This window comes from Dendrobates tinctorius, unplaced genomic scaffold (genome assembly GCF_039654945.1).
Source record: "Dendrobates tinctorius isolate UK_male_01 unplaced genomic scaffold, ASM3965494v1 ptg000132l, whole genome shotgun sequence".
NCBI classification, from domain to species: Eukaryota; Metazoa; Chordata; class Amphibia; order Anura; family Dendrobatidae; genus Dendrobates; species Dendrobates tinctorius.
The window spans coordinates 9886821-9958909 of NW_027361800.1; positions in this window are offsets into that span (position 1 = coordinate 9886821).

Genomic DNA, 72089 nt, shown 5'->3' on the forward strand with positions numbered 1-72089 from the left:
CCTGCATGATTCTACCAAGAAATGTGATTCTTCATTCAAAACGCTGGTTTTTGCTATTGGGCTCTATTGAATAATGAATGTTTTGAATTTTCTCCAAAAGTAAAGTAGTTGCAAACTCATGCTTTTAGATACTTGTTTGGGCTCATGAGAGGAGTAGAAAAACATCAAAATTTCAGTCCTGCATGATTCTACCAAGAAATGTGTGTTCATTGAAACCGCTCGTTTTTGATAGTTTGGGCCCTATTGAATAATGAATGTTTTGAATTTTCTCCAAAAGTAAAGTAGTTGCAAACTCATCCTTTTAGAAACTTGTTTGGGCTGTTGAGAGGAGTAAAAAACCATCAAAAATTTCAATCCTGCATGATTCTACCAAGAAATGTGATTCTTCATTCAAAACGCTGGTTTTTGCTATTGGGCTCTATTGAATAATGAATGTTTTGAATTTTCTCCAAAAGTAAAGTAGTTGCAAACTCATGCTTTTAGAGACTTGTTTGGGCTCATGAGAGGAGTAGAAAAACATCAAAAATTTCAGTCCTGCATGATTCTACCAAGAAATGTGTGTTCATTGAAACCGCTGGTTTTTGTTAGTTTGGGCCCTATTGAATAATGAATGTTTTGAATTTTCTCCAAAAGTAAAGTAGTTGCAAACTCATCCTTTTAGAAACTTGTTTGGGCTGTTGAGAGGAGTAAAAAACCATCAAAAATTTCAATCCTGCATGATTCTACCAAGAAATGTGATTCTTCATTCAAAAGGCTGGTTTTTGCTATTGGGCTCTATTGAATAATGAATGTTTTGAATTTTCTCCAAAAGTAAAGTAGTTGCAAACTCATGCTTTTAGAGACTTGTTTGGGCTCATGAGAGGAGTAGAAAAACATCAAAAATTTCAGTCCTGCATGATTCTACCAAGAAATGTGTGTTCATTGAAACGGCTGGTTTTTGATAGTTTGGGCCCTATTGAATAATGAATGTTTTGAATTTTCTCCAAAAGTAAAGTAGTTGCAAACTCATCCTTTTAGAAACTTGTTTGGGCTGTTGAGAGGAGTAAAAAACCATCAAAAATTTCAATCCTGCATGATTCTACCAAGAAATGTGATTCTTCATTCAAAACGCTGGTTTTTGATATTGGGCTCTATTGAATAATGAATGTTTTGTTTTTTCTCCAAAAGTAAAGTAGTTGCAAACTCATGCTTTTAGAGACTTGTTTGGGCTCATGAGATGAGTAGAAAAACATCAAAAATTTCAGTCCTGCATGATTCTACCAAGACATGTGTGTTCATTGAAACGGCTGGTTTTTGATAGTTTGGGCCCTATTGAATAATGAATGTTTTGAATTTTCTCCAAAAGTAAAGTAGGTGCAAACTCATCCTTTTAGAAACTTGTTTGGGCTGTTGAGAGGAGTAAAAAACCATCAAAAATTTCAATCCTGCATGATTCTACCAAGAAATGTGATTCTTCATTCAAAACGCTGGTTTTTGCTATTGGGCTCTATTGAATAATGAATGTTTTGAATTTTCTCCAAAAGTAAAGTAGTTGCAAACTCATGCTTTTAGAGACTTGTTTGGGCTCATGAGAGGAGTAGAAAAACATCAAAAATTTCAGTCCTGCATGATTCTACCAAGAAATGTGTGTTCATTCAAACCGCTGGTTTTTGATAGTTTGGGCCCTATTGAATAATGAATGTTTTGAATTTTCTCCAAAAGTAAAGTAGTTGCAAACTCATGCTTTTAGAGACTTGTTTGGGCTCATGAGAGGAGTAGAAAAACATCAAAAATTTCAGTCCTGCATGATTCTACCAAGAAATGTGTGTTCATTGAAACCGCTGGTTTTTGATAGTTTGGGCCCTATTGAATAATGAATGTTTTGAATTTTCTCCAAAAGTAAAGTAGTTGCAAACTCATCCTTTTAGAAACTTGTTTGGGCTGTTGAGAGGAGTAAAAAACCATCAAAAATTTCAATCCTGCATGATTCTACCAAGAAATGTGATTCTTCATTCAAAACGCTGGTTTTTGCTATTGGGCTCTATTGAATAATGAATGTTTTGAATTTTCTCCAAAAGTAAAGTAGTTGCAAACTCATGCTTTTAGAGACTTGTTTGGGCTCATGAGAGGAGTAGAAAAACATCAAAATTTCAGTCCTGCATGATTCTACCAAGAAATGTGTGTTCATTGAAACCGCTCGTTTTTGATAGTTTGGGCCCTATTGAATAATGAATGTTTTGAATTTTCTCCAAAAGTAAAGTAGTTGCAAACTCATCCTTTTAGAAACTTGTTTGGGCTGTTGAGAGGAGTAAAAAACCATCAAAAATTTCAATCCTGCATGATTCTACCAAGAAATGTGATTCTTCATTCAAAACGCTGGTGTTTGCTATTGGGCTCTATTGAATAATGAATGTTTTGAATTTTCTCCAAAAGTAAAGTAGTTGCAAACTCATGCTTTTAGAGACTTGTTTGAGCTCATGAGAGGAGTAGAAAAACATCAAAAATTTCAGTCCTGCATGATTCTACCAAGAAATGTGTGTTCATTGAAACCGCTGGTTTTTGATAGTTTGGGCCCTATTGAATAATGAATGTTTTGAATTTTCTCCAAAAGTAAAGTAGTTGCAAACTCATCCTTTTAGAAACTTGTTTGGGCTGTTGAGAGGAGTAAAAAACCATCAAAAATTTCAAACCTGCATGATTCTACCAAGAAATGTGATTCTTCATTCAAAACGCTGGTTTTTGCTATTGGGCTCTATTGAATAATGAATGTTTTGAATTTTCTCCAAAAGTAAAGTAGTTGCAAACTCATGCTTTTAGAGACTTGTTTGGGCTCATGAGAGGAGTAGAAAAACATCAAAAATTTCAGTCCTGCATGATTCTACCAAGAAATGTGTGTTCATTGAAGCCGCTGGTTTTTGATAGTTTGGGCCCTATTGAATAATGAATGTTTTGAATTTTCTCCAAAAGTAAAGTAGTTGCAAACTCATCCTTTTAGAAACTTGTTTGGGCTGTTGAGAGGAGTAAAAAACCATCAAAAATTTCAATCCTGCATGATTCTACCAAGAAATGTGATTCTTCATTCAAAACGCTGGTTTTTGCTATTGGGCTCTATTGAATAATGAATGTTTTGAATTTTCTACAAAAGTAAAGTAGTTGCAAACTCATGCTTTTAGAGACTTGTTTGGGCTCATGAGATGAGTAGAAAAACATCAAAAATTTCAGTCCTGCATGATTCTACCAAGACATGTGTGTTCATTGAAACGGCTGGTTTTTGATAGTTTGGGCCCTATTGAATAATAAATGTTTTGAATTTTCTCCAAAAGTAAAGTAGTTGCAAACTCATCCTTTTAGAAACTTGTTTGGGCTGTTGAGAGGAGTAAAAAACCATCAAAAATTTCAATCCTGCATGATTCTACCAAGAAATGTGATTCTTCATTCAAAACGCTGGTTTTTGCTATTGGGCTCTATTGAATAATGAATGTTTTGAATTTTCTCCAAAAGTAAAGTAGTTGCAAACTCATGCTTTTAGAGACTTGTTTGGGCTCATGAGATGAGTAGAAAAACATCAAAAATTTCAGTCCTGCATGATTCTACCAAAACATGTGTGTTCATTGAAACGGCTGGTTTTTGATAGTTTGGGCCCTATTGAATAATGAATGTTTTGAATTTTCTCCAAAAGTAAAGTAGTTGCAAACTCATCCTTTTAGAAACTTGTTTGGGCTGTTGAGAGGAGTAAAAAACCATCAAAAATTTCAATCCTGCATGATTCTACCAAGAAATGTGATTCTTCTTTCAAAACGCTGGTTTTTGCTATTGGGCTCTATTGAATAATGAATGTTTTGAATTTTCTCCAAAAGTAAAGTAGTTGCAAACTCATGCTTTTAGAGACTTGTTTGGGCTCATGAGAGGAGTAGAAAAACATCAAAAATTTCAGTCCTGCATGATTCTACCAAGAAATGTGTGTTCATTGAAACCGCTGGTTTTTGATAGTTTGGGCCCTATTGAATAATGAATGTTTTGAATTTTCTCCAAAAGTAAAGTAGTTGCAAACATCCTTTTAGAAACTTGTTTGGGCTGTTGAGAGGAGTAAAAAACCATCAAAAATTTCAATCCTGCATGATTCTACCAAGAAATGTGATTCTTCATTCAAAACGCTGGTTTTTGCTATTGGGCTCTATTGAATAATGAATGTTTTGAATTTTCTCCAAAAGTAAAGTAGTTGCAAACTCATGCTTTTAGAGACTTGTTTGGGCTCATGAGAGGAGTAGAAAAACATCAAAAATTTCAGTCCTGCATGATTCTACCAAGAAATGTGTGTTCATTGAAACCGCTGGTTTTTGATAGTTTGGGCCCTATTGAATAATGAATGTTTTGAATTTTCTCCAAAAGTAAAGTAGTTGCAAACTCATCCTTTTAGAAACTTGTTTGGGCTGTTGAGAGGAGTAAAAAACCATCAAAAATTTCAATCCTGCATGATTCTACCAAGAAATGTGATTCTTCATTCAAAACGCTGGTTTTTGCTATTGTTCTCTATTGAATAATGAATGTTTTGAATTTTCTCCAAAAGTAAAGTAGTTGCAAACTCATGCTTTTAGAGACTTGTTTGGGCTCATGAGAGGAGTAGAAAAACATCAAAAATTTCAGTCCTGCATGATTCTACCAAGAAATGTGTGTTCATTGAATCCGCTGGTTTTTGATAGTTTGGGCCCTATTGAATAATGAATGTTTTGAATTTTCTCCAAAAGTAAAGTAGTTGCAAACTCATCCTTTTAGAAACTTGTTTGGGCTGTTGAGAGGAGTAAAAAACCATCAAAAATTTCAATCCTGCATGATTCTACCAAGAAATGTGATTCTTCATTCAAAACGCTGGTTTTTGCTATTGGGCTCTATTGAATAATGAATGTTTTGAATTTTCTACAAAAGTAAAGTAGTTGCAAACTCATGCTTTTAGAGACTTGTTTGGGCTCATGAGATGAGTAGAAAAACATCAAAAATTTCAGTCCTGCATGATTCTACCAAGACATGTGTGTTCATTGAAACGGCTGGTTTTTGATAGATTGGGCCCTATTGAATAATAAATGTTTTGAATTTTCTCCAAAAGTAAAGTAGTTGCAAACTCATCCTTTTAGAAACTTGTTTGGGCTGTTGAGAGGAGTAAAAAACCATCAAAAATTTCAATCCTGCATGATTCTACCAAGAAATGTGATTCTTCATTCAAAACGCTGGTTTTTGCTATTGGGCTCTATTGAATAATGAATGTTTTGAATTTTCTCCAAATGTAAAGTAGTTGCAAACTCATGCTTTTAGAGACTTGTTTGGGCTCATGAGAGGAGTAGAAAAACATCAAAAATTTCAGTCCTGCAAGATTCTACCAAGAAATGTGTGTTCATTCAAACCGCTGGTTTTTGATAGTTTGGGCCCTATTGAATAATGAATGTTTTGAATTTTCTCCAAAAGTAAAGTAGTTGCAAACTCATGCTTTTAGAGACTTGTTTGGGCTCATGAGAGGAGTAGAAAAACATCAAAAATTTCAGTCCTGCATGATTCTACCAAGAAATGTGTGTTCATTGAAACCGCTGGTTTTTGATAGTTTGGGCCCTATTGAATAATGAATGTTTTGAATTTTCTCCAAAAGTAAAGTAGTTGCAAACTCATCCTTTTAGAAACTTGTTTGGGCTGTTGAGAGGAGTAAAAAACCATTAAAAATTTCAATCCTGCATGATTCTACCAAGAAATGTGATTCTTCATTCAAAACGCTGGTTTTTGCTATTGGGCTCTATTGAATAATGAATGTTTTGAATTTTCTCCAAAAGTAAAGTAGTTGCAAACTCATGCTTTTAGAGACTTGTTTGGGCTCATGAGAGGAGTAGAAAAACATCAAAAATTTCAGTCCTGCATGATTCTACCAAGAAATGTGTGTTCATTGAAACCGCTGTTTTTTGATAGTTTGGGCCCTATTGAATAATGAATGTTTTGAATTTTCTCCAAAAGTAAAGTAGTTGCAAACTCATCCTTTTAGAAACTTGTTTGGGCTGTTGAGAGGAGTAAAAAACCATCAAAAATTTCAATCCTGCATGATTTTACCAAGAAATGTGATTCTTCATTCAAAACCTGATTTTTGCTATTGGGCTCTATTGAATAGTGAATGTTTTGAATTTTCTCCAAAAGTAAAGTAGTTGCAAACTCATGCTTTTAGAGACTTGTTTGGGCTCATGAGAGGAGTAGAAAAACATCAAAAATTTCAGTCCTGCATGATTTTACCAAGAAATGTGTTCATTCAAACCGCTGGTTTTTGATAGTTTGGGCCCTATTGAATAATGAATGTTTTGAATTTTCTCCAAAAGTAAAGTAGTTGCAAACTCATCCTTTTAGAGACTTGTTTGGGCTGTTGAAAGGAGTAAAAAACCATCAAAAATTTCAATCCTGCATGATTCTACCAAGAAATGTGATTCTTCATTCAAAACGCTGGTTTTTGCTATTGGGCTCTATTGAATAATGAATGTTTTGAATTTTCTCCAAAAGTAAAGTAGTTGCAAACTCATGCTTTTAGAGACTTGTTTGGGCTCATGAGAGGAGTAGAAAAACATCAAAAATTTCAGTCCTGCATGATTCTACCAAGAAATGTGTGTTCATTGAAACCGCTGGTTTTTGATAGTTTGGGCCCTATTGAATAATGAATGTTTTGAATTTTCTCCAAAAGTAAAGTAGTTGCAAACTCATCCTTTTAGAAACTTGTTTGGGCTGTTGAGAGGAGTAAAAAAACCATCAAAAATTTCAATCCTGCATGATTCTACCAAGAAATGTGATTCTTCATTCAAAACGCTGGTTTTTGCTATTGGGCTCTATTGAATAATGAATGTTTTGAATTTTCTCCAAAAGTAAAGTAGTTGCAAACTCATGCTTTTAGAGACTTGTTTGGGCTCATGAGAGGAGTAGAAAAACATCAAAAATTTCAGTCCTGCATGATTCTACCAAGAAATGTGTGTTCATTGAAACCACTCGTTTTTGATAGTTTGGGCCCTATTGAATAATGAATGTTTTGAATTTTCTCCAAAAGTAAAGTAGTTGCAAACATCCTTTTAGAAACTTGTTTGGGCTGTTGAGAGGAGTAAAAAACCATCAAAAATTTCAAACCTGCATGATTCTACCAAGAAATGTGATTCTTCATTCAAAACGCTGGTTTTTGTTATTGGGCTCTATTGAATAATGAATGTTTTGAATTTTCTCCAAAAGTAAAGTAGTTGCAAACTCATGCTTTTAGAGACTTGTTTGGGCTCATGAGAGGAGTAGAAAAACATCAAAAATTTCAGTCCTGCATGATTCTACCAAGAAATGTGTGTTCATTGAAACCGCTGGTTTTTGATAGTTTGGGCCCTATTGAATAATGAATGTTTTGAATTTTCTCCAAAAGTAAAGTAGTTGCAAACTCATCCTTTTAGAAACTTGTTTGGGCTGTTGAGAGGAGTAAAAAACCATCAAAAATTTCAATCCTGCATGATTCTACCAAGAAATGTGATTCTTCATTCAAAACGCTGGTTTTTGCTATTGGGCTCTATTGAATAATGAATGTTTTGAATTTTCTCCAAAAGTAAAGTAGTTGCAAACTCATGCTTTTAGAGACTTGTTTGGGCTCATGAGAGGAGTAGAAAAACATCAAAAATTTCAGTCCTGCATGATTCTACCAAGAAATGTGTGTTCATTGAAACCGCTGGTTTTTGATCGTTTGGGCCCTATTGAATAATGAATGTTTTGAATTTTCTCCAAAAGTAAAGTAGTTGCAAACTCATCCTTTTAGAAACTTGTTTGGGCTGTTGAGAGGAGTAAAAAACCATCAAAAATTTCAATCCTGCATGATTCTACCAAGAAATGTGATTCTTCATTCAAAACGCTGGTTTTTGCTATTGGGCTCTATTGAATAATGAATGTTTTGAATTTTCTGCAAATGTAAAGTAGTTGCAAACTCATGCTTTTAGAGACTTGTTTGGGCTCATGAGAGGAGTAGAAAAACATCAAAAATTTCAGTCCTGCAAGATTCTACCAAGAAATGTGTGTTCATTCAAACCGCTGGTTTTTGATAGTTTGGGCCCTATTGAATAATGAATGTTTTGAATTTTCTCCAAAAGTAAAGTAGTTGCAAACTCATGCTTTTAGAGACTTGTTTGGGCTCATGAGAGGAGTAGAAAAACATCAAAAATTTCAGTCCTGCATGATTCTACCAAGAAATGTGTGTTCATTGAAACCGCTGGTTTTTGATAGTTTGGGCCCTATTGAATAATGAATGTTTTGAATTTTCTCCAAAAGTAAAGTAGTTGCAAACTCATCCTTTTAGAAACTTGTTTGGGCTGTTGAGAGGAGTAAAAAAAACATCAAAAATTTCAATCCTGCATGATTCTACCAAGAAATGTGATTCTTCATTCAAAACGCTGGTTTTTGCTATTGGGCTCTATTGAATAATGAATGTTTTGTTTTTTCTCCAAAAGTAAAGTAGTTGCAAACTCATGCTTTTAGAGACTTGTTTGGGCTCATGAGAGGAGTAGAAAAACATCAAAATTTCAGTCCTGCATGATTCTACCAAGAAATGTGTGTTCATTGAAACCGCTCGTTTTTGATAGTTTGGGCCCTATTGAATAATGAATGTTTTGAATTTTCTCCAAAAGTAAAGTAGTTGCAAACTCATCCTTTTAGAAACTTGTTTGGGCTGTTGAGAGGAGTAAAAAACCATCAAAAATTTCAATCCTGCATGATTCTACCAAGAAATGTGATTCTTCATTCAAAACGCTGGTTTTTGCTATTGGGCTCTATTGAATAATGAATGTTTTGAATTTTCTCCAAAAGTAAAGTAGTTGCAAACTCATGCTTTTAGAGACTTGTTTGAGCTCATGAGAGGAGTAGAAAAACATCAAAAATTTCAGTCCTGCATGATTCTACCAAGAAATGTGTGTTCATTGAAACGGCTGGTTTTTGATAGTTTGGGCCCTATTGAATAATGAATGTTTTGAATTTTCTCCAAAAGTAAAGTAGTTGCAAACTCATCCTTTTAGAAACTTGTTTGGGCTGTTGAGAGGAGTAAAAAACCATCAAAAATTTCAATCCTGCATGATTCTACCAAGAAATGTGATTCTTCATTCAAAACGCTGGTTTTTGCTATTGGGCTCTATTGAATAATGAATGTTTTGAATTTTCTCCAAAAGTAAAGTAGTTGCAAACTCATGCTTTTAGAGACTTGTTTGGGCTCATGAGAGGAGTAGAAAAACATCAAAAATTTCAGTCCTGCATGATTCTACCAAGAAATGTGTGTTCATTGAAACCGCTGGTTTTTGTTAGTTTGGGCCCTATTGAATAATGAATGTTTTGAATTTTCTCCAAAAGTAAAGTAGTTGCAAACTCATCCTTTTAGAAACTTGTTTGGGCTGTTGAGAGGAGTAAAAAACCATCAAAAATTTCAATCCTGCATGATTCTACCAAGAAATGTGATTCTTCATTCAAAACGCTGGTTTTTGCTATTGGGCTCTATTGAATAATGAATGTTTTGAATTTTCTCCAAAAGTAAAGTAGTTGCAAACTCATGCTTTTAGAGACTTGTTTGGGCTCATGAGAGTAGAAAAACATCAAAAATTTCAGTACTGCATGATTCTACCAAGAAATGTGTGTTCATTGAAACCGCTGGTTTTTCATAGTTTGGGCCCTATTGAATAATGAATGTTTTGAATTTTCTCCAAAAGTAAAGTAGTTGCAAACTCATCCTTTTAGAAACTTGTTTGGGCTGTTGAGAGGAGTAAAAAACCATCAAAAAATTCAATCCTGCATGATTTTACCAAGAAATGTGATTCTTCATTCAAAACCTGATTTTTGCTATTGGGCTCTATTGAATAGTGAATGTTTTGAATTTTCTCCAAAAGTAAAGTAGTTGCAAACTCATGCTTTTAGAGACTTGTTTGGGCTCATGAGAGGAGTAGAAAAACATCAAAAATTTCAGTCCTGCATGATTCTACCAAGAAATGTGTTCATTCAAACTGCTGGTTTTTGATAGTTTGGGCCCTATTGAATAATGAATGTTTTGAATTTTCTCCAAAAGTAAAGTAGTTGCAAACTCATCCTTTTAGAAACTTGTTTGGGCTGTTGAGAGGAGTAAAAAACCATCAAAAATTTCAATCCTGCATGATTCTACCAAGAAATGTGATTCTTCATTCAAAACGCTGGTTTTTGCTATTGGGCTCTATTGAATAATGAATGTTTTGAATTTTCTCCAAAAGTAAAGTAGTTGCAAACTCATGCTTTTAGAGACCTGTTTGGGATCATGAGAGGAGTAGAAAAACATCAAAAATTTCAGTCCTGCATGATTCTACCAAGAAATGTGTGTTCATTGAAACCGCTGGTTTTTGATAGTTTGGGTCCTATTGAATAATGAATGTTTTGAATTTTCTCCAAAAGTAAAGTAGTTGCAAACTCATCCTTTTAGAAACTTGTTTGGGCTGTTGAGAGGAGTAAAAAACCATCAAAAATTTCAATCCTGCATGATTCTACCAAGAAATGTGATTCTTCATTCAAAACGCTGGTTTTTGCTATTGGGCTCTATTGAATAATGAATGTTTTGAATTTTCTCCAAAAGTAAAGTAGTTGCAAACTCATGCTTTTAGAGACTTGTTAGGGCTCATAAGATGAGTAGAAAAACATCAAAAATTTCAGTCCTGCATGATTCTACCAAGACATGTGTGTTCATTGAAACGGCTGGTTTTTGATAGTTTGGGCCCTATTGAATAATGAATGTTTTGAATTTTCTCCAAAAGTAAAGTAGTTGCAAACTCATCCTTTTAGAAACTTGTTTGGGCTGTTGAGAGGAGTAAAAAACCATCAAAAATTTCAATCCTGCATGATTCTACCAAGAAATGTGATTCTTCATTCAAAACGCTGGTTTTTGCTATTGGGCTCTATTGAATAATGAATGTTTTGAATTTTCTCCAAAAGTAAAGTAGTTGCAAACTCATGCTTTTAGAGACTTGTTTGGGCTCATGAGAGGAGTAGAAAAACATCAAAAATTTCAGTCCTGCATGATTCTACCAAGAAATGTGTGTTCATTCAAACCGCTGGTTTTTGATAGTTTGGGCCCTATTGAATAATGAATGTTTTGAATTTTCTCCAAAAGTAAAGTAGTTGCAAACTCATCCTTTTAGAAACTTGTTTGAGCTGTTGAGAGGAGTAAAAAACCATCAAAAATTTCAATCCTGCATGATTTTACCAAGAAATGTGATTCTTCATTCAAAACCTGAGTTTTGCTATTGGGCTCTATTGAATAGTGAATGTTTTGAATTTTCTCCAAAAGTAAAGTAGTTGCAAACTCATGCTTTTAGAGACTTGTATGGGCTCATGAGAGGAGTAGAAAAACATCAAAAATTTCAGTCCTGCATGATTCTACCAAGAAATGTGTTCATTCAAACCGCTGGTTTTTTATAGTTTGGGCCCTATTGAATAATGAATGTTTTGAATTTTCTTCAAAAGTAAAGTAGTTGCAAACTCATCCTTTTAGAAACTTGTTTGGGCTGTTGAGAGGAGTAAAAAACCATCAAAAATTTCAATCCTGCATGATTCTACCAAGAAATGTGATTCTTCATTCAAAACGCTGGTTTTTGCTATTGGGCTCTATTGAATAATGAATGTTTTGAATTTTCTCCAAAAGTAAAGTAGTTGCAAACTCATGCTTTTAGAGACTTGTTTGGGCTCATGAGAGGAGTAGAAAAACATCAAAAATTTCAGTCCTGCATGATTCTACCAAGAAATGTGTGTTCATTGAAACCGCTGGTTTTTGATAGTTTGGGCCCTATTGAATAATGAATGTTTTGAATTTTCTCCAAAAGTAAAGTAGTTGCAAACTCATGCTTTTAGAGACTTGTTTGGGCTCATGAGAGGAGTAGAAAAACATCAAAAATTTCAGTCCTGCATGATTCTACCAAGAAATGTGTGTTCATTGAAACCGCTGGTTTTTGATAGTTTGGGCCCTATTGAATAATGAATGTTTTGAATTTTCTCCAAAAGTAAAGTAGTTGCAAACTCATCCTTTTAGAAACTTGTTTGGGCTGTTGAGAGGAGTAAAAAACCATCAAAAGTTTCAATCCTGCATGATTTTACCAAGAAATGTGATTCTTCATTCAAAACCTGATTTTTGCTATTGGGCTCTATTGAATAGTGAATGTTTTGAATTTTCTCCAAAAGTAAAGTAGTTGCAAACTCATGCTTTTAGAGACTTGTTTGGGCTCATGAGAGGAGTAGAAAAACATCAAAAATTTCAGTCCTGCATGATTCTACCAAGAAATGTGTTCAATCAAACCGCTGGTTTTTGATAGTTTGGGCCCTATTGAATAATGAATGTTTTGAATTTTCTCCAAAAGTAAAGTATTTGCAAACTCATCCTTTTAGAAACTTGTTTGGGCTGTTGAGAGGAGGAAAAAACCATCAAAAATTTCAATCCTTCATGATTCTACCAAGAAATGTGATTCTTCATTCAAAACGCTGGTTTTTGCTATTGGGCTCTATTGAATAGTGAATGTTTTGAATTTTCTCCAAAAGTAAAGTAGTTGCAAACTCATGCTTTTAGAGACTTGTTTGGGCTCATGAGAGGAGTAGAAAAACATCAAAAATTTCAGTCCTGCATGATTTTACCAAGAAATGTGTTCATTCAAACCGCTGGTTTTTGATAGTTTGGGCCCTATTGAATAATGAATGTTTTGAATTTTCTCCAAAAGTAAAGTAGTTGCAAACTCATCCTTTTAGAGACTTGTTTGGGCTGTTGAGAGGAGTAAAAAACCATCAAAAATTTCAATCCTGCATGATTCTACCAAGAAATGTGATTCTTCATTCAAAACGCTGGTTTTTGCTATTGGGCTCTATTGAATAATGAATGTTTTGAATTTTCTCCAAAAGTAAAGTAGTTGCAAACTCATGCTTTTAGAGACTTGTTTGGGCTCATGAGAGGAGTAGAAAAACATCAAAAATTTCAGTCCTGCATGATTCTACCAAGAAATGTGTGTTCATTGAAACCGCTGGTTTTTGATAGTTTGGGCCCTATTGAATAATGAATGTTTTGAATTTTCTCCAAAAGTAAAGTAGTTGCAAACTCATCCTTTTAGAAACTTGTTTGGGCTGTTGAGAGGAGTAAAAAAACCATCAAAAATTTCAATCCTGCATGATTCTACCAAGAAATGTGATTCTTCATTCAAAACGCTGGTTTTTGCTATTGGGCTCTATTGAATAATGAATGTTTTGAATTTTCTCCAAAAGTAAAGTAGTTGCAAACTCATGCTTTTAGAGACTTGTTTGGGCTCATGAGAGGAGTAGAAAAACATCAAAAATTTCAGTCCTGCATGATTCTACCAAGAAATGTGTGTTCATTCAAACCGCTGGTTTTTGATAGTTTGGGCCCTATTGAATAATGAATGTTTTGAATTTTCTCCAAAAGTAAAGTAGTTGCAAACTCATGCTTTTAGAGACTTGTTTGGGCTCATGAGAGGAGTAGAAAAACATCAAAAATTTCAGTCCTGCATGATTCTACCAAGAAATGTGTGTTCATTGAAACCGCTCGTTTTTGATAGTTTGGGCCCTATTGAATAATGAATGTTTTGAATTTTCTCCAAAAGTAAAGTAGTTGCAAACATCCTTTTAGAAACTTGTTTGGGCTGTTGAGAGGAGTAAAAAACCATCAAAAATTTCAATCCTGCATGATTCTACCAAGAAATGTGATTCTTCATTCAAAACGCTGGTTTTTGTTATTGGGCTCTATTGAATAATGAATGTTTTGAATTTTCTCCAAAAGTAAAGTAGTTGCAAACTCATGCTTTTAGAGACTTGTTTGGGCTCATGAGAGGAGTAGAAAAACATCAAAAATTTCAGTCCTGCATGATTCTACCAAGAAATGTGTGTTCATTGAAACCGCTGGTTTTTGATAGTTTGGGCCCTATTGAATAATGAATGTTTTGAATTTTCTCCAAAAGTAAAGTAGTTGCAAACTCATCCTTTTAGAAACTTGTTTGGGCTGTTGAGAGGAGTAAAAAACCATCAAAAATTTCAATCCTGCATGATTCTACCAAGAAATGTGATTCTTCATTCAAAACGCTGGTTTTTGCTATTGGGCTCTATTGAATAATGAATGTTTTGAATTTTCTCCAAAAGTAAAGTAGTTGCAAACTCATGCTTTTAGAGACTTGTTTGGGCTCATGAGAGGAGTAGAAAAACATCAAAAATTTCAGTCCTGCATGATTCTACCAAGAAATGTGTGTTCATTGAAACCGCTGGTTTTTGATCGTTTGGGCCCTATTGAATAATGAATGTTTTGAATTTTCTCCAAAAGTAAAGTAGTTGCAAACTCATCCTTTTAGAAACTTGTTTGGGCTGTTGAGAGGAGTAAAAAACCATCAAAAATTTCAATCCTGCATGATTCTACCAAGAAATGTGATTCTTCATTCAAAACGCTGGTTTTTGCTATTGGGCTCTATTGAATAATGAATGTTTTGAATTTTCTCCAAAAGTAAAGTAGTTGCAAACTCATGCTTTTAGAGACTTGTTTGGGCTCATGAGATGAGTAGAAAAACATCAAAAATTTCAGTCCTGCATGATTCTACCAAGACATGTGTGTTCATTGAAACGGCTGGTTTTTGATAGTTTGGGCCCTATTGAATAATAAATGTTTTGAATTTTCTCCCAAAGTAAAGTAGTTGCAAACTCATCCTTTTAGAAACTTGTTTGGGCTGTTGAGAGGAGTAAAAAACCATCAAAAATTTCAATCCTGCATGATTCTACCAAGAAATGTGATTCTTCATTCAAAACGCTGGTTTTTGCTATTGGGCTCTATTGAATAATGAATGTTTTGAATTTTCTCCAAATGTAAAGTAGTTGCAAACTCATGCTTTTAGAGACTTGTTTGGGCTCATGAGAGGAGTAGAAAAACATCAAAAATTTCAGTCCTGCAAGATTCTACCAAGAAATGTGTGTTCATTCAAACCGCTGGTTTTTGATAGTTTGGGCCCTATTGAATAATGAATGTTTTGAATTTTCTCCAAAAGTAAAGTAGTTGCAAACTCATGCTTTTAGAGACTTGTTTGGGCTCATGAGAGGAGTAGAAAAACATCAAAAATTTCAGTCCTGCATGATTCTACCAAGAAATGTGTGTTCATTGAAACCGCTGGTTTTTGATAGTTTGGGCCCTATTGAATAATGAATGTTTTGAATTTTCTCCAAAAGTAAAGTAGTTGCAAACTCATCCTTTTAGAAACTTGTTTGGGCTGTTGAGAGGAGTAAAAAAAACATCAAAAATTTCAATCCTGCATGATTCTACCAAGAAATGTGATTCTTCATTCAAAACGCTGATTTTTGCTATTGGGCTCTATTGAATAATGAATGTTTTGTTTTTTCTCCAAAAGTAAAGTAGTTGCAAACTCATGCTTTTAGAGACTTGTTTGGGCTCATGAGAGGAGTAGAAAAACATCAAAATTTCAGTCCTGCATGATTCTACCAAGAAATGTGTGTTCATTGAAACCGCTGGTTTTTGATAGTTTGGGCCCTATTGAATAATGAATGTTTTGAATTTTCTCCAAAAGTAAAGTAGTTGCAAACTCATCCTTTTAGAAACTTGTTTGGGCTGTTGAGAGGAGTAAAAAACCATCAAAAATTTCAATCCTGCATGATTTTACCAAGAAATGTGATTCTTCATTCAAAACCTGATTTTTGCTATTGGGCTCTATTGAATAGTGAATGTTTTGAATTTTCTCCAAAAGTAAAGTAGTTGCAAACTCATGCTTTTAGAGACTTGTTTGGGCTCATGAGAGGAGTAGAAAAACATCAAAAATTTCAGTCCTGCATGATTCTACCAAGAAATGTGTTCATTCAAACCGCTGGTTTTTGATAGTTTGGGCCCTATTGAATAATGAATGTTTTGAATTTTCTCCAAAAGTAAAGTAGTTGCAAACTCATCCTTTTAGAAACTTGTTTGGGCTGTTGAGAGGAGTAAAAAACCATCAAAAATTTCAATCCTGCATGATTCTACCAAGAAATGTGATTCTTCATTCAAAACGCTGGTTTTTGCTATTGGGCTCTATTGAATAATGAATGTTTTGAATTTTCTCCAAAAGTAAAGTAGTTGCAAACTCATGCTTTTAGAGACCTGTTTGGGATCATGAGAGGAGTAGAAAAACATCAAAAATTTCAGTCCTGCATGATTCTACCAAGAAATGTGTGTTCATTGAAACCGCTGGTTTTTGATAGTTTGGGCCCTATTGAATAATGAATGTTTTGAATTTTCTCCAAAAGTAAAGTAGTTGCAAACTCATGCTTTTAGAGACTTGTTTGGGCTCATGAGAGGAGTAGAAAAACATCAAAAATTTCAGTCCTGCATGATTCTACCAAGAAATGTGTGTTCATTGAAACCGCTGGTTTTTGTTATTTTGGGCCCTATTGAATAATGAATGTTTTGAATTTTCTCCAAAAGTAAAGTAGTTGCAAACTCATCCTTTTAGAAACTTGTTTGGGCTGTTGAGAGGAGTAAAAAACCATCAAAAATTTCAATCCTGCATGATTCTACCAAGAAATGTGATTCTTCATTCAAAACGCTGGTTTTTGCTATTGGGCTCTATTGAATAATGAATGTTTTGAATTTTCTCCAAAAGTAAAGTAGTTGCAAACTCATGCTTTTAGATACTTGTTTGGGCTCATGAGAGGAGTAGAAAAACATCAAAATTTCAGTCCTGCATGATTCTACCAAGAAATGTGTGTTCATTGAAACCGCTCGTTTTTGATAGTTTGGGCCCTATTGAATAATGAATGTTTTGAATTTTCTCCAAAAGTAAAGTAGTTGCAAACTCATCCTTTTAGAAACTTGTTTGGGCTGTTGAGAGGAGTAAAAAACCATCAAAAATTTCAATCCTGCATGATTCTACCAAGAAATGTGATTCTTCATTCAAAACGCTGGTTTTTGCTATTGGGCTCTATTGAATAATGAATGTTTTGAATTTTCTCCAAAAGTAAAGTAGTTGCAAACTCATGCTTTTAGAGACTTGTTTGGGCTCATGAGAGGAGTAGAAAAACATCAAAAATTTCAGTCCTGCATGATTCTACCAAGAAATGTGTGTTCATTGAAACCGCTGGTTTTTGTTAGTTTGGGCCCTATTGAATAATGAATGTTTTGAATTTTCTCCAAAAGTAAAGTAGTTGCAAACTCATCCTTTTAGAAACTTGTTTGGGCTGTTGAGAGGAGTAAAAAACCATCAAAAATTTCAATCCTGCATGATTCTACCAAGAAATGTGATTCTTCATTCAAAACGCTGGTTTTTGCTATTGGGCTCTATTGAATAATGAATGTTTTGAATTTTCTCCAAAAGTAAAGTAGTTGCAAACTCATGCTTTTAGAGACTTGTTTGGGCTCATGAGAGGAGTAGAAAAACATCAAAAATTTCAGTCCTGCATGATTCTACCAAGAAATGTGTGTTCATTGAAACGGCTGGTTTTTGATAGTTTGGGCCCTATTGAATAATGAATGTTTTGAATTTTCTCCAAAAGTAAAGTAGTTGCAAACTCATCCTTTTAGAAACTTGTTTGGGCTGTTGAGAGGAGTAAAAAACCATCAAAAATTTCAATCCTGCATGATTCTACCAAGAAATGTGATTCTTCATTCAAAACGCTGGTTTTTGATATTGGGCTCTATTGAATAATGAATGTTTTGTTTTTTCTCCAAAAGTAAAGTAGTTGCAAACTCATGCTTTTAGAGACTTGTTTGGGCTCATGAGATGAGTAGAAAAACATCAAAAATTTCAGTCCTGCATGATTCTACCAAGACATGTGTGTTCATTGAAACGGCTGGTTTTTGATAGTTTGGGCCCTATTGAATAATGAATGTTTTGAATTTTCTCCAAAAGTAAAGTAGGTGCAAACTCATCCTTTTAGAAACTTGTTTGGGCTGTTGAGAGGAGTAAAAAACCATCAAAAATTTCAATCCTGCATGATTCTACCAAGAAATGTGATTCTTCATTCAAAACGCTGGTTTTTGCTATTGGGCTCTATTGAATAATGAATGTTTCGAATTTTCTCCAAAAGTAAAGTAGTTGCAAACTCATGCTTTTAGAGACTTGTTTGGGCTCATGAGAGGAGTAGAAAAACATCAAAAATTTCAGTCCTGCATGATTCTACCAAGAAATGTGTGTTCATTCAAACCGCTGGTTTTTGATAGTTTGGGCCCTATTGAATAATGAATGTTTTGAATTTTCTCCAAAAGTAAAGTAGTTGCAAACTCATGCTTTTAGAGACTTGTTTGGGCTCATGAGAGGAGTAGAAAAACATCAAAAATTTCAGTCCTGCATGATTCTACCAAGAAATGTGTGTTCATTGAAACCGCTGGTTTTTGATAGTTTGGGCCCTATTGAATAATGAATGTTTTGAATTTTCTCCAAAAGTAAAGTAGTTGCAAACTCATCCTTTTAGAAACTTGTTTGGGCTGTTGAGAGGAGTAAAAAACCATCAAAAATTTCAATCCTGCATGATTCTACCAAGAAATGTGATTCTTCATTCAAAACGCTGGTTTTTGCTATTGGGCTCTATTGAATAATGAATGTTTTGAATTTTCTCCAAAAGTAAAGTAGTTGCAAACTCATGCTTTTAGAGACTTGTTTGGGCTCATGAGAGGAGTAGAAAAACATCAAAATTTCAGTCCTGCATGATTCTACCAAGAAATGTGTGTTCATTGAAACCGCTCGTTTTTGATAGTTTGGGCCCTATTGAATAATGAATGTTTTGAATTTTCTCCAAAAGTAAAGTAGTTGCAAACTCATCCTTTTAGAAACTTGTTTGGGCTGTTGAGAGGAGTAAAAAACCATCAAAAATTTCAATCCTGCATGATTCTACCAAGAAATGTGATTCTTCATTCAAAACGCTGGTGTTTGCTATTGGGCTCTATTGAATGATGAATGTTTTGAATTTTCTCCAAAAGTAAAGTAGTTGCAAACTCATGCTTTTAGAGACTTGTTTGAGCTCATGAGAGGAGTAGAAAAACATCAAAAATTTCAGTCCTGCATGATTCTACCAAGAAATGTGTGTTCATTGAAACCGCTGGTTTTTGATAGTTTGGGCCCTATTGAATAATGAATGTTTTGAATTTTCTCCAAAAGTAAAGTAGTTGCAAACTCATCCTTTTAGAAACTTGTTTGGGCTGTTGAGAGGAGTAAAAAACCATCAAAAATTTCAAACCTGCATGATTCTACCAAGAAATGTGATTCTTCATTCAAAACGCTGGTTTTTGCTATTGGGCTCTATTGAATAATGAATGTTTTGAATTTTCTCCAAAAGTAAAGTAGTTGCAAACTCATGCTTTTAGAGACTTGTTTGGGCTCATGAGAGGAGTAGAAAAACATCAAAAATTTCAGTCCTGCATGATTCTACCAAGAAATGTGTGTTCATTGAAACCGCTGGTTTTTGATAGTTTGGGCCCTATTGAATAATGAATGTTTTGAATTTTCTCCAAAAGTAAAGTAGTTGCAAACTCATCCTTTTAGAAACTTGTTTGGGCTGTTGAGAGGAGTAAAAAACCATCAAAAATTTCAATCCTGCATGATTCTACCAAGAAATGTGATTCTTCATTCAAAACGCTGGTTTTTGCTATTGGGCTCTATTGAATAATGAATGTTTTGAATTTTCTACAAAAGTAAAGTAGTTGCAAACTCATGCTTTTAGAGACTTGTTTGGGCTCATGAGATGAGTAGAAAAACATCAAAAATTTCAGTCCTGCATGATTCTACCAAGACATGTGTGTTCATTGAAACGGCTGGTTTTTGATAGTTTGGGCCCTATTGAATAATAAATGTTTTGAATTTTCTCCAAAAGTAAAGTAGTTGCAAACTCATCCTTTTAGAAACTTGTTTGGGCTGTTGAGAGGAGTAAAAAACCATCAAAAATTTCAATCCTGCATGATTCTACCAAGAAATGTGATTCTTCATTCAAAACGCTGGTTTTTGCTATTGGGCTCTATTGAATAATGAATGTTTTGAATTTTCTCCAAAAGTAAAGTAGTTGCAAACTCATGCTTTTAGAGACTTGTTTGGGCTCATGAGATGAGTAGAAAAACATCAAAAATTTCAGTCCTGCATGATTCTACCAAAACATGTGTGTTCATTGAAACGGCTGGTTTTTGATAGTTTGGGCCCTATTGAATAATGAATGTTTTGAATTTTCTCCAAAAGTAAAGTAGTTGCAAACTCATCCTTTTAGAAACTTGTTTGGGCTGTTGAGAGGAGTAAAAAACCATCAAAAATTTCAATCCTGCATGATTCTACCAAGAAATGTGATTCTTCTTTCAAAACGCTGGTTTTTGCTATTGGGCTCTATTGAATAATGAATGTTTTGAATTTTCTCCAAAAGTAAAGTAGTTGCAAACTCATGCTTTTAGAGACTTGTTTGGGCTCATGAGAGGAGTAGAAAAACATCAAAAATTTCAGTCCTGCATGATTCTACCAAGAAATGTGTGTTCATTGAAACCGCTGGTTTTTGATAGTTTGGGCCCTATTGAATAATGAATGTTTTGAATTTTCTCCAAAAGTAAAGTAGTTGCAAACATCCTTTTAGAAACTTGTTTGGGCTGTTGAGAGGAGTAAAAAACCATCAAAAATTTCAATCCTGCATGATTCTACCAAGAAATGTGATTCTTCATTCAAAACGCTGGTTTTTGCTATTGGGCTCTATTGAATAATGAATGTTTTGAATTTTCTCCAAAAGTAAAGTAGTTGCAAACTCATGCTTTTAGAGACTTGTTTGGGCTCATGAGAGGAGTAGAAAAACATCAAAAATTTCAGTCCTGCATGATTCTACCAAGAAATGTGTGTTCATTGAAACCGCTGGTTTTTGATAGTTTGGGCCCTATTGAATAATGAATGTTTTGAATTTTCTCCAAAAGTAAAGTAGTTGCAAACTCATCCTTTTAGAAACTTGTTTGGGCTGTTGAGAGGAGTAAAAAACCATCAAAAATTTCAATCCTGCATGATTCTACCAAGAAATGTGATTCTTCATTCAAAACGCTGGTTTTTGCTATTGGGCTCTATTGAATAATGAATGTTTTGAATTTTCTCCAAAAGTAAAGTAGTTGCAAACTCATGCTTTTAGAGACTTGTTTGGGCTCATGAGAGGAGTAGAAAAACATCAAAAATTTCAGTCCTGCATGATTCTACCAAGAAATGTGTGTTCATTGAATCCGCTGGTTTTTGATAGTTTGGGCCCTATTGAATAATGAATGTTTTGAATTTTCTCCAAAAGTAAAGTAGTTGCAAACTCATCCTTTTAGAAACTTGTTTGGGCTGTTGAGAGGAGTAAAAAACCATCAAAAATTTCAATCCTGCATGATTCTACCAAGAAATGTGATTCTTCATTCAAAACGCTGGTTTTTGCTATTGGGCTCTATTGAATAATGAATGTTTTGAATTTTCTACAAAAGTAAAGTAGTTGCAAACTCATGCTTTTAGAGACTTGTTTGGGCTCATGAGATGAGTAGAAAAACATCAAAAATTTCAGTCCTGCATGATTCTACCAAGACATGTGTGTTCATTGAAACGGCTGGTTTTTGATAGATTGGGCCCTATTGAATAATAAATGTTTTGAATTTTCTCCAAAAGTAAAGTAGTTGCAAACTCATCCTTTTAGAAACTTGTTTGGGCTGTTGAGAGGAGTAAAAAACCATCAAAAATTTCAATCCTGCATGATTCTACCAAGAAATGTGATTCTTCATTCAAAACGCTGGTTTTTGCTATTGGGCTCTATTGAATAATGAATGTTTTGAATTTTCTCCAAATGTAAAGTAGTTGCAAACTCATGCTTTTAGAGATTTGTTTGGGCTCATGAGAGGAGTAGAAAAACATCAAAAATTTCAGTCCTGCAAGATTCTACCAAGAAATGTGTGTTCATTCAAACCGCTGGTTTTTGATAGTTTGGGCCCTATTGAATAATGAATGTTTTGAATTTTCTCCAAAAGTAAAGTAGTTGCAAACTCATGCTTTTAGAGACTTGTTTGGGCTCATGAGAGGAGTAGAAAAACATCAAAAATTTCAGTCCTGCATGATTCTACCAAGAAATGTGTGTTCATTGAAACCGCTGGTTTTTGATAGTTTGGGCCCTATTGAATAATGAATGTTTTGAATTTTCTCCAAAAGTAAAGTAGTTGCAAACTCATCCTTTTAGTAACTTGTTTGGGCTGTTGAGAGGAGTAAAAAACCATTAAAAATTTCAATCCTGCATGATTCTACCAAGAAATGTGATTCTTCATTCAAAACGCTGGTTTTTGCTATTGGGCTCTATTGAATAATGAATGTTTTGAATTTTCTCCAAAAGTAAAGTAGTTGCAAACTCATGCTTTTAGAGACTTGTTTGGGCTCATGAGAGGAGTAGAAAAACATCAAAATTTCAGTCCTGCATGATTCTACCAAGAAATGTGTGTTCATTGAAACCGCTCGTTTTTGATAGTTTGGGCCCTATTGAATAATGAATGTTTTGAATTTTCTCCAAAAGTAAAGTAGTTGCAAACTCATCCTTTTAGAAACTTGTTTGGGCTGTTGAGAGGAGTAAAAAACCATCAAAAATTTCAATCCTGCATGATTCTACCAAGAAATGTGATTCTTCATTCAAAACGCTGGTTTTTGCTATTGGGCTCTATTGAATAATGAATGTTTTGAATTTTCTCCAAAAGTAAAGTAGTTGCAAACTCATGCTTTTAGAGACTTGTTTGAGCTCATGAGAGGAGTAGAAAAACATCAAAAATTTCAGTCCTGCATGATTCTACCAAGAAATGTGTGTTCATTGAAACCGCTGGTTTTTGATAGTTTGGGCCCTATTGAATAATGAATGTTTTGAATTTTCTCCAAAAGTAAAGTAGTTGCAAACTCATCCTTTTAGAAACTTGTTTGGGCTGTTGAGAGGAGTAAAAAACCATCAAAAATTTCAATCCTGCATGATTTTACCAAGAAATGTGATTCTTCATTCAAAACCTGATTTTTGCTATTGGGCTCTATTGAATAGTGAATGTTTTGAATTTTCTCCAAAAGTAAAGTAGTTGCAAACTCATGCTTTTAGAGACTTGTTTGGGCTCATGAGAGGAGTAGAAAAACATCAAAAATTTCAGTCCTGCATGATTCTACCAAGAAATGTGTTCATTCAAACCGCTGGTTTTTGATAGTTTGGGCCCTATTGAATAATGAATGTTTTGAATTTTCTCCAAAAGTAAAGTAGTTGCAAACTCATCCTTTTAGAAACTTGTTTGGGCTGTTGAGAGGAGTAAAAAACCATCAAAAATTTCAATCCTGCATGATTCTACCAAGAAATGTGATTCTTCATTCAAAACGCTGGTTTTTGCTATTGGGCTCTATTGAATAATGAATGTTTTGAATTTTCTCCAAAAGTAAAGTAGTTGCAAACTCATGCTTTTAGAGACCTGTTTGGGATCATGAGAGGAGTAGAAAAACATCAAAAATTTCAGTCCTGCATGATTCTACCAAGAAATGTGTGTTCATTGAAACCGCTGGTTTTTGATAGTTTGGGCCCTATTGAATAATGAATGTTTTGAATTTTCTCCAAAAGTAAAGTAGTTGCAAACTCATGCTTTTAGAGACTTGTTTGGGCTCATGAGAGGAGTAGAAAAACATCAAAAATTTCAGTCCTGCATGATTCTACCAAGAAATGTGTGTTCATTGAAACCGCTGGTTTTTGTTAGTTTGGGCCCTATTGAATAATGAATGTTTTGAATTTTCTCCAAAAGTAAAGTAGTTGCAAACTCATCCTTTTAGAAACTTGTTTGGGCTGTTGAGAGGAGTAAAAAACCATCAAAAATTTCAATCCTGCATGATTCTACCAAGAAATGTGATTCTTCATTCAAAACGCTGGTTTTTGCTATTGGGCTCTATTGAATAATGAATGTTTTGAATTTTCTCCAAAAGTAAAGTAGTTGCAAACTCATGCTTTTAGATACTTGTTTGGGCTCATGAGAGGAGTAGAAAAACATCAAAATTTCAGTCCTGCATGATTCTACCAAGAAATGTGTGTTCATTGAAACCGCTCGTTTTTGATAGTTTGGGCCCTATTGAATAATGAATGTTTTGAATTTTCTCCAAAAGCAAAGTAGTTGCAAACTCATCCTTTTAGAAACTTGTTTGGGCTGTTGAGAGGAGTAAAAAACCATCAAAAATTTCAATCCTGCATGATTCTACCAAGAAATGTGATTCTTCATTCAAAACGCTGGTTTTTGCTATTGGGCTCTATTGAATAATGAATGTTTTGAATTTTCTCCAAAAGTAAAGTAGTTGCAAACTCATGCTTTTAGAGACTTGTTTGGGCTCATGAGAGGAGTAGAAAAACATCAAAAATTTCAGTCCTGCATGATTCTACCAAGAAATGTGTGTTCATTGAAACCGCTGGTTTTTGTTAGTTTGGGCCCTATTGAATAATGAATGTTTTGAATTTTCTCCAAAAGTAAAGTAGTTGCAAACTCATCCTTTTAGAAACTTGTTTGGGCTGTTGAGAGGAGTAAAAAACCATCAAAAATTTCAATCCTGCATGATTCTACCAAGAAATGTGATTCTTCATTCAAAACGCTGGTTTTTGCTATTGGGCTCTATTGAATAATGAATGTTTTGAATTTTCTCCAAAAGTAAAGTAGTTGCAAACTCATGCTTTTAGAGACTTGTTTGGGCTCATGAGAGGAGTAGAAAAACATCAAAAATTTCAGTCCTGCATGATTCTACCAAGAAATGTGTGTTCATTGAAACGGCTGGTTTTTGATAGTTTGGGCCCTATTGAATAATGAATGTTTTGAATTTTCTCCAAAAGTAAAGTAGTTGCAAACTCTTCCTTTTAGAAACTTGTTTGGGCTGTTGAGAGGAGTAAAAAACCATCAAAAATTTCAATCCTGCATGATTCTACCAAGAAATGTGATTCTTCATTCAAAACGCTGGTTTTTGATATTGGGCTCTATTGAATAATGAATGTTTTGTTTTTTCTCCAAAAGTAAAGTAGTTGCAAACTCATGCTTTTAGAGACTTGTTTGGGCTCATGAGATGAGTAGAAAAACATCAAAAAATTCAGTCCTGCATGATTCTACCAAGACATGTGTGTTCATTGAAACGGCTGGTTTTTGATAGTTTGGGCCCTATTGAATAATGAATGTTTTGAATTTTCTCCAAAAGTAAAGTAGGTGCAAACTCATCCTTTTAGAAACTTGTTTGGGCTGTTGAGAGGAGTAAAAAACCATCAAAAATTTCAATCCTGCATGATTCTACCAAGAAATGTGATTCTTCATTCAAAACGCTGGTTTTTGCTATTGGGCTCTATTGAATAATGAATGTTTCGAATTTTCTCCAAAAGTAAAGTAGTTGCAAACTCATGCTTTTAGAGACTTGTTTGGGCTCATGAGAGGAGTAGAAAAACATCAAAAATTTCAGTCCTGCATGATTCTACCAAGAAATGTGTGTTCATTCAAACCGCTGGTTTTTGATAGTTTGGGCCCTATTGAATAATGAATGTTTTGAATTTTCTCCAAAAGTAAAGTAGTTGCAAACTCATGCTTTTAGAGACTTGTTTGGGCTCATGAGAGGAGTAGAAAAACATCAAAAATTTCAGTCCTGCATGATTCTACCAAGAAATGTGTGTTCATTGAAACCGCTGGTTTTTGATAGTTTGGGCCCTATTGAATAATGAATGTTTTGAATTTTCTCCAAAAGTAAAGTAGTTGCAAACTCATCCTTTTAGAAACTTGTTTGGGCTGTTGAGAGGAGTAAAAAACCATCAAAAATTTCAATCCTGCATGATTCTACCAAGAAATGTGATTCTTCATTCAAAACGCTGGTTTTTGCTATTGGGCTCTATTGAATAATGAATGTTTTGAATTTTCTCCAAAAGTAAAGTAGTTGCAAACTCATGCTTTTAGAGACTTGTTTGGGCTCATGAGAGGAGTAGAAAAACATCAAAATTTCAGTCCTGCATGATTCTACCAAGAAATGTGTGTTCATTGAAACCGCTCGTTTTTGATAGTTTGGGCCCTATTGAATAATGAATGTTTTGAATTTTCTCCAAAAGTAAAGTAGTTGCAAACTCATCCTTTTAGAAACTTGTTTGGGCTGTTGAGAGGAGTAAAAAACCATCAAAAATTTCAATCCTGCATGATTCTACCAAGAAATGTGATTCTTCATTCAAAACGCTGGTGTTTGCTATTGGGCTCTATTGAATAATGAATGTTTTGAATTTTCTCCAAAAGTAAAGTAGTTGCAAACTCATGCTTTTAGAGACTTGTTTGAGCTCATGAGAGGAGTAGAAAAACATCAAAAATTTCAGTCCTGCATGATTCTACCAAGAAATGTGTGTTCATTGAAACCGCTGGTTTTTGATAGTTTGGGCCCTATTGAATAATGAATGTTTTGAATTTTCTCCAAAAGTAAAGTAGTTGCAAACTCATCCTTTTAGAAACTTGTTTGGGCTGTTGAGAGGAGTAAAAAACCATCAAAAATTTCAATCCTGCATGATTCTACCAAGAAATGTGATTCTTCATTCAAAACGCTGGTTTTTGCTATTGGGCTCTATTGAATAATGAATGTTTTGAATTTTCTACAAAAGTAAAGTAGTTGCAAACTCATGCTTTTAGAGACTTGTTTGGGCTCATGAGATGAGTAGAAAAACATCAAAAATTTCAGTCCTGCATGATTCTACCAAGACATGTGTGTTCATTGAAACGGCTGGTTTTTGATAGTTTGGGCCCTATTGAATAATAAATGTTTTGAATTTTCTCCAAAAGTAAAGTAGTTGCAAACTCATCCTTTTAGAAACTTGTTTGGGCTGTTGAGAGGAGTAAAAAACCATCAAAAATTTCAATCCTGCATGATTCTACCAAGAAATGTGATTCTTCATTCAAAACGCTGGTTTTTGCTATTGGGCTCTATTGAATAATGAATGTTTTGAATTTTCTCCAAAAGTAAAGTAGTTGCAAACTCATGCTTTTAGAGACTTGTTTGGGCTCATGAGATGAGTAGAAAAACATCAAAAATTTCAGTCCTGCATGATTCTACCAAAACATGTGTGTTCATTGAAACGGCTGGTTTTTGATAGTTTGGGCCCTATTGAATAATGAATGTTTTGAATTTTCTCCAAAAGTAAAGTAGTTGCAAACTCATCCTTTTAGAAACTTGTTTGGGCTGTTGAGAGGAGTAAAAAACCATCAAAAATTTCAATCCTGCATGATTCTACCAAGAAATGTGATTCTTCTTTCAAAACGCTGGTTTTTGCTATTGGGCTCTATTGAATAATGAATGTTTTGAATTTTCTCCAAAAGTAAAGTAGTTGCAAACTCATGCTTTTAGAGACTTGTTTGGGCTCATGAGAGGAGTAGAAAAACATCAAAAATTTCAGTCCTGCATGATTCTACCAAGAAATGTGTGTTCATTGAAACCGCTGGTTTTTGATAGTTTGGGCCCTATTGAATAATGAATGTTTTGAATTTTCTCCAAAAGTAAAGTAGTTGCAAACATCCTTTTAGAAACTTGTTTGGGCTGTTGAGAGGAGTAAAAAACCATCAAAAATTTCAATCCTGCATGATTCTACCAAGAAATGTGATTCTTCATTCAAAACGCTGGTTTTTGCTATTGGGCTCTATTGAATAATGAATGTTTTGAATTTTCTCCAAAAGTAAAGTAGTTGCAAACTCATGCTTTTAGAGACTTGTTTGGGCTCATGAGAGGAGTAGAAAAACATCAAAAATTTCAGTCCTGCATGATTCTACCAAGAAATGTGTGTTCATTGAAACCGCTGGTTTTTGATAGTTTGGGCCCTATTGAATAATGAATGTTTTGAATTTTCTCCAAAAGTAAAGTAGTTGCAAACTCATCCTTTTAGAAACTTGTTTGGGCTGTTGAGAGGAGTAAAAAACCATCAAAAATTTCAATCCTGCATGATTCTACCAAGAAATGTGATTCTTCATTCAAAACGCTGGTTTTTGCTATTGGGCTCTATTGAATAATGAATGTTTTGAATTTTCTCCAAAAGTAAAGTAGTTGCAAACTCATGCTTTTAGAGACTTGTTTGGGCTCATGAGAGGAGTAGAAAAACATCAAAAATTTCAGTCCTGCATGATTCTACCAAGAAATGTGTGTTCATTGAATCCGCTGGTTTTTGATAGTTTGGGCCCTATTGAATAATGAATGTTTTGAATTTTCTCCAAAAGTAAAGTAGTTGCAAACTCATCCTTTTAGAAACTTGTTTGGGCTGTTGAGAGGAGTAAAAAACCATCAAAAATTTCAATCCTGCATGATTCTACCAAGAAATGTGATTCTTCATTCAAAACGCTGGTTTTTGCTATTGGGCTCTATTGAATAATGAATGTTTTGAATTTTCTACAAAAGTAAAGTAGTTGCAAACTCATGCTTTTAGAGACTTGTTTGGGCTCATGAGATGAGTAGAAAAACATCAAAAATTTCAGTCCTGCATGATTCTACCAAGACATGTGTGTTCATTGAAACGGCTGGTTTTTGATAGATTGGGCCCTATTGAATAATAAATGTTTTGAATTTTCTCCAAAAGTAAAGTAGTTGCAAACTCATCCTTTTAGAAACTTGTTTGGGCTGTTGAGAGGAGTAAAAAACCATCAAAAATTTCAATCCTGCATGATTCTACCAAGAAATGTGATTCTTCATTCAAAACGCTGGTTTTTGCTATTGGGCTCTATTGAATAATGAATGTTTTGAATTTTCTCCAAATGTAAAGTAGTTGCAAACTCATGCTTTTAGAGACTTGTTTGGGCTCATGAGAGGAGTAGAAAAACATCAAAAATTTCAGTCCTGCAAGATTCTACCAAGAAATGTGTGTTCATTCAAACCGCTGGTTTTTGATAGTTTGGGCCCTATTGAATAATGAATGTTTTGAATTTTCTCCAAAAGTAAAGTAGTTGCAAACTCATGCTTTTAGAGACTTGTTTGGGCTCATGAGAGGAGTAGAAAAACATCAAAAATTTCAGTCCTGCATGATTCTACCAAGAAATGTGTGTTCATTGAAACCGCTGGTTTTTGATCGTTTGGGCCCTATTGAATAATGAATGTTTTGAATTTTCTCCAAAAGTAAAGTAGTTGCAAACTCATCCTTTTAGAAACTTGTTTGGGCTGTTGAGAGGAGTAAAAAACCATTAAAAATTTCAATCCTGCATGATTCTACCAAGAAATGTGATTCTTCATTCAAAACGCTGGTTTTTGCTATTGGGCTCTATTGAATAATGAATGTTTTGAATTTTCTCCAAAAGTAAAGTAGTTGCAAACTCATGCTTTTAGAGACTTGTTTGGGCTCATGAGAGGAGTAGAAAAACATCAAAAATTTCAGTCCTGCATGATTCTACCAAGAAATGTGTGTTCATTGAAACCGCTGTTTTTTGATAGTTTGGGCCCTATTGAATAATGAATGTTTTGAATTTTCTCCAAAAGTAAAGTAGTTGCAAACTCATCCTTTTAGAAACTTGTTTGGGCTGTTGAGAGGAGTAAAAAACCATCAAAAATTTCAATCCTGCATGATTTTACCAAGAAATGTGATTCTTCATTCAAAACCTGATTTTTGCTATTGGGCTCTATTGAATAGTGAATGTTTTGAATTTTCTCCAAAAGTAAAGTAGTTGCAAACTCATGCTTTTAGAGACTTGTTTGGGCTCATGAGAGGAGTAGAAAAACATCAAAAATTTCAGTCCTGCATGATTTTACCAAGAAATGTGTTCATTCAAACCGCTGGTTTTTGATAGTTTGGGCCCTATTGAATAATGAATGTTTTGAATTTTCTCCAAAAGTAAAGTAGTTGCAAACTCATCCTTTTAGAGACTTGTTTGGGCTGTTGAAAGGAGTAAAAAACCATCAAAAATTTCAATCCTGCATGATTCTACCAAGAAATGTGATTCTTCATTCAAAACGCTGGTTTTTGCTATTGGGCTCTATTGAATAATGAATGTTTTGAATTTTCTCCAAAAGTAAAGTAGTTGCAAACTCATGCTTTTAGAGACTTGTTTGGGCTCATGAGAGGAGTAGAAAAACATCAAAAATTTCAGTCCTGCATGATTCTACCAAGAAATGTGTGTTCATTCAAACCGCTGGTTTTTGATAGTTTGGGCCCTATTGAATAATGAATGTTTTGAATTTTCTCCAAAAGTAAAGTAGTTGCAAACTCATGCTTTTAGAGACTTGTTTGGGCTCATGAGAGGAGTAGAAAAACATCAAAAATTTCAGTCCTGCATGATTCTACCAAGAAATGTGTGTTCATTGAAACCACTCGTTTTTGATAGTTTGGGCCCTATTGAATAATGAATGTTTTGAATTTTCTCCAAAAGTAAAGTAGTTGCAAACATCCTTTTAGAAACTTGTTTGGGCTGTTGAGAGGAGTAAAAAACCATCAAAAATTTCAAACCTGCATGATTCTACCAAGAAATGTGATTCTTCATTCAAAACGCTGGTTTTTGTTATTGGGCTCTATTGAATAATGAATGTTTTGAATTTTCTCCAAAAGTAAAGTAGTTGCAAACTCATGCTTTTAGAGACTTGTTTGGGCTCATGAGAGGAGTAGAAAAACATCAAAAATTTCAGTCCTGCATGATTCTACCAAGAAATGTGTGTTCATTGAAACCGCTGGTTTTTGATAGTTTGGGCCCTATTGAATAATGAATGTTTTGAATTTTCTCCAAAAGTAAAGTAGTTGCAAACTCATCCTTTTAGAAACTTGTTTGGGCTGTTGAGAGGAGTAAAAAACCATCAAAAATTTCAATCCTGCATGATTCTACCAAGAAATGTGATTCTTCATTCAAAACGCTGGTTTTTGCTATTGGGCTCTATTGAATAATGAATGTTTTGAATTTTCTCCAAAAGTAAAGTAGTTGCAAACTCATGCTTTTAGAGACTTGTTTGGGCTCATGAGAGGAGTAGAAAAACATCAAAAATTTCAGTCCTGCATGATTCTACCAAGAAATGTGTGTTCATTGAAACCGCTGGTTTTTGATCGTTTGGGCCCTATTGAATAATGAATGTTTTGAATTTTCTCCAAAAGTAAAGTAGTTGCAAACTCATCCTTTTAGAAACTTGTTTGGGCTGTTGAGAGGAGTAAAAAACCATCAAAAATTTCAATCCTGCATGATTCTACCAAGAAATGTGATTCTTCATTCAAAACGCTGGTTTTTGCTATTGGGCTCTATTGAATAATGAATGTTTTGAATTTTCTCCAAATGTAAAGTAGTTGCAAACTCATGCTTTTAGAGACTTGTTTGGGCTCATGAGAGGAGTAGAAAAACATCAAAAATTTCAGTCCTGCAAGATTCTACCAAGAAATGTGTGTTCATTCAAACCGCTGGTTTTTGATAGTTTGGGCCCTATTGAATAATGAATGTTTTGAATTTTCTCCAAAAGTAAAGTAGTTGCAAACTCATGCTTTTAGAGACTTGTTTGGGCTCATGAGAGGAGTAGAAAAACATCAAAAATTTCAGTCCTGCATGATTCTACCAAGAAATGTGTGTTCATTGAAACCGCTGGTTTTTGATAGTTTGGGCCCTATTGAATAATGAATGTTTTGAATTTTCTCCAAAAGTAAAGTAGTTGCAAACTCATCCTTTTAGAAACTTGTTTGGGCTGTTGAGAGGAGTAAAAAAACATCAAAAATTTCAATCCTGCATGATTCTACCAAGAAATGTGATTCTTCATTCAAAACGCTGGTTTTTGCTATTGGGCTCTATTGAATAATGAATGTTTTGTTTTTTCTCCAAAAGTAAAGTAGTTGCAAACTCATGCTTTTAGAGACTTGTTTGGGCTCATGAGAGGAGTAGAAAAACATCAAAATTTCAGTCCTGCATGATTCTACCAAGAAATGTGTGTTCATTGAAACCGCTCGTTTTTGATAGTTTGGGCCCTATTGAATAATGAATGTTTTGAATTTTCTCCAAAAGTAAAGTAGTTGCAAACTCATCCTTTTAGAAACTTGTTTGGGCTGTTGAGAGGAGTAAAAAACCATCAAAAATTTCAATCCTGCATGATTCTACCAAGAAATGTGATTCTTCATTCAAAACGCTGGTTTTTGCTATTGGGCTCTATTGAATAATGAATGTTTTGAATTTTCTCCAAAAGTAAAGTAGTTGCAAACTCATGCTTTTAGAGACTTGTTTGAGCTCATGAGAGGAGTAGAAAAACATCAAAAATTTCAGTCCTGCATGATTCTACCAAGAAATGTGTGTTCATTGAAACCGCTGGTTTTTGATAGTTTGGGCCCTATTGAATAATGAATGTTTTGAATTTTCTCCAAAAGTAAAGTAGTTGCAAACTCATCCTTTTAGAAACTTGTTTGGGCTGTTGAGAGGAGTAAAAAACCATCAAAAATTTCAATCCTGCATGATTCTACCAAGAAATGTGATTCTTCATTCAAAACGCTGGTTTTTGCTATTGGGCTCTATTGAATAATGAATGTTTTGAATTTTCTCCAAAAGTAAAGTAGTTGCAAACTCATGCTTTTAGAGACTTGTTTGGGCTCATGAGAGGAGTAGAAAAACATCAAAAATTTCAGTCCTGCATGATTCTACCAAGAAATGTGTGTTCATTGAAACCGCTGGTTTTTGTTAGTTTGGGCCCTATTGAATAATGAATGTTTTGAATTTTCTCCAAAAGTAAAGTAGTTGCAAACTCATCCTTTTAGAAACTTGTTTGGGCTGTTGAGAGGAGTAAAAAACCATCAAAAATTTCAATCCTGCATGATTCTACCAAGAAATGTGATTCTTCATTCAAAACGCTGGTTTTTGCTATTGGGCTCTATTGAATAATGAATGTTTTGAATTTTCTCCAAAAGTAAAGTAGTTGCAAACTCATGCTTTTAGAGACTTGTTTGGGCTCATGAGAGGAGTAGAAAAACATCAAAAATTTCAGTCCTGCATGATTCTACCAAGAAATGTGTGTTCATTGAAACCGCTGGTTTTTGATAGTTTGGGCCCTATTGAATAATGAATGTTTTGAATTTTCTCCAAAAGTAAAGTAGTTGTAAACTCATCCTTTTAGAAACTTGTTTGGGCTGTTGAGAGGAGTAAAAAACCATCAAAAATTTCAATCCTGCATGATTCTACCAAGAAATGTGATTCTTCATTCAAAACGCTGGTTTTTGCTATTGTGCTCTATTGAATAATGAATGTTTTGAATTTTCTCCAAAAGTAAAGTAGTTGCAAACTCATGCTTTTAGAGACTTGTTTGGGCTCATGAGAGTAGAAAAACATCAAAAATTTCAGTACTGCATGATTCTACCAAGAAATGTGTGTTCATTGAAACCGCTGGTTTTTCATAGTTTGGGCCCTATTGAATAATGAATGTTTTGAATTTTCTCCAAAAGTAAAGTAGTTGCAAACTCATCCTTTTAGAAACTTGTTTGGGCTGTTGAGAGGAGTAAAAAACCATCAAAAAATTCAATCCTGCATGATTTTACCAAGAAATGTGATTCTTCATTCAAAACCTGATTTTTGCTATTGGGCTCTATTGAATAGTGAATGTTTTGAATTTTCTCCAAAAGTAAAGTAGTTGCAAACTCATGCTTTTAGAGACTTGTTTGGGCTCATGAGAGGAGTAGAAAAACATCAAAAATTTCAGTCCTGCATGATTCTACCAAGAAATGTGTTCATTCAAACCGCTGGTTTTTGATAGTTTGGGCCCTATTGAATAATGAATGTTTTGAATTTTCTCCAAAAGTAAAGTAGTTGCAAACTCATCCTTTTAGAAACTTGTTTGGGCTGTTGAGAGGAGTAAAAAACCATCAAAAATTTCAATCCTGCATGATTCTACCAAGAAATGTGATTCTTCATTCAAAACGCTGGTTTTTGCTATTGGGCTCTATTGAATAATGAATGTTTTGAATTTTCTCCAAAAGTAAAGTAGTTGCAAACTCATGCTTTTAGAGACCTGTTTGGGATCATGAGAGGAGTAGAAAAACATCAAAAATTTCAGTCCTGCATGATTCTACCAAGAAATGTGTGTTCATTGAAACCGCTGGTTTTTGATAGTTTGGGTCCTATTGAATAATGAATGTTTTGAATTTTCTCCAAAAGTAAAGTAGTTGCAAACTCATCCTTTTAGAAACTTGTTTGGGCTGTTGAGAGGAGTAAAAAACCATCAAAAATTTCAATCCTGCATAATTCTACCAAGAAATGTGATTCTTCATTCAAAACGCTGGTTTTTGCTATTGGGCTCTATTGAATAATGAATGTTTTGAATTTTCTCCAAAAGTAAAGTAGTTGCAAACTCATGCTTTTAGAGACTTGTTAGGGCTCATAAGATGAGTAGAAAAACATCAAAAATTTCAGTCCTGCATGATTCTACCAAGACATGTGTGTTCATTGAAACGGCTGGTTTTTGATAGTTTGGGCCCTATTGAATAATGAATGTTTTGAATTTTCTCCAAAAGTAAAGTAGTTGCAAACTCATCCTTTTAGAAACTTGTTTGGGCTGTTGAGAGGAGTAAAAAACCATCAAAAATTTCAATCCTGCATGATTCTACCAAGAAATGTGATTCTTCATTCAAAACGCTGGTTTTTGCTATTGGGCTCTATTGAATAATGAATGTTTTGAATTTTCTCCAAAAGTAAAGTAGTTGCAAACTCATGCTTTTAGAGACTTGTTTGGGCTCATGAGAGGAGTAGAAAAACATCAAAAATTTCAGTCCTGCATGATTCTACCAAGAAATGTGTGTTCATTCAAACCGCTGGTTTTTGATAGTTTGGGCCCTATTGAATAATGAATGTTTTGAATTTTCTCCAAAAGTAAAGTAGTTGCAAACTCATCCTTTTAGAAACTTGTTTGAGCTGTTGAGAGGAGTAAAAAACCATCAAAAATTTCAGTCCTGCATGATTTTACCAAGAAATGTGATTCTTCATTCAAAACCTGAGTTTTGCTATTGGGCTCTATTGAATAGTGAATGTTTTGAATTTTCTCCAAAAGTAAAGTAGTTGCAAACTCATGCTTTTAGAGACTTGTATGGGCTCATGAGAGGAGTAGAAAAACATCAAAAATTTCAGTCCTGCATGATTCTACCAAGAAATGTGTTCATTCAAACCGCTGGTTTTTTATAGTTTGGGCCCTATTGAATAATGAATGTTTTGAATTTTCTCCAAAAGTAAAGTAGTTGCAAACTCATCCTTTTAGAAACTTGTTTGGGCTGTTGAGAGGAGTAAAAAACCATCAAAAATTTCAATCCTGCATGATTCTACCAAGAAATGTGATTCTTCATTCAAAACGCTGGTTTTTGCTATTGGGCTCTATTGAATAATGAATGTTTTGAATTTTCTCCAAAAGTAAAGTAGTTGCAAACTCATGCTTTTAGAGACTTGTTTGGGCTCATGAGAGGAGTAGAAAAACATCAAAAATTTCAGTCCTGCATGATTCTATCAAGAAATGTGTGTTCATTGAAACCGCTGGTTTTTGATAGTTTGGGCCCTATTGAATAATGAATGTTTTGAATTTTCTCCAAAAGTAAAGTAGTTGCAAACTCATGCTTTTAGAGACTTGTTTGGGCTCATGAGAGGAGTAGAAAAACATCAAAAATTTCAGTCCTGCATGATTCTACCAAGAAATGTGTGTTCATTGAAACCGCTGGTTTTTGATAGTTTGGGCCCTATTGAATAATGAATGTTTTGAATTTTCTCCAAAAGTAAAGTAGTTGCAAACTCATCCTTTTAGAAACTTGTTTGGGCTGTTGAGAGGAGTAAAAAACCATCAAAAGTTTCAATCCTGCATGATTTTACCAAGAAATGTGATTCTTCATTCAAAACCTGATTTTTGCTATTGGGCTCTATTGAATAGTGAATGTTTTGAATTTTCTCCAAAAGTAAAGTAGTTGCAAACTCATGCTTTTAGAGACTTGTTTGGGCTCATGAGAGGAGTAGAAAAACATCAAAAATTTCAGTCCTGCATGATTCTACCAAGAAATGTGTTCAATCAAACCGCTGGTTTTTGATAGTTTGGGCCCTATTGAATAATGAATGTTTTGAATTTTCTCCAAAAGTAAAGTATTTGCAAACTCATCCTTTTAGAAACTTGTTTGGGCTGTTGAGAGGAGGAAAAAACCATCAAAAATTTCAATCCTTCATGATTCTACCAAGAAATGTGATTCTTCATTCAAAACGCTGGTTTTTGCTATTGGGCTCTATTGAATAATGAATGTTTTGAATTTTCTCCAAAAGTAAAGTAGTTGCAAACTCATGCTTTTAGAGACTTGTTTGGGCTCATGAGAGGAGTAGAAAAACATCAAAAATTTCAGTCCTGCATGATTCTACCAAGAAATGTGTGTTCATTGAAACCGCTGGTTTTTGATAGTTTGGGCCCTACTGAATAATGAATGTTTTGAATTTTCTCCAAAAGTAAAGTAGTTGCAAACTCATCCTTTTAGAAACTTGTTTGGGCTGTTGAGAGGAGTAAAAAACCATCAAAAATTTCAATCCTGCATGATTCTACCAAGAAATGTGATTCTTCATTCAAAACGCTGGTTTTTGCTATTGGGCTCTATTGAATAATGAATGTTTTGAATTTTCTCCAAAAGTAAAGTAGTTGCAAACTCATGCTTTTAGAGACTTGTTTGGGCTCATGAGATGAGTAGAAAAACATCAAAAATTTCAGTCCTGCATGATTCTACCAAGACATGTGTGTTCATTGAAACGGCTGGTTTTTGATAGTTTGGGCCCTATTGAATAATAAATGTTTTGAATTTTCTCCAAAAGTAAAGTAGTTGCAAACTCATCCTTTTAGAAACTTGTTTGGGCTGTTGAGAGGAGTAAAAAACCATCAAAAATTTCAATCCTGCATGATTCTACCAAGAAATGTGATTCTTCATTCAAAACGCTGATTTTTGCTATTGGGCTCTATTGAATAATGAATGTTTTGAATTTTCTCCAAAACTAAAGTAGTTGCAAACTCATGCTTTTAGAGACTTGTTTGGTCTCATGAGAGGAGTAGAAAAACATCAAAAATTTCAGTCCTGCATGATTCTACCAAGAAATGTGTGTTCATTGAAACCGCTGGTTTTTGATAGTTTGGGCCCTATTGAATATTGAATGTTTTGAATTTTCTCCAAAAGTAAATTAGTTGCAAACTCATGCTTTTAGAGACTTGTTTGGGCTCATGAGAGGAGTAGAAAAACATCAAAAATTTCAGTCCTGCATGATTCTACCAAGAAATGTGTGTTCATTGAAACCGCTGGTTTTTGATAGTTTGGGCCCTATTGAATAATGAATGTTTTGAATTTTCTCCAAAAGTAAAGTAATTGCAAACTCATCCTTTTAGAAACTTGTTTGGGCTGTTGAGAGGAGTAAAAAACCATCAAAAATTTCAATCCTGCATGATTCTACCAAGAAATGTGATTCTTCATTCAAAACGCTGGTTTTTGCTATTGGGCTCTATTGAATAATGAATGTTTTGAATTTTCTCCAAAACTAAAGTAGTTGCAAACTTATGCTTTTAGTGACTTGTTTGGGCTCATGAGAGGAGTAGAAAAACATCAAAAATTTCAGTCCTGCATGATTCTACCAAGAAATGTGTGTTCATTCAAACCGCTGGTTTTTGATAGTTTGGGCCCTATTGAATAATGAATGTTTTGAATTTTCTCCAAAAGTGAAGTAGTTGCAAACTCATGCTTTTAGAGACTTGTTTGGGCTCATGAGAGGAGTAGCAAAACATCAAAAATTTCAGTCCTGCATGATTCTACCAAGAAATGTGTGTTCATTGAAACCGCTGGTTTTTGATAGTTTGGGCCCTATTGAATAATGAATGTTTTGAATTTTCTCCAAAAGTAAAGTAGTTGCAAACTCATCCTTTTAGCAACTTGTTTGGGCTGTTGAGAGGAGTAAAAAACCATCAAAAAATTCAATCCTGCATGATTTTACCAAGAAATGTGATTCTTCATTCAAAACCTGATTTTTGCTATTGGGCTCTATTGAATAGTGAATGTTTTGAATTTTCTCCAAGAGTAAAGTAGTTGCAAACTCATGCTTTTAGAGACTTGTTTGGGCTCATGAGAGGAGTAGAAAAACATCAAAAATTTCAGTCCTGCATGATTCTACCAAGACATGTGTGTTCATTGAAACCGCTGGTTTTTGATAGTTTGGGCCCTATTGAATAATGAATGTTTTGAATTTTCTCCAAAAGTAAAGTAGTTGCAAACTCATCCTTTTAGAAACTTGTTTGGGCTGTTGAGAGGAGTAAAAAAACATCAAAAATTTCAATCCTGCATGATTCTACCAAGAAATGTGATTCTTCATTCAAAACGCTGGTTTTTGCTATTGGGCTCTATTGAATAATGAATGTTTTGAATTTTCTCCAAAAGTAAAGTAGTTGCAAACTCATGCTTTTAGAGACTTGTTTGGGCTCATGAGAGGAGTAGAAAAACATCAAAAATTTCAGTACTGCATGATTCTACCAAGAAATGTGTGTTCATTGAAACCGCTGGTTTTTCATAGTTTGGGCCCTATTGAATAATGAATGTTTTGAATTTTCTCCAAAAGTAAAGTAGTTGCAAACTCATCCTTTTAGAAACTTGTTTGGGCTGTTGAGAGGAGTAAAAAACCATCAAAAAATTCAATCCTGCATGATTTTACCAAGAAATGTGATTCTTCATTCAAAACCTGATTTTTGCTATTGGGCTCTATTGAATAGTGAATGTTTTGAATTTTCTCCAAAAGTAAAGTAGTTGCAAACTCATGCTTTTAGAGACTTGTTTGGGCTCATGAGAGGAGTAGAAAAACATCAAAAATTTCAGTCCTGCATGATTCTACCAAGAAATGTGTTCATTCAAACCGCTGGTTTTTGATAGTTTGGGCCCTATTGAATAATGAATGTTTTGAATTTTCTCCAAAAGTAAAGTAGTTGCAAACTCATCCTTTTAGAAACTTGTTTGGGCTGTTGAGAGGAGTAAAAAACCATCAAAAATTTCAATCCTGCATGATTCTACCAAGAAATGTGATTCTTCATTCAAAACGCTGGTTTTTGCTATTGGGCTCTATTGAATAATGAATGTTTTGAATTTTCTCCAAAAGTAAAGTAGTTGCAAACTCATGCTTTTAGAGACCTGTTTGGGCTCATGAGAGGAGTAGAAAAACATCAAAAATTTCAGTCCTGCATGATTCTACCAAGAAATGTGTGTTCATTGAAACCGCTGTTTTTTGATAGTTTGGGCCCTATTGAATAATGAATGTTTTGAATTTTCTCCAAAAGTAAAGTAGTTGCAAACTCATCCTTTTAGAAACTTGTTTGGGCTGTTGAGAGGAGTAAAAAACCATCAAAAATTTCAATCCTGCATGATTCTACCAAGAAATGTGATTCTTCATTCAAAACGCTGGTTTTTGCTATTGGGCTCTATTGAATAATGAATGTTTTGAATTTTCTCCAAAAGTAAAGTAGTTGCAAACTCATGCTTTTAGAGACTTGTTAGGGCTCATAAGATGAGTAGAAAAACATCAAAAATTTCAGTCCTGCATGATTCTACCAAGACATGTGTGTTCATTGAAACGGCTGGTTTTTGATAGTTTGGGCCCTATTGAATAATGAATGTTTTGAATTTTCTCCAAAAGTAAAGTAGTTGCAAACTCATGCTTTTAGAGACTTGTTTGGGCTCATGAGAGGAGTAGAAAAACATCAAAAATTTCAGTCCTGCATGATTCTACCAAGAAATGTGTGTTCATTGAAACCGCTGGTTTTTGTTAGTTTGGGCCCTATTGAATAATGAATGTTTTGAATTTTCTCCAAAAGTAAAGTAGTTGCAAACTCATCCTTTTAGAAACTTGTTTGGGCTGTTGAGAGGAGTAAAAAACCATCAAAAATTTCAATCCTGCATGATTCTACCAAGAAATGTGATTCTTCATTCAAAACGCTGGTTTTTGCTATTGGGCTCTATTGAATAATGAATGTTTTGAATTTTCTCCAAAAGTAAAGTAGTTGCAAACTCATGCTTTTAGAGACTTGTTTGGGCTCATGAGAGGAGTAGAAAAACATCAAAAATTTCAGTCCTGCATGATTCTACCAAGAAATGTGTGTTCATTGAAACCGCTGGTTTTTGATAGTTTGGGCCCTATTGAATAATGAAGGTTTTGAATTTTGTCCAAAAGTAAAGTAGTTGCAAACTCATGCTTTTAGAGACTTGTTTGGGCTCATGAGAGGAGTAGAAAAACATCAAAAATTTCAGTCCTGCATGATTCTACCAAGAAATGTGTGTTCATTGAAACCGCTGGTTTTTGATAGTTTGGGCCCTATTGAATAATGAATGTTTTGAATTTTCTCCAAAAGTAAAGTAGTTGCAAACTCATCCTTTTAGAAACTTGTTTGGGCTGTTGAGAGGAGTAAAAAACCATCAAAAGTTTCAATCCTGCATGAATTTACCAAGAAATGTGATTCTTCATTCAAAACCTGATTTTTGCTATTGGGCTCTATTGAATAGTGAATGTTTTGAATTTTCTCCAAAAGTAAAGTAGTTGCAAAATCATGCTTTTAGAGACTTGTTTGGGCTCATGAGAGGAGTAGAAAAACATCAAAAATTTCAGTCCTGCATGATTCTACCAAGAAATGTGTTCAATCAAACCGCTGGTTTTTGATAGTTTGGGCCCTATTGAATAATGAATGTTTTGAATTTTCTCCAAAAGTAAAGTAGTTGCAAACTCATCCTTTTAGAAACTTGTTTGGGCTGTTGAGAGGAGTAAAAAACCATCAAAAATTTCAATCCTTCATGATTCTACCAAGAAATGTGATTCTTCATTCAAAACGCTGGTTTTTGCTATTGGGCTCTATTGAATAATGAATGTTTTGAATTTTCTCCAAAAGTAAAGTAGTTGCAAACTCATGCTTTTAGAGACTTGTTTGGGCTCATGAGAGGAGTAGAAAAACATCAAAAATTTCAGTCCTGCATGATTCTACCAAGAAATGTGTGTTCATTGAAACCGCTGGTTTTTGATAGTTTGGGCCCTATTGAATAATGAATGTTTTGAATTTTCTCCAAAAGTAAAGTAGTTGCAAACTCATCCTTTTAGAAACTTGTTTGGGCTGTTGAGAGGAGTAAAAAACCATCAAAAATTTCAATCCTGCATGATTCTACCAAGAAATGTGATTCTTCATTCAAAACGCTGGTTTTTGCTATTGGGCTCTATTGAATAATGAATGTTTTGAATTTTCTCCAAAAGTAAAGTAGTTGCAAACTCATGCTTTTAGAGACTTGTTTGGGCTCATGAGATGAGTAGAAAAACATCAAAAATTTCAGTCCTGCATGATTCTACCAAGACATGTGTGTTCATTGAAACGGCTGGTTTTTGATAGTTTGGGCCCTATTGAATAATGAATGTTTTGAATTTTCTCCAAAAGTAAAGTAGTTGCAAACTCATCCTTTTAGAAACTTGTTTGGGCTGTTGAGAGGAGTAAAAAACCATCAAAAATTTCAATCCTGCATGATTCTACCAAGAAATGTGATTCTTCATTCAAAACGCTGATTTTTGCTATTGGGCTCTATTTAATAATGAATGTTTTGAATTTTCTCCAAAACTAAAGTAGTTGCAAACTCATGCTTTTAGAGACTTGTTTGGGCTCATGAGAGGAGTAGAAAAACATCAAAAATTTCAGTCCTGCATGATTCTACCAAGAAATGTGTGTTCATTCAAACCGCTGGTTTTTGATAGTTTGGGCCCTATTGAATAATGAATGTTTTGATTTTTCTCCAAAAGTAAAGTAGTTGCAAACTCATGCTTTTAGAGACTTGTTTGGGCTCATGAGAGGAGTAGAAAAACATCAAAAATTTCAGTCCTGCATGATTCTACCAAGAAATGTGTGTTCATTGAAACCGCTGGTTTTTGATAGTTTGGGCCCTATTGAATAATGAATGTTTTGAATTTTCTCCAAAAGTGAAGTAGTTGCAAACTCATCCTTTTAGAAACTTGTTTGGGCTGTTGAGAGGAGTAAAAAACCATCAAAAAATTCAATCCTGCATGATTTTACCAAGAAATGTGATTCTTCATTCAAAACCTGATTTTTGCTATTGGGCTCTATTGAATAGTGAATGTTTTGAATTTTCTCCAAAAGTATAGTAGTTGCAAACTCATGCTTTTAGAGACTTGTTTGGGCTCATGAGAGGAGTAGAAAAACATCAAAAATTTCAGTCCTGCATGATTCTACCAAGAAATGTGTGTTCATTGAAACCGCTGGTTTTTGATAGTTTGGGCCCTATTGAATAATGAATGTTTTGAATTTTCTCCAAAAGTAAAGTAGTTGCAAACTCATCCTTTTAGAAACTTGTTTGGGCTGTTGAGAGGAGTAAAAAACCATCAAAAATTTAAATCCTGCATGATTCTACCAAGAAATGTGATTCTTCATTCAAAACGCTGGTTTTTGCTATTGGGCTCTATTGAATAATGAATGTTTTGAATTTTCTCCAAAAGTAAAGTAGTTGCAAACTCATGCTTTTAGAGACTTGTTTGGGCTCATGAGAGGAGTAGAAAAACATCAAAAATTTCAGTCCTGCATGATTCTACCAAGAAATGTGTGTTCATTCAAACCGCTGGTTTTTGATAGTTTGGGCCCTATTGAATAATGAATGTTTTGAATTTTCTCCAAAAGTAAAGTAGTTGCAAACTCATCCTTTTAGAAACTTGTTTGGGCTGTTGAGAGGAGTAAAAAAACATCAAAAATTTCAATCCTGCATGATTCTACCAAGAAATGTGATTCTTCATTCAAAACGCTGGTTTTTGCTTTTGGGCTCTATTGAATAATGAATGTTTTGAATTTTCTCCAAAAGTAAAGTAGTTGCAAACTCATGCTTTTAGAGACTTGTTTGGGCTCATGAGAGGAGTAGAAAAACATCAAAAATTTCAGTCCTGCATGATTCTACCAAGAAATGTGTGTTCATTGAAACCGCTGGTTTTTGATAGTTTGGGCCCTATTGAATAATGAATGTTTTGAATTTTCTCCAAAAGTAAAGTAGTTGCAAACTCATCCTTTTAGAAACTTGTTTGGGCTGTTGAGAGGAGTAAAAAACCATCAAAAAATTCAATCCTGCATGATTTTACCAAGAAATGTGATTCTTCATTCAAAACCTGATTTTTGCTATTGGGCTCTATTGAATAGTGAATGTTTTGAATTTTCTCCAAAAGTATAGTAGTTGCAAACTCATGCTTTTAGAGACTTGTTTGGGCTCATGAGAGGAGTAGAAAAACATCAAAAATTTCAGTCCTGCATGATTCTACCAAGACATGTGTGTTCATTGAAACGGCTGGTTTTTGATAGTTTGGGCCCTATTGAATAATGAATGTTTTGAATTTTCTCCAAAAGTAAAGTAGTTGCAAACTCATGCTTTTAGAAACTTGTTTGGGCTGTTGAGAGGAGTAAAAAACCATCAAAAATTTCAATCCTGCATGATTCTACCAAGAAATATGATTCTTCATTCAAAACGCTGGTTTTTGCTATTGGGCTAAATTGAATAATGAATGTTTTGAATTTTCTCCAAAACTAAAGTAGTTGCAAACTCATGCTTTTAGAGACTTGTTTGGGCTCATGAGAGGAGTAGAAAAACATCAAAAATTTCAGTCCTGCATGATTCTACCAAGAAATGTGTGTTCATTGAAACCGCTGGTTTTTGATAGTTTGGGCCCTATTGAATAATGAATGTTTTGAATTTTCTCCAAAAGTAAAGTAGTTGCAAACTCATCCTTTTAGAAACTTGTTTGGGCTGTTGAGAGGAGTAAAAAACCATCAAAAATTTCAATCCTGCATGATTCTACCAAGAAATGTGATTCTTCATTCAAAACGCTGGTTTTTGCTATTGGGCTCTATTGAATAATGAATGTTTTGAATTTTCTCCAAAAGTAAAGTAGTTGCAAACTCATGCTTTTAGAGACTTGTTTGGGCTCATGAGAGGAGTAGAAAAACATCAAAAATTTCAGTCCTGCATGATTCTACCAAGAAATGTGTGTTCATTGAAACCGCTGGTTTTTGATAGTTTGGGCCCTATTGAATAATTAATGTTTTGAATTTTCTCCAAAAGTAAAGTAGTTGCAAACTCATCCTTTTAGAAACTTGTTTGGGCTGTTGAAAGGAGTAAAAAACCATCAAAAATTTCAATCCTGCATGATTCTACCAAGAAATGTGATTCTTCATTCAAAACGCTGGTTTTTGCTATTGGGCTCTATTGAATAATGAATGTTTTGAATTTTCTCCAAAAGTAAAGTAGTTGCAAACTCATGCTTTTAGAGACTTGTTTGGGCTCATGAGAGGAGTAGAAAAACATCAAAAATTTCAGTCCTGCATGATTCTACCAAGAAATGTGTGTTCATTGAAACCGCTGGTTTTTGATAGTTTGGGCCCTATTGAATAATGAATGTTTTGAATTTTCTCCAAAAGTAAAGTAGTTGCAAACTCATCCTTTTAGAAACTTGTTTGGGCTGTTGAGAGGAGTAAAAAACCATCAAAAAAATCAATCCTGCATGATTTTACCAAGAAATGTGATTCTTCATTCAAAACCTGATTTTTGCTATTGGGCTCTATTGAATAGTGAATGTTTTGAATTTTCTCCAAAAGTAAAGTAGTTGCAAACTCATGCTTTTAGAGACTTGTTTGGGCTCATGAGAGGAGTAGAAAAACATCAAAAATTTCAGTCCTGCATGATTCTACCAAGAAATGTGTTCATTCAAACCGCTGGTTTTTGATAGTTTGGGCCCTATTGAATAATGAATGTTTTGAATTTTCTCCAAAAGTAAAGTAGTTGCAAACTCATCCTTTTAGAAACTTGTTTGGGCTGTTGAGAGGAGTAAAAAACCATCAAAAATTTCAATCCTGCATGATTCTACCAAGAAATGTGATTCTTCATTCAAAACGCTGGTTTTTGCTATTGGGCTCTATTGAATAATGAATGTTTTGAATTTTCTCCAAAAGTAAAGTAGTTGCAAACTCATGCTTTTAGAGACTTGTTTGGGCTCATGAGAGGAGTAGAAAAACATCAAAAATTTCAGTCCTGCATGATTCTACCAAGAAATGTGTGTTCATTGAAACCGCTGGTTTTTGATAGTTTGGGCCCTATTGAATAATGAATGTTTTGAATTTTCTCCAAAAGTAAAGTAGTTGCAAACTCATCCTTTTAGAAACTTGTTTGGGCTGTTGAGAGGAGTAAAAAACCATCAAAAATTTCAATCCTGCATGATTCTACCAAGAAATGTGATTCTTCATTCAAAACGCTGGTTTTTGCTATTGGGCTCTATTGAATAATGAATGTTTTGAATTTTCTCCAAAAGTAAAGTAGTTGCAAACTCATGCTTTTAGAGACTTGTTTGGGCTCATGAGATGAGTAGAAAAACATCAAAAATTTCAGTCCTGCATGATTCTACCAAGAAATGTGTGTTCATTCAAACCGCTGGTTTTTGATAGTTTGGGCCCTATTGAATAATGAATGTTTTGAATTTTCTCCAAAAGTAAAGTAGTTGCAAACTCATCCTTTTAGAAACTTGTTTGGGCTGTTGAGAGGAGTAAAAAACCATCAAAAATTTCAATCCTGCATGATTTTACCAAGAAATGTGATTCTTCATTCAAAACCTGATTTTTGCTATTGGGCTCTATTGAATAGTGAATGTTTTGAATTTTCTCCAAAAGTAAAGTAGTTGCAAACTCATGCTTTTAGAGACTTGTTTGGGCTCATGAGAGGAGTAGAAAAACATCAAAAATTTCAGTCCTGCATGATTCTACCAAGAAATGTGTTCATTCAAACCGCTGGTTTTTGATAGTTTGGGCCCTATTGAATAATGAATGTTTTGAATTTTCTCCAAAAGTAAAGTAGTTGCAAACTCATCCTTTTAGAAACTTGTTTGGGCTGTTGAGAGGAGTAAAAAACCATCAAAAATTTCAATCCTGCATGATTCTACCAAGAAATGTGATTCTTCATTCAAAACGCTGGTTTTTGCTATTGGGCTCTATTGAATAATGAATGTTTTGAATTTTCTCCAAAAGTAAAGTAGTTGCAAACTCATGCTTTTAGAGACTTGTTTGGGCTGTTGAGAGGAGTAAAAAACCATCAAAAATTTCAATCCTGCATGATTCTACCAAGAAATGTGATTCTTCATTCAAAACGCTGGTTTTTGCTATTGGGCTCTATTGAATAATGAATGTTTTGAATTTTCTCCAAAAGTAAAGTAGTTGCAAACTCATGCTTTTAGAGACTTGTTTGGGCTCATGAGATGAGTATAAAAACATCAAAAATTTCAGTCCTGCATGATTCTACCAAGACATGTGTGTTCATTGAAACGGCTGGTTTTTGATAGTTTGGGCCCTATTGAATAATGAATGTTTTGAATTTTCTCCAAAAGTAAAGTAGTTGCAAACTCATCCTTTTAGAAACTTGTTTGGGCTGTTGAGAGGAGTAAAAAACCATCAAAAATTTCAATCCTGCATGATTCTACCAAGAAATTTGATTCTTCATTCAAAACGCTGGTTTTTGCTATTGGGCTCTATTGAATAATGAATGTTTTGAATTTTCTCCAAAACTAAAGTAGTTGCAAACTCATGCTTTTAGAGACTTGTTTGGGCTCATGAGAGGAGTAGAAAAACATCAAAAATTTCAGTCCTGCATGATTCTACCAAGAAATGTGTGTTCATTGAAACCGCTGGTTTTTGATAGTTTGGGCCCTATTGAATAATGAATGTTTTGAATTTTCTCCAAAAGTAAAGTAGTTGCAAACTCATGCTTTTAGAGACTTGTTTGGGCTCATGAGAGGAGTAGAAAAACATCAAAAATTTCAGTCCTGCATGATTCTACCAAGAAATGTGTGTTCATTGAAACCGCTGGTTTTTGATAGTTTGGGCCCTATTGAATAATGAATGTTTTGAATTTTCTCCAAAAGTAAAGTAGTTGCAAACTCATCCTTTTAGAAACTTGTTTGGGCTGTTGAGAGGAGTAAAAAACCATCAAAAATTTCAATCCTGCATGATTCTACCAAGAAATGTGATTCTTCATTCAAAACGCTGGTTTTTGCTATTGGGCTCTATTGAATAATGAATGTTTTGAATTTTCTCCAAAAGTAAAGTAGTTGCAAACTCATGCTTTTAGAGACTTGTTTGGGCTCATGAGAGGAGTAGAAAAACATCAAAAATTTCAGTCCTGCATGATTCTACCAAGAAATGTGTGTTCATTCAAACCGCTGGTTTTTGATAGTTTGGGCCCTATTGAATAATGAATGTTTTGAATTTTCTCCAAAAGTAAAGTAGTTGCAAACTCATCCTTTTAGAAACTTGTTTGGGCTGTTGAGAGGAGTAAAAAACCATCAAAAATTTCAATCCTGCATGATTCTACCAAGAAATGTGATTCTTCATTCAAAACGCTGGTTTTTGCTATTGGGCTCTATTGAATAATGAATGTTTTGAATTTTCTCCAAAAGTAAAGTAGTTGCAAACTCATGCTTTTAGAGACTTGTTTGGGCTCATGAGAGGAGTAGAAAAACATCAAAAATTTCAGTCCTGCATGATTCTACCAAGAAATGTGTGTTCATTGAAACCGCTGGTTTTTGATAGTTTGGGCCCTATTGAATAATGAATGTTTTGAATTTTCTCCAAAAGTAAAGTAGTTGCAAACTCATCCTTTTAGAAACTTGTTTGGGCTGTTGAGAGGAGTAAAAAACCATCAAAAATTTCAATCCTGCATGATTTTACCAAGAAATGTGATTCTTCATTCAAAACCTGATTTTTGCTATTGGGCTCTATTGAACAGTGAATGTTTTGAATTTTCTCCAAAAGTAAAGTAGTTGCAAACTCATGCTTTTAGAGACTTGTTTGGGCTCATGAGAGGAGTAGAAAAACATCAAAAATTTCAGTCCTGCATGATTCTACCAAGAAATGTGTGTTCATTGAAACCGCTGGTTTTTGATAGTTTGGGCCCTATTGAATAATGAATGTTTTGAATTTTCTCCAAAAGTAAAGTAGTTGCAAACTCATCCTTTTAGAAACTTGTTTGGGCTGTTGAGAGGAGTAAAAAACCATCAAAAATTTCAATCCTGCATGATTCTACCAAGAAATGTGATTCTTCATTCAAAACGCTTGTTTTTGCTATTGGGCTCTATTGAATAATGAATGTTTTGAATTTTCTCCAAAAGTAAAGTAGTTGCAAACTCATGCTTTTAGAGACTTGTTTGGGCTCATGAGATGAGTAGAAAAATATCAAAAATTTCAGTCCTGCATGATTCTACCAAGACATGTGTGTTCATTGAAACGGCTGGTTTTTGATAGTTTGGGCCCTATTGAATAATGAATGTTTTGAATTTTCTCCAAAAGTAAAGTAGTTGCAAACTCATCCTTTTAGAAACTTGTTTGGGCTGTTGAGAGGAGTAAAAAACCATCAAAAAATTCAATCCTGCATGATTTTACCAAGAAATGTGATTCTTCATTCAAAACCTGATTTTTGCTATTGGGCTCTATTGAATAGTGAATGTTTTGAATTTTCTCCAAAAGTAAAGTAGTTGCAAACTCATGCTTTTAGAGACTTGTTTGGGCTCATGAGAGGAGTAGAAAAACACCAAAAATTTCAGTCCTGCATGATTCTACCAAGAAATGTGTTCATTCAAACCGCTGGTTTTTGATAGTTTGGGCCCTATTGAATAATGAATGTTTTGAATTTTCTCCAAAAGTAAAGTAGTTGCAAACTCATCCTTTTAGAAACTTGTTTGGGCTGTTGAGAGGAGTAAAAAACCATCAAAAATTTCAATCCTGCATGATTCTACCAAGAAATGTGATTCTTCATTCAAAACGCTGGTTTTTGCTATTGGGCTCTATTGAATAATGAATGTTTTGAATTTTCTCCAAAAGTAAAGTAGTTGCAAACTCATGCTTTTAGAGACCTGTTTGGGCTCATGAGAGGAGTAGAAAAACATCAAAAATTTCAGTCCTGCATGATTCTACCAAGAAATGTGTGTTCATTGAAACCGCTGGTTTTTGATAGTTTGGGCCCTATTGAATAATGAATGTTTTGAATTTTCTCCAAAAGTAAAGTAGTTGCAATCTCATCCTTTTAGAAACTTGTTTGGGCTGTTGAGAGGAGTAAAAAACCATCAAAAATTTCAATCCTGCATGATTTTACCAAGAAATGTGATTCTTCATTCAAAACCTGATTTTTGCTATTGGGCTCTATTGAATAGTGAATGTTTTGAATTTTCTCCAAAAGTAAAGTAGTTGCAAACTCATGCTTTTAGAGACTTGTTTGGGCTCATGAGAGGAGTAGAAAAACATCAAAAATTTCAGTCCTGCATGATTCTACCAAGACATGTGTGTTCATTGAAACGGCTGGTTTTTGATAGTTTGGGCCCTATTGAATAATGAATGTTTTGAATTTTCTCCAAAAGTAAAGTAGTTGCAAACTCATCCTTTTAGAAACTTGTTTGGGCTGTTGAGAGGAGTAAAAAACCATCAAAAATTTCAATCCTGCATGATTCTACCAAGAAATGTGATTCTTCATTCAAAACGCTGGTTTTTGCTATTGGGCTCTATTGAATAATGAATGTTTTGAATTTTCTCCAAAACTAAAGTAGTTGCAAACTCATGCTTTTAGAGACTTGTTTGGGCTCATGAGAGGAGTAGAAAAACATCAAAAATTTCAGTCCTGCATGATTCTACCAAGAAATGTGTGTTCATTGAAACCGCTGGTTTTTGATAGTTTGGGCCCTATTGAATAATGAATGTTTTGAATTTTCTCCAAAAGTAAAGTAGTTGCAAACTCATGCTTTTAGAGACTTGTTTGGGCTCATGAGAGGAGTAGAAAAACATCAAAAATTTCAGTCCTGCATGATTCTACCAAGAAATGTGTGTTCATTGAAACCGCTGGTTTTTGATAGTTTGGGCCCTATTGAATAATGAATGTTTTGAATTTTCTCCAAAAGTAAAGTAGTTGCAAACTCATCCTTTTAGAAACTTGTTTGGGCTGTTGAGAGGAGTAAAAAACCATCAAAAATTTCAATCCTGCATGATTCTACCAAGAAATGTGATTCTTCATTCAAAACGCTGGTTTTTGCTATTGGGCTCTATTGAATAATGAATGTTTTGAATTTTCTCCAAAAGTAAAGTAGTTGCAAACTCATGCTTTTAGAGACTTGTTTGGGCTCATGAGAGGAGTAGAAAAACATCAAAAATTTCAGTCCGGCATGATTCTACCAAGAAATGTGTTCATTCAAACCGCTGGTTTTTGATAGTTTGGGCCCTATTGAATAATGAATGTTTTGAATTTTCTCCAAAAGTAAAGTAGTTGCAAACTCATCCTTTTAGAAACTTGTTTGGGCTGTTGAGAGGAGTAAAAAACCATCAAAAATTTCAATCCTGCATGATTCTACCAAGAAATGTGATTCTTCATTCAAAACGCTGGTTTTTGCTATTGGGCTCTATTGAATAATGAATGTTTTGAATTTTCTCCAAAAGTAAAGTAGTTGCAAACTCATGCTTTTAGAGACTTGTTTGGGCTCATGAGAGGAGTAGAAAAACATCAAAAATTTCAGTCCTGCATGATTCTACCAAGAAATGTGTGTTCATTGAAACCGCTGGTTTTTGATAGTTTGGGCCCTATTGAATAATGAATGTTTTGAATTTTCTCCAAAAGTAAAGTAGTTGCAAACTCATCCTTTTAGAAACTTGTTTGGGCTGTTGAGAGGAGTAAAAAACCATCAAAAATTTCAATCCTGCATGATTTTACCAAGAAATGTGATTCTTCATTCAAAACCTGATTTTTGCTATTGGGCTCTATTGAATAGTGAATGTTTTGAATTTTCTCCAAAAGTAAAGTAGTTGCAAACTCATGCTTTTAGAGACTTGTTTGGGCTCATGAGAGGAGTAGAAAAACACCAAAAATTTCAGTCCTGCATGATTCTACCAAGAAATGTGTTCATTCAAACCGCTGGTTTTTGATAGTTTGGGCCCTATTGAATAATGAATGTTTTGAATTTTCTCCAAAAGTAAAGTAGTTGCAAACTCATCCTTTTAGAAACTTGTTTGGGCTGTTGAGAGGAGTAAAAAACCATCAAAAATTTCAATCCTGCATGATTCTACCAAGAAATGTGATTCTTCATTCAAAACGCTGGTTTTTGCTATTGGGCTCTATTGAATAATGAATGTTTTGAATTTTCTCCAAAAGTAAAGTAGTTGCAAACTCATGCTTTTAGAGACCTGTTTGGGCTCATGAGAGGAGTAGAAAAACATCAAAAATTTCAGTCCTGCATGATTCTACCAAGAAATGTGTGTTCATTGAAACCGCTGGTTTTTGATAGTTTGGGCCCTATTGAATAATGAATGTTTTGAATTTTCTCCAAAAGTAAAGTAGTTGCAATCTCATCCTTTTAGAAACTTGTTTGGGCTGTTGAGAGGAGTAAAAAACCATCAAAAATTTCAATCCTGCATGATTTTACCAAGAAATGTGATTCTTCATTCAAAACCTGATTTTTGCTATTGGGCTCTATTGAATAGTGAATGTTTTGAATTTTCTCCAAAAGTAAAGTAGTTGCAAACTCATGCTTTTAGAGACTTGTTTGGGCTCATGAGAGGAGTAGAAAAACATCAAAAATTTCAGTCCTGCATGATTCTACCAAGACATGTGTGTTCATTGAAACGGCTGGTTTTTGATAGTTTGGGCCCTATTGAATAATGAATGTTTTGAATTTTCTCCAAAAGTAAAGTAGTTGCAAACTCATCCTTTTAGAAACTTGTTTGGGCTGTTGAGAGGAGTAAAAAACCATCAAAAATTTCAATCCTGCATGATTCTACCAAGAAATGTGATTCTTCATTCAAAACGCTGGTTTTTGCTATTGGGCTCTATTGAATAATGAATGTTTTGAATTTTCTCCAAAACTAAAGTAGTTGCAAACTCATGCTTTTAGAGACTTGTTTGGGCTCATGAGAGGAGTAGAAAAACATCAAAAATTTCAGTCCTGCATGATTCTACCAAGAAATGTGTGTTCATTGAAACCGCTGGTTTTTGATAGTTTGGGCCCTATTGAATAATGAATGTTTTGAATTTTCTCCAAAAGTAAAGTAGTTGCAAACTCATGCTTTTAGAGACTTGTTTGGGCTCATGAGAGGAGTAGAAAAACATCAAAAATTTCAGTCCTGCATGATTCTACCAAGAAATGTGTGTTCATTGAAACCGCTGGTTTTTGATAGTTTGGGCCCTATTGAATAATGAATGTTTTGAATTTTCTCCAAAAGTAAAGTAGTTGCAAACTCATCCTTTTAGAAACTTGTTTGGGCTGTTGAGAGGAGTAAAAAACCATCAAAAATTTCAATCCTGCATGATTCTACCAAGAAATGTGATTCTTCATTCAAAACGCTGGTTTTTGCTATTGGGCTCTATTGAATAATGAATGTTTTGAATTTTCTCCAAAAGTAAAGTAGTTGCAAACTCATGCTTTTAGAGACTTGTTTGGGCTCATGAGAGGAGTAGAAAAACATCAAAAATTTCAGTCCGGCATGATTCTACCAAGAAATGTGTTCATTCAAACCGCTGGTTTTTGATAGTTTGGGCCCTATTGAATAATGAATGTTTTGAATTTTCTCCAAAAGTAAAGTAGTTGCAAACTCATCCTTTTAGAAACTTGTTTGGGCTGTTGAGAGGAGTAAAAAACCATCAAAAATTTCAATCCTGCATGATTCTACCAAGAAATGTGATTCTTCATTCAAAACGCTGGTTTTTGCTATTGGGCTCTATTGAATAATGAATGTTTTGAATTTTCTCCAAAAGTAAAGTAGTTGCAAACTCATGCTTTTAGAGACTTGTTTGGGCTCATGAGAGGAGTAGAAAAACATCAAAAATTTCAGTCCTGCATGATTCTACCAAGAAATGTGTGTTCATTGAAACCGCTGGTTTTTGATAGTTTGGGCCCTATTGAATAATGAATGTTTTGAATTTTCTCCAAAAGTAAAGTAGTTGCAAACTCATCCTTTTAGAAACTTGTTTGGGCTGTTGAGAGGAGTAAAAAACCATCAAAAATTTCAATCCTGCATGATTTTACCAAGAAATGTGATTCTTCATTCAAAACCTGATTTTTGCTATTGGGCTCTATTGAATAGTGAATGTTTTGAATTTTCTCCAAAAGTAAAGTAGTTGCAAACTCATGCTTTTAGAGACTTGTTTGGGCTCATGAGAGGAGTAGAAAAACATCAAAAATTTCAGTCCTGCATGATTCTACCAAGAAATGTGTGTTCATTGAAACCGCTGGTTTTTGATAGTTTGGGCCCTATTGAATAATGAATGTTTTGAATTTTCTCCAAAAGTAAAGTAGTTGCAAACTCATCCTTTTAGAAACTTGTTTGGGCTGTTGAGAGGAGTAAAAAACCATCAAAAATTTCAATCCTGCATGATTCTACCAAGAAATGTGATTCTTCATTCAAAACGCTTGTTTTTGCTATTGGGCACTATTGAATAATGAATGTTTTGAATTTTCTCCAAAAGTAAAGTAGTTGCAAACTCATGCTTTTAGAGACTTGTTTGGGCTCATGAGATGAGTAGAAAAATATCAAAAATTTCAGTCCTGCATGATTCTACCAAGACATGTGTGTTCATTGAAACGGCTGGTTTTTGATAGTTTGGGCCCTATTGAATAATGAATGTTTTGAATTTTCTCCAAAAGTAAAGTAGTTGCAAACTCATCCTTTTAGAAACTTGTTTGGGCTGTTGAGAGGAGTAAAAAACCATCAAAAAATTCAATCCTGCATGATTTTACCAAGAAATGTGATTCTTCATTCAAAACCTGATTTTTGTTATTGGGCTCTATTGAATAGTGAATGTTTTGAATTTTCTCCAAAAGTAAAGTAGTTGCAAACTCATGCTTTTAGAGACTTGTTTGGGCTCATGAGAGGAGTAGAAAAACACCAAAAATTTCAGTCCTGCATGATTCTACCAAGAAATGTGTTCATTCAAACCGCTGGTTTTTGATAGTTTGGGCCCTATTGAATAATGAATGTTTTGAATTTTCTCCAAAAGTAAAGTAGTTGCAAACTCATCCTTTTAGAAACTTGTTTGGGCTGTTGAGAGGAGTAAAAAACCATCAAAAATTTCAATCCTGCATGATTCTACCAAGAAATGTGATTCTTCATTCAAAACGCTGGTTTTTGCTATTGGGCTCTATTGAATAATGAATGTTTTGAATTTTCTCCAAAAGTAAAGTAGTTGCAAACTCATGCTTTTAGAGACCTGTTTGGGCTCATGAGAGGAGTAGAAAAACATCAAAAATTTCAGTCCTGCATGATTCTACCAAGAAATGTGTGTTCATTGAAACCGCTGGTTTTTGATAGTTTGGGCCCTATTGAATAATGAATGTTTTGAATTTTCTCCAAAAGTAAAGTAGTTGCAAACTCATCCTTTTAGAAACTTGTTTGGGCTGTTGAGAGGAGTAAAAAACCATCAAAAATTTCAATCCTGCATGATTCTACCAAGAAATGTGATTCTTCATTCAAAACGCTGGTTTTTGCTATTGGGCTCTATTGAATAATGAATGTTTTGAATTTTCTCCAAAAGTAAAGTAGTTGCAAACTCATGCTTTTAGAGACTTGTTAGGGCTCATAAGATGAGTAGAAAAACATCAAAAATTTCAGTCCTGCATGATTCTACCAAGACATGTGTGTTCATTGAAACGGCTGGTTTTTGATAGTTTGGGCCCTATTGAATAATGAATGTTTTGAATTTTCTCCAAAAGTAAAGTAGTTGCAAACTCATCCTTTTAGAAACTTGTTTGGGCTGTTGAGAGGAGTAAAAAACCATCAAAAATTTCAATCCTGCATGATTCTACCAAGAAATGTGATTCTTCATTCAAAACGCTGGTTTTTGCTATTGGGCTCTATTGAATAATGAATGTTTTGAATTTTCTCCAAAAGTAAAGTAGTTGCAAACTCATGCTTTTAGAGACTTGTTTGGGCTCATGAGAGGAGTAGAAAAACATCAAAAATTTCAGTCCTGCATGATTCTACCAAGAAATGTGTGTTCATTGAAACCGCTGGTTTTTGATAGTTTGGGCCCTATTGAATAATGAATGTTTTGAATTTTCTCCAAAAGTAAAGTAGTTGCAAACTCATGCTTTTAGAGACTTGTTTGGGCTCATGAGAGGAGTAGAAAAACATCAAAAATTTCAGTCCTGCATGATTCTACCAAGAAATGTGTGTTCATTGAAACCGCTGGTTTTTGATAGTTTGGGCCCTATTGAATAATGAATGTTTTGAATTTTCTCCAAAAGTAAAGTAGTTGCAAACTCATCCTTTTAGAAACTTGTTTGGGCTGTTGAGAGGAGTAAAAAACCATCAAAAGTTTCAATCCTGCATGAATTTACCAAGAAATGTGATTCTTCATTCAAAACCTGATTTTTGCTATTGGGCTCTATTGAATAGTGAATGTTTTGAATTTTCTCCAAAAGTAAAGTAGTTGCAAACTCATGCTTTTAGAGACTTGTTTGCGCTCATGAGAGGAGTAGAAAAACATCAAAAATTTCAGTCCTGCATGATTCTACCAAGAAATGTGTTCAATCAAACCACTGGTTTTTGATAGTTTGGGCCCTATTGAATAATGAATGTTTTGAATTTTCTCCAAAAGTAAAGTAGTTGCAAACTCATCCTTTTAGAAACTTGTTTGGGCTGTTGAGAGGAGTAAAAAACCATCAAAAATTTCAATCCTTCATGATTCTACCAAGAAATGTGATTCTTCATTCAAAACGCTGGTTTTTGCTATTGGGCTCTATTGAATAATGAATGTTTTGAATTTTCTCCAAAAGTAAAGTAGTTGCAAACTCATGCTTTTAGAGACTTGTTTGGGCTCATGAGAGGAGTAGAAAAACATCAAAAATTTCAGTCCTGCATGATTCTACCAAGAAATGTGTGTTCATTGAAACCGCTGGTTTTTGATAGTTTGGGCCCTATTGAATAATGAATGTTTTGAATTTTCTCCAAAAGTAAAGTAGTTGCAAACTCATCCTTTTAGAAACTTGTTTGGGCTGTTGAGAGGAGTAAAAAACCATCAAAAATTTCAATCCTGCATGATTCTACCAAGAAATGTGATTCTTCATTCAAAACGCTGGTTTTTGCTATTGGGCTCTATTGAATAATGAATGTTTTGAATTTTCTCCAAAAGTAAAGTAGTTGCAAACTCATGCTTTTAGAGACTTGTTTGGGCTCATGAGATGAGTAGAAAAACATCAAAAATTTCAGTCCTGCATGATTCTACCAAGACATGTGTGTTCATTGAAACGGCTGTTTTTTGATAGTTTGGGCCCTATTGAATAATGAATGTTTTGAATTTTCTCCAAAAGTAAAGTAGTTGCAAACTCATCCTTTTAGAAACTTGTTTGGGCTGTTGAGAGGAGTAAAAAACCATCAAAAATTTCAATCCTGCATGATTCTACCAAGAAATGTGATTCTTCATTCAAAACGCTGATTTTTGCTATTGGGCTCTATTGAATAATGAATGTTTTGAATTTTCTCCAAAACTAAAGTAGTTGCAAACTCATGCTTTTAGAGACTTGTTTGGGCTCATGAGAGGAGTAGAAAAACATCAAAAATTTCAGTCCTGCATGATTCTACCAAGAAATGTGTGTTCATTCAAACCGCTGGTTTTTGATAGTTTGGGCCCTATTGAATAATGAATGTTTTGAATTTTCTCCAAAAGTAAAGTAGTTGCAAACTCATGCTTTTAGAGACTTGTTTGGGCTCATGAGAGGAGTAGAAAAACATCAAAAATTTCAGTCCTGCATGATTCTACCAAGAAATGTGTGTTCATTGAAACCGCTGGTTTTTGATAGTTTGGGCCCTATTGAATAATGAATGTTTTGAATTTTCTCCAAAAGTAAAGTAGTTGCAAACTCATCCTTTTAGAAACTTGTTTGGGCTGTTGAGAGGAGTAAAAAACCATCAAAAAATTCAATCCTGCATGATTTTACCAAGAAATGTGATTCTTCATTCAAAACCTGATTTTTGCTATTGGGCTCTATTGAATAGTGAATGTTTTGAATTTTCTCCAAAAGTATAGTAGTTGCAAACTCATGCTTTTAGAGACTTGTTTGGGCTCATGAGAGGAGTAGAAAAACATCAAAAATTTCAGTCCTGCATGATTCTACCAAGAAATGTGTGTTCATTGAAACCGCTGGTTTTTGATAGTTTGGGCCCTATTGAATAATGAATGTTTTGAATTTTCTCCAAAAGTAAAGTAGTTGCAAACTCATCCTTTTAGAAACTTGTTTGGGCTGTTGAGAGGAGTAAAAAACCATCAAAAATTTCAATCCTGCATGATTCTACCAAGAAATGTGATTCTTCATTCAAAACGCTGGTTTTTGCTATTGGGCTCTATTGAATAATGAATGTTTTGAATTTTCTCCAAAAGTAAAGTAGTTGCAAACTCATGCTTTTAGAGACTTGTTTGGGCTCATGAGAGGAGTAGAAAAACATCAAAAATTTCAGTCCGGCATGATTCTACCAAGAAATGTGTTCATTCAAACCGCTGGTTTTTGATAGTTTGGGCCCTATTGAATAATGAATGTTTTGAATTTTCTCCAAAAGTAAAGTAGTTGCAAACTCATCCTTTTAGAAACTTGTTTGGGCTGTTGAGAGGAGTAAAAAACCATCAAAAATTTCAATCCTGCATGATTCTACCAAGAAATGTGATTCTTCATTCAAAACGCTGGTTTTTGCTATTGGGCTCTATTGAATAATGAATGTTTTGAATTTTCTCCAAAAGTAAAGTAGTTGCAAACTCATGCTTTTAGAGACTTGTTTGGGCTCATGAGAGGAGTAGAAAAACATCAAAAATTTCAGTCCTGCATGATTCTACCAAGAAATGTGTGTTCATTGAAACCGCTGGTTTTTGATAGTTTGGGCCCTATTGAATAATGAATGTTTTGAATTTTCTCCAAAAGTAAAGTAGTTGCAAACTCATCCTTTTAGAAACTTGTTTGGGCTGTTGAGAGGAGTAAAAAACCATCAAAAATTTCAATCCTGCATGATTTTACCAAGAAATGTGATTCTTCATTCAAAACCTGATTTTTGCTATTGGGCTCTATTGAATAGTGAATGTTTTGAATTTTCTCCAAAAGTAAAGTAGTTGCAAACTCATGCTTTTAGAGACTTGTTTGGGCTCATGAGAGGAGTAGAAAAACATCAAAAATTTCAGTCCTGCATGATTCTACCAAGAAATGTGTGTTCATTGAAACCGCTGGTTTTTGATAGTTTGGGCCCTATTGAATAATGAATGTTTTGAATTTTCTCCAAAAGTAAAGTAGTTGCAAACTCATCCTTTTAGAAACTTGTTTGGGCTGTTGAGAGGAGTAAAAAACCATCAAAAATTTCAATCCTGCATGATTCTACCAAGAAATGTGATTCTTCATTCAAAACGCTTGTTTTTGCTATTGGGCACTATTGAATAATGAATGTTTTGAATTTTCTCCAAAAGTAAAGTAGTTGCAAACTCATGCTTTTAGAGACTTGTTTGGGCTCATGAGATGAGTAGAAAAATATCAAAAATTTCAGTCCTGCATGATTCTACCAAGACATGTGTGTTCATTGAAACGGCTGGTTTTTGATAGTTTGGGCCCTATTGAATAATGAATGTTTTGAATTTTCTCCAAAAGTAAAGTAGTTGCAAACTCATCCTTTTAGAAACTTGTTTGGGCTGTTGAGAGGAGTAAAAAACCATCAAAAAATTCAATCCTGCATGATTTTACCAAGAAATGTGATTCTTCATTCAAAACCTGATTTTTGCTATTGGGCTCTATTGAATAGTGAATGTTTTGAATTTTCTCCAAAAGTAAAGTAGTTGCAAACTCATGCTTTTAGAGACTTGTTTGGGCTCATGAGAGGAGTAGAAAAACACCAAAAATTTCAGTCCTGCATGATTCTACCAAGAAATGTGTTCATTCAAACCGCTGGTTTTTGATAGTTTGGGCCCTATTGAATAATGAATGTTTTGAATTTTCTCCAAAAGTAAAGTAGTTGCAAACTCATCCTTTTAGAAACTTGTTTGGGCTGTTGAGAGGAGTAAAAAACCATCAAAAATTTCAATCCTGCATGATTCTACCAAGAAATGTGATTCTTCATTCAAAACGCTGGTTTTTGCTATTGGGCTCTATTGAATAATGAATGTTTTGAATTTTCTCCAAAAGTAAAGTAGTTGCAAACTCATGCTTTTAGAGACCTGTTTGGGCTCATGAGAGGAGTAGAAAAACATCAAAAATTTCAGTCCTGCATGATTCTACCAAGAAATGTGTGTTCATTGAAACCGCTGGTTTTTGATAGTTTGGGCCCTATTGAATAATGAATGTTTTGAATTTTCTCCAAAAGTAAAGTAGTTGCAAACTCATCCTTTTAGAAACTTGTTTGGGCTGTTGAGAGGAGTAAAAAACCATCAAAAATTTCAATCCTGCATGATTCTACCAAGAAATGTGATTCTTCATTCAAAACGCTGGTTTTTGCTATTGGGCTCTATTGAATAATGAATGTTTTGAATTTTCTCCAAAAGTAAAGTAGTTGCAAACTCATGCTTTTAGAGACTTGTTAGGGCTCATAAGATGAGTAGAAAAACATCAAAAATTTCAGTCCTGCATGATTCTACCAAGACATGTGTGTTCATTGAAACGGCTGGTTTTTGATAGTTTGGGCCCTATTGAATAATGAATGTTTTGAATTTTCTCCAAAAGTAAAGTAGTTGCAAACTCATCCTTTTAGAAACTTGTTTGGGCTGTTGAGAGGAGTAAAAAACCATCAAAAATTTCAATCCTGCATGATTCTACCAAGAAATGTGATTCTTCATTCAAAACGCTGGTTTTTGCTATTGGGCTCTATTGAATAATGAATGTTTTGAATTTTCTCCAAAAGTAAAGTAGTTGCAAACTCATGCTTTTAGAGACTTGTTTGGGCTCATGAGAGGAGTAGAAAAACATCAAAAATTTCAGTCCTGCATGATTCTACCAAGAAATGTGTGTTCATTGAAACCGCTGGTTTTTGATAGTTTGGGCCCTATTGAATAATGAATGTTTGGATTTTCTCCAAAAGTAAAGTAGTTGCAAACTCATGCTTTTAGAGACTTGTTTGGGCTCATGAGAGGAGTAGAAAAACATCAAAAATTTCAGTCCTGCATGATTCTACCAAGAAATGTGTGTTCATTGAAACCGCTGGTTTTTGATAGTTTGGGCCCTATTGAATAATGAATGTTTTGAATTTTCTCCAAAAGTAAAGTAGTTGCAAACTCATCCTTTTAGAAACTTGTTTGGGCTGTTGAGAGGAGTAAAAAACCATCAAAAGTTTCAATCCTGCATGAATTTACCAAGAAATGTGATTCTTCATTCAAAACCTGATTTTTGCTATTGGGCTCTATTGAATAGTGAATGTTTTGAATTTTCTCCAAAAGTAAAGTAGTTGCAAACTCATGCTTTTAGAGACTTGTTTGCGCTCATGAGAGGAGTAGAAAAACATCAAAAATTTCAGTCCTGCATGATTCTACCAAGAAATGTGTTCAATCAAACCACTGGTTTTTGATAGTTTGGGCCCTATTGAATAATGAATGTTTTGAATTTTCTCCAAAAGTAAAGTAGTTGCAAACTCATCCTTTTAGAAACTTGTTTGGGCTGTTGAGAGGAGTAAAAAACCATCAAAAATTTCAATCCTTCATGATTCTACCAAGAAATGTGATTCTTCATTCAAAACGCTGGTTTTTGCTATTGGGCTCTATTGAATAATGAATGTTTTGAATTTTCTCCAAAAGTAAAGTAGTTGCAAACTCATGCTTTTAGAGACTTGTTTGGGCTCATGAGAGGAGTAGAAAAACATCAAAAATTTCAGTCCTGCATGATTCTACCAAGAAATGTGTGTTCATTGAAACCGCTGGTTTTTGATAGTTTGGGCCCTATTGAATAATGAATGTTTTGAATTTTCTCCAAAAGTAAAGTAGTTGCAAACTCATCCTTTTAGAAACTTGTTTGGGCTGTTGAGAGGAGTAAAAAACCATCAAAAATTTCAATCCTGCATGATTCTACCAAGAAATGTGATTCTTCATTCAAAACGCTGGTTTTTGCTATTGGGCTCTATTGAATAATGAATGTTTTGAATTTTCTCCAAAAGTAAAGTAGTTGCAAACTCATGCTTTTAGAGACTTGTTTGGGCTCATGAGATGAGTAGAAAAACATCAAAAATTTCAGTCCTGCATGATTCTACCAAGACATGTGTGTTCATTGAAACGGCTGTTTTTTGATAGTTTGGGCCCTATTGAATAATGAATGTTTTGAATTTTCTCCAAAAGTAAAGTAGTTGCAAACTCATCCTTTTAGAAACTTGTTTGGGCTGTTGAGAGGAGTAAAAAACCATCAAAAATTTCAATCCTGCATGATTCTACCAAGAAATGTGATTCTTCATTCAAAACGCTGATTTTTGCTATTGGGCTCTATTGAATAATGAATGTTTTGAATTTTCTCCAAAACTAAAGTAGTTGCAAACTCATGCTTTTAGAGACTTGTTTGGGCTCATGAGAGGAGTAGAAAAACATCAAAAATTTCAGTCCTGCATGATTCTACCAAGAAATGTGTGTTCATTCAAACCGCTGGTTTTTGATAGTTTGGGCCCTATTGAATAATGAATGTTTTGAATTTTCTCCAAAAGTAAAGTAGTTGCAAACTCATGCTTTTAGAGACTTGTTTGGGCTCATGAGAGGAGTAGAAAAACATCAAAAATTTCAGTCCTGCATGATTCTACCAAGAAATGTGTGTTCATTGAAACCGCTGGTTTTTGATAGTTTGGGCCCTATTGAATAATGAATGTTTTGAATTTTCTCCAAAAGTAAAGTAGTTGCAAACTCATCCTTTTAGAAACTTGTTTGGGCTGTTGAGAGGAGTAAAAAACCATCAAAAAATTCAATCCTGCATGATTTTACCAAGAAATGTGATTCTTCATTCAAAACCTGATTTTTGCTATTGGGCTCTATTGAATAGTGAATGTTTTGAATTTTCTCCAAAAGTATAGTAGTTGCAAACTCATGCTTTTAGAGACTTGTTTGGGCTCATGAGAGGAGTAGAAAAACATCAAAAATTTCAGTCCTGCATGATTCTACCAAGAAATGTGTGTTCATTGAAACCGCTGGTTTTTGATAGTTTGGGCCCTATTGAATAATGAATGTTTTGAATTTTCTCCAAAAGTAAAGTAGTTGCAAACTCATCCTTTTAGAAACTTGTTTGGGCTGTTGAGAGGAGTAAAAAACCATCAAAAATTTCAATCCTGCATGATTCTACCAAGAAATGTGATTCTTCATTCAAAACGCTGGTTTTTGCTATTGGGCTCTATTGAATAATGAATGTTTTGAATTTTCTCCAAAAGTAAAGTAGTTGCAAACTCATGCTTTTAGAGACTTGTTTGGGCTCATGAGAGGAGTAGAAAAACATCAAAAATTTCAGTCCTGCATGATTCTACCAAGAAATGTGTGTTCATTGAAACCGCTGGTTTTTGATAGTTTGGGCCCTATTGAATAATGAATGTTTTGAATTTTCTCCAAAAGTAAAGTAGTTGCAAACTCATCCTTTTAGAAACTTGTTTGGGCTGTTGAGAGGAGTAAAAAACCATCAAAAATTTCAATCCTGCATGATTCTACCAAGAAATGTGATTCTTCATTCAAAACGCTGGTTTTTGCTATTGGGCTCTATTGAATAATGAATGTTTTGAATTTTCTCCAAAAGTAAAGTAGTTGCAAACTCATGCTTTTAGAGACTTGTTTGGGCTCATGAGAGGAGTAGAAAAACATCAAAAATTTCAGTCCTGCATGATTCTACCAAGAAATGTGTGTTCATTGAAACCGCTGGTTTTTGATAGTTTGGGCCCTATTGAATAATGAATGTTTTGAATTTTCTCCAAAAGTAAAGTAGTTGCAAACTCATCCTTTTAGAAACTTGTTTGGGCTGTTGAGAGGAGTAAAAAACCATCAAAAAATTCAATCCTGCATGATTTTACCAAGAAATGTGATTCTTCATTCAAAACCTGATTTTTGCTATTGGGCTCTATTGAATAGTGAATGTTTTGAATTTTCTCCAAAAGTAAAGTAGTTGCAAACTCATGCTTTTAGAGACTTGTTTGGGCTCATGAGAGGAGTAGAAAAACATCAAAAATTTCAGTCCTGCATGATTCTACCAAGAAATGTGTTAATTCAAACCGCTGGTTTTTGATAGTTTGGGCCCTATTGAATAATGAATGTTTTGAATTTTCTCCAAAAGTAAAGTAGTTGCAAACTCATCCTTTTAGAAACTTGTTTGGGCTGTTGAGAGGAGTAAAAAACCATCAAAAATTTCAATCCTGCATGATTCTACCAAGAAATGTGATTCTTCATTCAAAACGCTGGTTTTTGCTATTGGGCTCTATTGAATAATGAATGTTTTGAATTTTCTCCAAAAGTAAAGTAGTTGCAAACTCATGCTTTTAGAGACTTGTTTGGGCTCATGAGAGGAGTAGAAAAACATCAAAAATTTCAGTCCTGCATGATTCTACCAAGAAATGTGTGTTCATTGAAACCGCTGGTTTTTGATAGTTTGGGCCCTATTGAATAATGAATGTTTTGAATTTTCTCCAAAAGTAAAGTAGTTGCAAACTCATCCTTTTAGAAACTTGTTTGGGCTGTTGAGAGGAGTAAAAAACCATCAAAAATTTCAATCCTGCATGATTCTACCAAGAAATGTGATTCTTCATTCAAAACGCTGGTTTTTGCTATTGGGCTCTATTGAATAATGAATGTTTTGAATTTTCTCCAAAAGTAAAGTAGTTGCAAACTCATGCTTTTAGAGACTTGTTAGGGCTCATGAGATGAGTAGAAAAACATCAAAAATTTCAGTCCTGCATGATTCTACCAAGAAATGTGTGTTCATTCAAACCGCTGGTTTTTGATAGTTTGGGCCCTATTGAATAATGAATGTTTTGAATTTTCTCCAAAAGTAAAGTAGTTGCAAACTCATCCTTTTAGAAACTTGTTTGGGCTGTTGAGAGGAGTAAAAAACCATCAAAAATTTCAATCCTGCATGATTCTACCAAGAAATGTGATTCTTCATTCAAAACGCTGGTTTTTGCTATTGGGCTCTATTGAATAATGAATGTTTTGAATTTTCTCCAAAAGTAAAGTAGTTGCAAACTCATGCTTTTAGAGACTTGTTTGGGCTCATGAGAGGAGTAGAAAAACATCAAAAATTTCAGTCCTGCATGATTCTACCAAGAAATGTGTGTTCATTGAAACCGCTGGTTTTTGATAGTTTGGGCCCTATTGAATAATGAATGTTTTGAATTTTCTCCAAAAGTAAAGTAGTTGCAAACTCATCCTTTTAGAAACTTGTTTGGGCTGTTGAGAGGAGTAAAAAACCATCAAAAATTTCAATCCTGCATGATTCTACCAAGAAATGTGATTCTTCATTCAAAACGCTGGTTTTTGCTATTGGGCTCTATTGAATAATGAATGTTTTGAATTTTCTCCAAAAGTAAAGTAGTTGCAAACTCATGCTTTTAGAGACTTGTTTGGGCTCATGAGAGGAGTAGAAAAACATCAAAAATTTCAGTCCTGCATGATTCTACCAAGAAATGTGTGTTCATTGAAACCGCTGGTTTTTGATAGTTTGGGCCCTATTGAATAATGAATGTTTTGAATTTTCTCCAAAAGTAAAGTAGTTGCAAACTCATCCTTTTAGAAACTTGTTTGGGCTGTTGAGAGGAGTAAAAAACCATCAAAAAATTCAATCCTGCATGATTTTACCAAGAAATGTGATTCTTCATTCAAAACCTGATTTTTGCTATTGGGCTCTATTGAATAGTGAATGTTTTGAATTTTCTCCAAAAGTAAAGTAGTTGCAAACTCATGCTTTTAGAGACTTGTTTGGGCTCATGAGAGGAGTAGAAAAACATCAAAAATTTCAGTCCTGCATGATTCTACCAAGAAATGTGTTAATTCAAACCGCTGGTTTTTGATAGTTTGGGCCCTATTGAATAATGAATGTTTTGAATTTTCTCCAAAAGTAAAGTAGTTGCAAACTCATCCTTTTAGAAACTTGTTTGGGCTGTTGAGAGGAGTAAAAAACCATCAAAAATTTCAATCCTGCATGATTCTACCAAGAAATGTGATTCTTCATTCAAAACGCTGGTTTTTGCTATTGGGCTCTATTGAATAATGAATGTTTTGAATTTTCTCCAAAAGTAAAGTAGTTGCAAACTCATGCTTTTAGAGACTTGTTTGGGCTCATGAGAGGAGTAGAAAAACATCAAAAATTTCAGTCCTGCATGATTCTACCAAGAAATGTGTGTTCATTGAAACCGCTGGTTTTTGATAGTTTGGGCCCTATTGAATAATGAATGTTTTGAATTTTCTCCAAAAGTAAAGTAGTTGCAAACTCATCCTTTTAGAAACTTGTTTGGGCTGTTGAGAGGAGTAAAAAACCATCAAAAATTTCAATCCTGCATGATTCTACCAAGAAATGTGATTCTTCATTCAAAACGCTGGTTTTTGCTATTGGGCTCTATTGAATAATGAATGTTTTGAATTTTCTCCAAAAGTAAAGTAGTTGCAAACTCATGCTTTTAGAGACTTGTTAGGGCTCATGAGATGAGTAGAAAAACATCAAAAATTTCAGTCCTGCATGATTCTACCAAGAAATGTGTGTTCATTCAAACCGCTGGTTTTTGATAGTTTGGGCCCTATTGAATAATGAATGTTTTGAATTTTCTCCAAAAGTAAAGTAGTTGCAAACTCATCCTTTTAGAAACTTGTTTGGGCTGTTGAGAGGAGTAAAAAACCATCAAAAATTTCAATCCTGCATGATTTTACCAAGAAATGTGATTCTTCATTCAAAACCTGATTTTTGCTATTGGGCTCTATTGAATAGTGAATGTTTTGAATTTTCTCCAAAAGTAAAGTAGTTGCAAACTCATGCTTTTAGAGACTTGTTTGGGCTCATGAGAGGAGTAGAAAAACATCAAAAATTTCAGTCCTGCATGATTCTACCAAGAAATGTGTTCATTCAAACCGCTGGTTTTTGATAGTTTGGGCCCTATTGAATAATGAATGTTTTGAATTTTCTCCAAAAGTAAAGTAGTTGCAAACTCATCCTTTTAGAAACTTGTTTGGGCTGTTGAGAGGAGTAAAAAACCATCAAAAATTTCAATCCTGCATGATTCTACCAAGAAATGTGATTCTTCATTCAAAACGCTGGTTTTTGCTATTGGGCTCTATTGAATAATGAATGTTTTGAATTTTCTCCAAAAGTAAAGTAGTTGCAAACTCATGCTTTTAGAGACTTGTTTGGGCTGTTGAGAGGAGTAAAAAACCATCAAAAATTTCAATCCTGCATGATTCTACCAAGAAATGTGATTCTTCATTCAAAACGCTGGTTTTTGCTATTGGGCTCTATTGAATAATGAATGTTTTGAATTTTCTCCAAAAGTAAAGTAGTTGCAAACTCATGCTTTTAGAGAATTGTTTGGGCTCATGAGATGAGTAGAAAAACATCAAAAATTTCAGTCCTGCATGATTCTACCAAGACATGTGTGTTCATTGAAACGGCTGGTTTTTGATAGTTTGGGCCCTATTGAATAATGAATGTTTTGAATTTTCTCCAAAAGTAAAGTAGTTGCAAACTCATGCTTTTAGAGACTTGTTTGGGCTCATGAGAGGAGTAGAAAAACATCAAAAATTTCAGTCCTGCATGATTCTACCAAGAAATGTGTGTTCATTCAAACCGCTGGTTTTTGATAGTTTGGGCCCTATTGAATAATGAATGTTTTGAATTTTCTCCAAAAGTAAAGTAGTTGCAAACTCATGCTTTTAGAGACTTGTTTGGGCTCATGAGAGGAGTAGAAAAACATCAAAAATTTCAGTCCTGCATGATTCTACCAAGAAATGTGTGTTCATTGAAACCGCTGGTTTTTTATAGTTTGGGCCCTATTGAATAATGAATGTTTTGAATTTTCTCCAAAAGTAAAGTAGTTGCAAACTCATCCTTTTAGAAACTTGTTTGGGCTGTTGAGAGGAGTAAAAAACCATCAAAAATTTCAATCCTGCATGATTCTACCAAGAAATGTGATTCTTCATTCAAAACGCTGGTTTTTGCTATTGGGCTCTATTGAATAATGAATGTTTTGAATTTTCTCGAAAAGTAAAATAGTTGCAAACTCATGCTTTTAGAGACTTGTTAGGGCTCATGAGATGAGTAGAAAAACATCAAAAATTTCAGTCCTGCATGATTCTACCAAGAAATGTGTGTTCATTCAAACCGCTGGTTTTTGATAGTTTGGGCCCTATTGAATAATGAATGTTTTGAATTTTCTCCAAAAGTAAAGTAGTTGCAATCTCATCCTTTTAGAAACTTGTTTGGGCTGTTGAGAGGAGTAAAAAACCATCAAAAATTTCAATCCTGCATGATTTTACCAAGAAATGTGATTCTCCATTCAAAACCTGATTTTTGCTATTGGGCTCTATTGAATAGTGAATGTTTTGAATTTTCTCCAAAAGTAAAGTAGTTGCAAACTCATGCTTTTAGAGACTTGTTTGGGCTCATGAGAGGAGTAGAAAAACATCAAAAATTTCAGTCCTGCATGATTCTACCAAGACATGTGTGTTCATTGAAACGGCTGGTTTTTGATAGTTTGGGCCCTATTGAATAATGAATGTTTTGAATTTTCTCCAAAAGTAAAGTAGTTGCAAACTCATCCTTTTAGAAACTTGTTTGGGCTGTTGAGAGGAGTAAAAAACCATCAAAAATTTCAATCCTGCATGATTCTACCAAGAAATGTGATTCTTCATTCAAAACGCTGGTTTTTGCTATTGGGCTCTATTGAATAATGAATGTTTTGAATTTTCTCCAAAACTAAAGTAGTTGCAAACTCATGCTTTTAGAGACTTGTTTGGGCTCATGAGAGGAGTAGAAAAACATCAAAAATTTCAGTCCTGCATGATTCTACCAAGAAATGTGTGTTCATTGAAACCGCTGGTTTTTGATAGTTTGGGCCCTATTGAATAATGAATGTTTTGAATTTTGTCCAAAAGTAAAGTAGTTGCAAACTCATGCTTTTAGAGACTTGTTTGGGCTCATGAGAGGAGTAGAAAAACATCAAAAATTTCAGTCCTGCATGATTCTACCAAGAAATGTGTGTTCATTGAAACCGCTGGTTTTTGATAGTTTGGGCCCTATTGAATAATGAATGTTTTGAATTTTCTCCAAAAGTAAAGTAGTTGCAAACTCATCCTTTTAGAAACTTGTTTGGGCTGTTGAGAGGAGTAAAAAACCATCAAAAATTTCAATCCTGCATGATTCTACCAAGAAATGTGATTCTTCATTCAAAACGCTGGTTTTTGCTATTGGGCTCTATTGAATAATGAATGTTTTGAATTTTCTCCAAAAGTAAAGTAGTTGCAAACTCATGCTTTTAGAGACTTGTTTGGGCTCATGAGAGGAGTAGAAAAACATCAAAAATTTCAGTCCTGCATGATTCTACCAAGAAATGTGTTCATTCAAACCGCTGGTTTTTGATAGTTTGGGCCCTATTGAATAATGAATGTTTTGAATTTTCTCCAAAAGTAAAGTAGTTGCAAACTCATCCTTTTAGAAACTTGTTTGGGCTGTTGAGAGGAGTAAAAAACCATCAAAAATTTCAATCCTGCATGATTCTACCAAGAAATGTGATTCTTCATTCAAAACGCTGGTTTTTGCTATTGGGCTCTATTGAATAATGAATGTTTTGAATTTTCTCCAAAAGTAAAGTAGTTGCAAACTCATGCTTTTAGAGACTTGTTTGGGCTCATGAGAGGAGTAGAAAAACATCAAAAATTTCAGTCCTGCATGATTCTACCAAGAAATGTGTGTTCATTGAAACCGCTGGTTTTTGATAGTTTGGGCCCTATTGAATAATGAATGTTTTGAATTTTCTCCAAAAGTAAAGTAGTTGCAAACTCATCCTTTTAGAAACTTGTTTGGGCTGTTGAGAGGAGTAAAAAACCATCAAAAATTTCAATCCTGCATGATTTTACCAAGAAATGTGATTCTTCATTCAAAACCTGATTTTTGCTATTGGGCTCTATTGAATAGTGAATGTTTTGAATTTTCTCCAAAAGTAAAGTAGTTGCAAACTCATGCTTTTAGAGACTTGTTTGGGCTCATGAGAGGAGTAGAAAAACATCAAAAATTTCAATCCTGCATGATTCTACCAAGAAATGTGTGTTCATTGAAACCGCTGGTTTTTGATAGTTTGGGCCCTATTGCATAATGAATGTTTTGAATTTTCTCCAAAAGTAAAGTAGTTGCAAACTCATCCTTTAAGAAACTTGTTTGGGCTGTTGAGAGGAGTAAAAAACCATCAAAAATTTCAATCCTGCATGATTCTACCAAGAAATGTGATTCTTCATTCAAAACGCTTGTTTTTGCTATTGGGCTCTATTGAATAATGAATGTTTTGAATTTTCTCCAAAAGTAAAGTAGTTGCAAACTCATGCTTTTAGAGACTTGTTTGGGCTCATGAGATGAGTAGAAAAATATCAAAAATTTCAGTCCTGCATGATTCTACCAAGACATGTGTGTTCATTGAAACGGCTGGTTTTTGATAGTTTGGGCCCTATTGAATAATGAATGTTTTGAATTTTCTCCAAAAGTAAAGTAGTTGCAAACTCATCCTTTTAGAAACTTGTTTGGGCTGTTGAGAGGAGTAAAAAACCATCAAAAAATTCAATCCTGCATGATTTTACCAAGAAATGTGATTCTTCATTCAAAACCTGATTTTTGCTATTGGGCTCTATTGAATAGGGAATGTTTTGAATTTTCTCCAAAAGTAAAGTAGTTGCAAACTCATGCTTTTAGAGACTTGTTTGGGCTCATGAGAGGAGTAGAAAAACACCAAAAATTTCAGTCCTGCATGATTCTACCAAGAAATGTGTTCATTCAAACCGCTGGTTTTTGATAGTTTGGGCCCTATTGAATAATGAATGTTTTGAATTTTCTCCAAAAGTAAAGTAGTTGCAAACTCATCCTTTTAGAAACTTGTTTGGGCTGTTGAGAGGAGTAAAAAACCATCAAAAATTTCAATCCTGCATGATTCTACCAAGAAATGTGATTCTTCATTCAAAACGCTTGTTTTTGCTATTGGGCTCTATTGAATAATGAATGTTTTGAATTTTCTCCAAAAGTAAAGTAGTTGCAAACTCATGCTTTTAGAGACTTGTTTGGGCTCATGAGATGAGTAGAAAAACATCAAAAATTTCAGTCCTGCATGATTCTACCAAGACATGTGTGTTCATTGAAACGGCTGGTTTTTGATAGTTTGGGCCCTATTGAATAATGAATGTTTTGAATTTTCTCCAAAAGTAAAGTAGTTGCAAACTCATCCTTTTAGAAACTTGTTTGGGCTGTTGAGAGGAGTAAAAAACCATCAAAAATTTCAATCCTGCATGATTCTACCAAGAAATGTGATTCTTCATTCAAAACGCTGGTTTTTGCTATTGGGCTCTATTGAATAATGAATGTTTTGAATTTTCTCCAAAAGTAAAGTAGTTGCAAACTCATCCTTTTAGAAACTTGTTTGGGCTGTTGAGAGGAGTAAAAAACCAACAAAAATTTCAATCCTGCATGATTTTACCAAGAAATGTGATTCTTCATTCAAAACCTGATTTTTGCTATTGGGCTCTATTGAATAGTGAATGTTTTGAATTTTCTCCAAAAGTAAAGTAGTTGCAAACTCATGCTTTTAGAGACTTGTTTGGGCTCATGAGAGGAGTAGAAAAACATCAAAAATTTCAGTCCTGCATGATTCTACCAAGAAATGTGTGTTCATTGAAACCGCTGGTTTTTGATAGTTTGGGCCCTATTGAATAATGAATGTTTTCAATTTTCTCCAAAAGTAAAGTAGTTGCAAACTCATCCTTTTAGAAACTTGTTTGGGCTGTTGAGAGGAGTAAAAAACCATCAAAAATTTCAATCCTGCATGATTCTACCAAGAAATGTGATTCTTCATTCAAAACGCTTGTTTTTGCTATTGGGCTCTATTGAATAATGAATGTTTTGAATTTTCTCCAAAAGTAAAGTAGTTGCAAACTCATGCTTTTAGAAACTTGTTTGGGCTCATGAGATGAGTAGAAAAATATCAAAAATTTCAGTCCTGCATGATTCTACCAAGACATGTGTGTTCATTGAAACGGCTGGTTTTTGATAGTTTGGGCCCTATTGAATAATGAATGTTTTGAATTTTCTCCAAAAGTAAAGTAGTTGCAAACTCATCCTTTTAGAAACTTGTTTGGGCTGTTGGGAGGAGTAAAAAACCATCAAAAATTTCAATCCTGCATGATTCTACCAAGAAATGTGATTCTTCATTCAAAACGCTTGTTTTTGCTATTGGGCTCTATTGAATAATGAATGTTTTGAATTTTCTCCAAAAGTAAAGTAGTTGCAAACTCATGCTTTTAGAGACTTGTTTGGGCTCATGAGATGAGTAGAAAAACATCAAAAATTTCAGTCCTGCATGATTCTACCAAGACATGTGTGTTCATTGAAACGGCTGGTTTTTGATAGTTTGGGCCCTATTGAATAATGAATGTTTTGAATTTTCTCCAAAAGTAAAGTAGTTGCAAACTCATCCTTTTAGAAACTTGTTTGGGCTGTTGAGAGGAGTAAAAAACCATCAAAAATTTCAATCCTGCATGATTCTACCAAGAAATGTGATTCTTCATTCAAAACGCTGGTTTTTGCTATTGGGCTCTATTGAATAATGAATGTTTTGAATTTTCTCCAAAAGTAAAGTAGTTGCAAACTCATCCTTTTAGAAACTTGTTTGGGCTGTTGAGAGGAGTAAAAAACCATCAAAAATTTCAATCCTGCATGATTCTACCAAGAAATGTGATTCTTCATTCAAAACGCTGGTTTTTGCTATTGGGCTCTATTGAATAATGAATGTTTTGAATTTTCTCCAAAAGTAAAGTAGTTGCAAACTCATGCTTTTAGAGACTTGTTTGGGCTCATGAGAGGAGTAGAAAAACATCAAAAATTTCAGTCCTGCATGATTCTACCAAGAAATGTGTGTTCATTGAAACCGCTGGTTTTTGATAGTTTGGGCCCTATTGAATAATGAATGTTTTGAATTTTCTCCAAAAGTAAAGTAGTTGCAAACTCA